This window comes from Melanostigma gelatinosum, assembly GCF_949748355.1.
Source record: "Melanostigma gelatinosum genome assembly, chromosome: 13".
In the NCBI taxonomy this organism is placed as follows: Eukaryota; Metazoa; Chordata; class Actinopteri; order Perciformes; family Zoarcidae; genus Melanostigma; species Melanostigma gelatinosum.
In genome coordinates this window covers 5,317,140-5,389,228 of record NC_136646.1, presented here as the reverse complement: position 1 = coordinate 5,389,228, position 72,089 = coordinate 5,317,140, and the positions used below count along the sequence as shown (strand labels likewise).

The 72,089-nt window shown below is 44.0% G+C and overlaps 2 protein-coding genes and 1 long non-coding RNA gene across 3 annotated transcripts; 1 reads left to right on the top strand and 2 right to left on the bottom strand.

The window, feature by feature from the left end:
• Window positions 1-1,512: 1,512 nt before the first annotated feature.
• Window positions 1,513-11,145, bottom strand: hoxb8a (homeobox B8a; the record flags this gene model as incomplete). The annotated part of the gene is made up of 2 exons (XM_079281288.1): window positions 10,051-11,145; window positions 1,513-1,916 (listed from the first exon to the last, which is right to left on the bottom strand). The coding sequence occupies exons 1-2, from the start codon at window positions 10,481-10,483 to the stop codon at window positions 1,513-1,515; spliced, it is 837 nt and encodes a 278-aa protein (XP_079137414.1). The 5' UTR covers window positions 10,484-11,145.
• Window positions 11,146-28,494: 17,349 nt separating this feature from the next.
• On the bottom strand, window positions 28,495-43,073 carry LOC306787082 (homeobox protein Hox-B9a-like). The gene is made up of 2 exons (XM_079282101.1): window positions 42,428-43,073; window positions 28,495-29,196 (listed from the first exon to the last, which is right to left on the bottom strand). The coding sequence occupies exons 1-2, from the start codon at window positions 43,047-43,049 to the stop codon at window positions 28,961-28,963; spliced, it is 858 nt and encodes a 285-aa protein (XP_079138227.1). The 5' UTR covers window positions 43,050-43,073; the 3' UTR covers window positions 28,495-28,960.
• LOC306787083 lies at window positions 30,750-34,230 on the top strand. The gene is made up of 5 exons (XR_013772525.1): window positions 30,750-30,795; window positions 31,999-32,215; window positions 32,359-32,513; window positions 32,647-32,739; window positions 32,912-34,230. It is a non-coding gene; the product is annotated as an uncharacterized lncRNA (long non-coding RNA).
• Window positions 43,074-72,089: the final 29,016 nt, after the last annotated feature.

Below are 72,089 nucleotides of genomic sequence, written 5' to 3'. Positions count from 1 at the left end.
CTGCCATGTCGTGTGCTGTGTGGTCTGTAGATGTGTGTGTGGACGACTTCTCTCTGTAAATCTGGGTAGTTCCTTAACTTCATGGAAGTGCACAACATGTAATATGGTTGGTATATATTTGGTGATTTGATAACAGAGGGGACTCCCCATAACGTCTGCATAACCAGCCGAAGTCCAACGCATGGCGACGGATACCCGTGCGTAAATACGCACGCTCGGTGGTGTTTGATCTTCCCAGATGGAAACAATCTGACCTCAAGTCGTCATCGTGATGATGATGGAAGCCAGTGTAATAGTGAATATAGAGGGCTGTAATAATGTAAGTGCAGGCGGAGGACCGGGCCATAAATAAAGTGGTTTGTAAAGGATGTGGGTTGTGTGAGGGAGGAGGGGGGAGGAGGGGGAGCAGCGTCTGTTGTTTTAAGAGGAGATTTCCGAGTCGGAGCTCAAATGTTTGGCCTCGTGAACTGAACGGTTTTATCAGTCTGGGTGCTGACAGTGAGGAGAGAGAGGGAGGAAACGAAGGGGGAGAAGGGCGAATGAGAAAAGTGTGAGCAACTTGCTTCCTTTTCCACTCTTATTGATCACAGACAACTGACTTCTTTCTTCCGCTTTAACAATTGAGTGAAACAAAGGTGAATCATCAAATCAGCCCTCAACACTCAGAAAACTCTGCTTCACATGAAACGCAGAAGGCAACACAATTTATTACATTTTCGTCGTTTTTTATTTTTATGAATGTTCGCTCTGTTTTTTATTTTAAATCTGCACTGTGCGCATGCTTTTTACCCCAAAAAGAGAAAAAAGGGAAGACAACATAAAACAACATCAATCGATCAAAAAACGAACTAAAACGACAATTAGAATGTAAAAAAGAGACCCGACCTACTAAAACGGCATAAATAGGCAGTTTCATGTTGTTGGAAATTTCATTAATTGCTACGTCATCATCATCGTCATCATCATCATCAATCAATCAATCAATCATTGCCATAACAACAACAACAACAACAACATATAAGTGAGAAGTACAGTAAAAAGTGCACCATCATCATTTTTTAACTTAAAAACTATACAGCTGCCAAAGATAAACTTGTTAATGATAAACTTCTAACAATATAGAAATGTTTCCACGATAATTGTTCCACAAAGAAAGCAAGCTATCTTTTTGTTTGTTTGTTTGTTTTAAACACTAGTGGACTATGTTGCTTTGACTCGGATGGATCCACCCTCATCTGTTCTGAGTGTTGTTTTTTCAAGTTCCCTTCCTGGCTTCTTTTTTTTCCTGCAGGTTTTACAGTCAGCAAGACAGAGGCACGAGGCCCCTTTTCAGTCCGTCGCCATTTTGGAGACTCAAGTTGCTTTTCCATCAATTGAATTGTGGAGACAGTGGAGCAGTCCATGGCCTCAATTAAGACGAAAACAGCCCCTCACCCACCCTCGCCAACCCACACCCCAAAGTGTCCGACACTTGCCCCCCCCCCCCCTCCCCTAATTCCACTGCTTTCCTCCCTACATTTGCTTGTGGGTTTTCTCACAGCAGTCCTCATTCACGGAGGCCTGTGACCCCGCAACCGCCACCGCCACCGCCACCGCGCCTCCTCCTCCGCCCTCACTGCCGCCGCCTTCACCGCCTTCGCTCGCGCCGCCGTCCCGCAGCTCCTTCTCCCTCCTCTCCCTCTCCACCGCCTCCTGCTCGCTCTTGCTGCTGGGGAACTTGTCCTTGTTGTTTTCCTTCTTCCACTTCATCCGCCGGTTCTGGAACCAGATCTTCACCTGCCGCTCCGTAAGCGCCAGCGCGTGCGACACCTCGATGCGGCGCTTCCGGGTCAGGTAGGGGTTGAACAGGAACTCCTTCTCCAGCTCCAGGGTCTGGTAGCGGCTGTAGGTCTGCCTGCCCCGCCTCCTGCCCGCTGCTGTGGTGGTGGTGGTGGTGGTGGGGAAGGGGGGGTGAGGAGAGGGGAGACATGGGGGGACATTGGGGGACATTGTCAGAGGCAAAACTACACTCAAACATCTTGGTGGTCGCTGCCCTATCACCAGCGTTCATATAGAGTGCTGCAGAGATGACTTATCTTTGTAGGCCTGTCCCAGAAGTTAGCATTGCACTGGTTCACTCAACAAAAAGCCAATGGGATATTTAAAAAGGAATAATGGAAACATGTGTATGATAGCCTACTAACAGGTGTTGTTCAGCGATATCATTTTCCCAAATGAAGACCACTTTTATGTTTTTTGCAATCGGCAGAAGTAAAAAGCTAAAGCTAGGCTATTATAGGAACTCCACCACGGTCACATGACTTCAGGTTTCAACCACTGAAGTAAAGGCGGGCTGATTGGCATGATGACGTTTGGCAGTCTCATTTAGCCACTTGTTAGCACCCGCCTTTATTAAGAGGCGTAAAAGCTTTTAAGTTCACAAGCTACTGATATATTTTATGTTTTGTAGAACAAACCGTTCAAATATCTTCGGGTTGTGTTAACCAGACCTTATTTCAATATTTTTTCCTAAAACACATTCAAAAGACCACCTGACTTCAAGAAGAGGAAACAGGAAGTGCAAAAATGCTGACTCATTTCTGGGTTTTAGGACTCATTCCTGCCCCACTCGCTTGACCCTTACATGAAAACCAAACAAACCTGTGTAATATGCCTAATATGCCACTTGATTAAAAATACTAGAGGTTGAAGAGTGCTGTAGGGAGGATGTATTTTTGTAGACCAACCCAGAAGTTAGCATCACTCTGGTTCCCTCGACAAGAAGCCAATGGGATTTCTCCATTCGATTGGAGTTCTGTGCTAAACCAGCAGTCTCACGGAAGTTTGTGAAATAGTCACGAAATGCAATTCATTGGTTTGTGTCCAGGGACACGAATTCTCTGTTTGTTCTCGTGCCACTCAGTCAAAGTCAAATAGGAGCGTAATTCATGGAGACCCTCATTGCATCCATTCGACTAAGCAACAGTCGGAACAAGTGACATATCCTGAATAATTTGAAAAAAGACAATTAAGGGGGAGCAGGAGGGGAGGTGGATGCGTCCGACAGGCAGGACTGTCGACTAGAAGACCGATGTTCGCCACCACGTTGGAGATTTATGGTTGTTTAAACCTCACCATTGTTGTTTTTTAGCCTAAGCCCAACCATGATGTCTTTCCTTACCTTCACAAAGTGGTTTTGTTGGCTTAACCTAAGTCGTCCTGAAAAGAAGAAAACAAACGAGCAGTTTGGGTCACTGAACACGAAACCGAAAGATTTTATTCCGTGACTATTTCACAAATTGCTTTGAGACTGATGGATAAAGACAAGTTATGACACATTTTTTGTTCAGCAAGATAATCTTCACATGAACACCACTTTCATGATTTTGAAGCGTGAATGCAGAAGTAAAAGGTGAAAGGCGGAGTAGTGAAGACTACCGACATGTTTTAGTCTCATTTAGACACTCGTTAGCAACCACCTTTCACGAGAGGTTCTGACTTATATCGTAGAACACAATGTTATAATATCTTCAGCTTGTGTTAACCATCGACCTTTTTCAGGCATGTAACCAAAAAGTCATTCAAAAAACTCATTGACTTTGAGAGGAGGGAACGGGAAGTGCTAAAACGAGAACTAATTTCCGGGTTTCATGACTCGTTCCTTCATATTGGCTACTTCCATGAAAAACAAACAAAAGTTGTAGACCACGTGATTTCAAGGTTGATTTTTACTTTTTACAGCAAGTATTTGTAACCTTTTTTTCCCCAAACAAGAGTCCAAAACCCACAGATACTCTATGGCGGCTGTTGGAACATGTTCTAGGTAGGGCCATCCTATCAATTTCAGCAAACATCCCAGTATGATTTAATGCAAAAAAAATGTAAGTTTCTAACACGCATTATTACTTGGCAGTTAAATATTTAACATGTATTCCAACACGAAAACAATCAGTAAATAACACTTATATAACATAATATAACATGTTCATTTATTGAGATGCCCCTATGGACCTTGTTATAGGAGGTAAAGATCAGGAGAAGTAAACATGAAGTGTAATTATGAATACTGATGTTAAATTAAGCTATGATGAGTTTTCACTGTTAATTTAACATCTCTATTACATGTTGATGCCTCCATGACCAAGTTAAGCAGATGAGACTGAGGACAGCTATGTAGAAGAAAAGATGTTCAGTTTGTCTAATATGTAGCTTGACAGAGTTCTCATGTGTGTCCTGGTGTTCTCATGTTTCCTTACCTCCTCATCCCTCACTCCCTACCCTGGTGTTCTCATGTTTCCTTACCTCCTCATCCCTCACTCCATACCCTGGTGTTCTCATGTTTCCTTACCTCCTCATCCCTCACTCCCTACCCTGGTGTTCTCATGTTTCCTTACCTCCTCATCCCTCACTCCCTACCCTGGTGTTCTCATGTTTCCTTACCTCCTCATCCCTCACTCCCTACCCTGGTGTTCTCATGTTTCCTTACCTCCTCATCCCTCACTCCCTACCCTGGTGTTCTCATGTTTCCTTACCTCCTCATCCCTCACTCCCTACCCTGGTGTTCTCATGTTTCCTTACCTCCTCACCCCTCACTCCCTACCCTGGTGTTCTCATGTTTCCTTACCTCCTCATCCCTCACTCCCTACCCTGGTGTTCTCATGTTTCCTTACCTCCTCATCCCTCACTCCCTACCCTGGTGGTCTCATGTTTCCTTACCTCCTCATCCCTCACTCCCTACCCTGGTGTTCTCATGTTTCCTTACCTCCTCATCCCTCACTCCCTACCCTGGTGTTCTCATGTTTCCTTACCTCCTCATCCCTCACTCCCTACCCTGGTGTTCTCATGTTTCCTTACCTCCTCATCCCTCACTCCCTACCCTGGTGTTCTCATGTTTCCTTACCACCTCATCCCTCACTCCCTACCCTGGTGTTCTCATGTTTCCTTACCTCCTCATCCCTCACTCCCTACTCTGGTGTTCTCATGTTTCCTTACCTCCTCATCCCTCACTCCCGTAACTGTCCGTGCTGGATCCGTCCCCGTTGTTTTAAAAAGCTAAATAAATGATTAGCATGACGTCATGCAGCTAGCCAAACCTGTCTGGTGTACAGCTAGTACAGAAGCTTCATGTACTGCTTCCCTTTCCCGTGAGTCTGCTGTCTGATTGTGAGGTCAGGCTGATCTGATATCAGCTCTTTGGCTGCAGAATCTCCTCAAAGTTCTCCTCTCAAACGGGTCTTGGAGTAGTGCTCGCCTGTAGAGACTTCTCCTGACGAGAACGCGCAGCAAGGGGGCCTGATCGTTCTGGCCCATAGCTGAATCTATTTGAGGGTGCTGATTGGCTCAATTGTATGTCACTCATTTATATCTTGAATCAGCAATTGGCTAAACTGCTTCATAGACCCACCTCTTTTGGGCCAAAACGATTTTGCCCCCCAAGCTGCAAGCACACAGGCAGAGAGGACGAGCAGGAAAAGCATATATTTTGCGCAGATATCATATTTTACACACATTACTGGGTACATTCCATCGTTCAAAAACACAAAAATGCCCCATTGCCCTCTATTGACCAGCCGCCACTGTATATAACTTATATATTTTGGATCCCAAATACAGATGCTACAAGATGTTTCTAAATGAAACCGTCCTCGTTACATTATAATGTACCATGGGAAAGAAGAAGTCCACATTCAAAGTTCTTAAGCATGAATCCGAGAACAGGGTAACAAACTCTCAAGGTCCACTCCATCAGGAACTCTACCGCAACACACCATCAGTTAATTGCAGCTTATAACATTAAAAAACCTTTCATATAACAGAGACAGATAGCGAGCACTTACAGAGGGTGCACATGAATATTTGATGCTATTAATACATCATGAACACTTTTAAAAGGGAAAGATGAGCCCGCACGTGAAGCCAGAAAGAGTTGTCTTTAAATAAGTAAGACTTTTAATTAGAAATGGTGGAAACAATGCAAAGTGAAGACGAAGACAAGAACCAACAGACCATCTTTTACTCTGCTCTTGTTTTTCATTATCTCTGTTTTCTGCACATCTGAAAACAGCGCAGGCGCACAGACGCAATATAAAACCCATAAATACTTAATGACCGCACAAAGGTTTAGACAGTGTGCAGAAAGCACATGTCTAAAACTTTGTGCGGACAGGTGTGGGAGAAAAGGTGCACGATTGTTCAATGAATAACCTTTTCAATATTAGCACCGGCATTTTATGAAGCATCGGAGGACGGACATGATGCCCTTGCAAGCTTTTTAAAAAAAGTATAAAAGTATATAGATATGTATATTCCCGACACGCATTATTCCATCAAACTGGGTGATATGCAATTATAACTGATAAAAATAGCAACATTCATATTATAAAAAAGAAATGTAGAAGTGTAGAAGTTATAGAAGTTCATAACCCAAAGAAGAGCAATGAAAAAGGGAACAACTTAAAGAGAACTGGCAGGATTCAAATGAAAAGAAGAAACACACACACACACACACACACATGCACACTCCTTCCAGGACAGTGAAGTTTCTGGATTAAATTAAGAGAGAAGGTAATGCCTTCGACGGAAGCGTATGCAGGTTTTATCTACTGATATCATTGTATGGAGCCTGAGGGTAGGGTGAAACATATCTCCATCCATTATACATATATATATATATATACATATATATATATATATATATGTATATATATATATATATGTATATATATATATATATATATATATATACATATACATATATATGTATATATATACATATATATGTATATATATATACATATATATATATATATATATATATATATATATATGCATATATATATATATATATATATATATGTGTATATATATATATAAATACACATATATATATATATGTATATATATATCTATATCTATACATGTCATACATATATATATATATATATGTATATATATATATATATAGATATATATATATATCTATACATATATATATATATGTGTATTTATATATATATATATATATATATATAAATACACATATATATATATATATATATGTATAGATATATATGCCACAAAGTTAAGTTCAGCAGGATGCTTTAATAAAGAAGTGCTATGACTCGTCTTCCCACATTTCCACATATAGTGCCCGTCTATGGGCACATTATGTTAAAGCCGCCACGAGAAGCAGACAAGAGAGTCTTTATGGAAATGCGCGGACGTGTAAGTGATGTGAACGTCTTGTATGTGTGATCTGTCACCGGGCTGGCGCCGTGATTTCGTGCTGTAGGGACTAAAAAGGGAAGCCGGCGCCACATTCGCCGCTGTCGCCATGAATTATAAGGAAACGTGAAACACTTTTGCTGGACGAAATGACAGAATGGACGCTTTGATACAGATATATAAATATATATATATATATATATATTTATATATATTTATATATATATGTATATATATATATATATATATTGATATATATCTATATAAATATTTCTCTTTTTTTGATGGAGCCAACATGCATGCATTTAACCCCAAACCCGGTTCCTATTGCACACGAAAATACATTTCGCTCCAACTTATAGGAGCGAAAGAGCTTTTGTGTGAGGAATAAATCCTACAATTTGTATAATTGATTTGCTCTCTGACGGTCTGGGAACATGTTACAAGCCTCGCAACGTTTTTAAGACCTGTTATATATGAAACCTTTTACGGAGCCAATTAGATGAGCCCTAAACAAACGCGCAGCAGTTGGCAGTTGACATTTTGGAGGAAGGAGAAACGAGGTTTCCACTCGACTTAAGAGATGCCGAGGCAAAGGACACTGGTGCCATTACACCCACTCTGCCGCCTAATCACATTTTATTCTGTTTTTTTTTAAGTCGCAGTCACAGTCGTAAAACGGCTCCGTTTAGACTGCTAAACCTACAGCTTGGGGGGGGGGGGGGGGTCTTTAGATCGTGTCCGCCGAGTGGGAGAGCCTCCTACAGCATGAGAAGTGTGGAGGAGGCGAGATCCCTCTTTATGGTACAAATTATGAAATGCAAACCCCCTCGTTAAAGGGGGATTTCTGCTACACACCCCCCCCCCCCCCCCAACCACCCTGCGAATACATTTCTAAAGCCGAGTCATCCGATCAGACCGTACCCGGGCTGTAACTGCGCACCTATGCAGCATTCTCGGACTTGACGCGTCTGGTTTCCTGTTTTGGCTTTTTCTCTTTTCCCCCCGAACCCTCTCTGGATGATCTGAGCTGGCCGGACCGGCGCGGTGTGAAGCGCAAGTGTTTGACAACTATTAATCATGGGACTGATCACTGTCATCGTTGGTCGAGAGAAAAAGGGCTGAGCCCCTGAAGAAAGTTCTCGTCCCCCTCGCCGGTAGTATTTAAGAGCTGGGTGAGGATTTGAAAAAAAAGTGCCGTTACGCTTACAGGGGAGCGGCGGCGCGCAAGTGATGGGCGAAAATACAACAGAGGCTTTAAAGGAGTGTATTGTGACAATTTACAGACTAACAGGAACGCAGATCAAAACACACACACACACACACACACACACACACACACACACACACACTGCTGGGGGGCACTGAGGAGGAAAAGTATAGTGCGTAAACGTGAATTAGCTGTTATTATTATTATTATTATTATTATTAATAGTATTACCGCTCTCTGTATGTGTGACTCTGATATGGCTGCTGTGAGGAAGCAGCTCGAGGTGAAAATGCAGACCTGTATCTTTTTATTATTATTATTATTTATTTTTTATTTCTATTTTACGGCAAAAATCATGAAGCCACAAAAGTCGTGTGAAGACTATATAAGCCGTCTGCTGTCCCATTGAAAAATACAACCGAGAAACAATCTCTCTCACACACACGCGCACACACACAACAGCGCAGCCCAAGAAATATGGGCTCAAACTAAATAGGCTACTATACATGTCAATCCGTTCTCTCTCTCTCCCTCTCTCTCTCCCTCTCTCTCTCTCTCTCTCTCTCTCTCTCTACCTGCAGGTCTACGCCTCTCTTGCGTAATCCCTCTTCTTGGTGGTGTTGGCTTTTATTAAGGCATCGATTATAAAAACTCGGCTTTTCTATGATGTAAAGAAATATATTTATTGTTCTCTCACATGAATAACATTCCTTTCAGATTTATAATCGGATCGAGTCGAACCAATCGGGGCCTGATCCATATTCACAGGCTGTTCGCGCAACCACAAAGACCACTAAGTGTTCACACACACACGCGCGCACACGCGCGCACACGCACGCACACACACGCACACACACACACGCACACACACACGCGCACACACACGTGGACAATACATTTGTGGAATGATTTGGATATTTGAGTGAGCTGGATCAGACGGTCCAGAGAGATCACACACGGGCGCACGCGCTGCGAAGGGTGCATGCATCAGATTATTATTTCCCCATCTACATCTATGCACCCCACCCCCACTCCACCCCTCCCTTCCTCCCTCCCCTATGCTTTAACCCTGTGGGGGAACTGGCCACCGTGTTGCCAAATAATCCCGGAGACCACCGGCAAGTCGTAAAAGAAAAAGGAAAGAGAAAAAGAAAAAGGGTAGTAAAGGTTTAACCCGGGTCAGAGCTGCATGTCTGTGTGCAGCTTGAAACAACTACTTTCCAACAACTCTTTCGCATCTGCTCCAAGCAGGGGTTCCCACCCCCACCCCCCTATATCTCTCGCCTCTGTCGGACTGCTTTCTCTCTCTCCGGGCTTCCTAGCCGGGCTCTGGCCGTCCATTCTCTCAGTATATGGCCGGGGCAATTGCACCCTAAAGTCATTCACAAGTTGTGGTGCTGCCAATAAAACCATAAACGTGCTTTGAGCGCAGGAAGAAAGATTACCCTGCTCGCATTGCTGCTTTTAAACCCACTCTCCCCCAACTTTCCTCCGCTTCCTACTCCCCGTGCGTCGAACAGTATCCGTCCTCCCCTCCTGGAGAAGCAGCAGCTTTGCTCAGCTTTCGGCACGATAGGCTTTGAATGAGAAAAGAAAAAAAACAAGCTTTTTACAAGCCCGACTATCCGTTTCCTCACCTTGCGGCCTCATCCAGGGGAAGAGTTGCGTCGGCGAGGGGCTCTGATCGGTCCCCTCTGCGTCCTCGCCGCTGATCCCCGGCGCGCTCCCCAGTTTACAGTCGCTGTACTGGACCAGGTCCGCGTCCTGTGCGCCGAACAGCGTCTGCCGCTGCAGGGCGTCGTATCCGTAGAAGTTGCCCGGCTCGCCGTGGCATGTGACCGCGCAGGGGCTCTGCTGGTACGGGTTGCTGGGCAGCGTGGAGGCGCTGTGGTGGTAGAAGTCCTGGATCTGCGGGGCGTGCTGGAAGGTGGCGCCGGAGCCCGGGCCGTACACCACGGTGGGCCGGCTGCCGGCCAGGTCCTGCGCGAACCCGCACTCGTAGTAGTTCGGGCGTAGCGAGTCCCCGCTTTTGTATTTGGAGAAGAGCGAGTTGACGAAATATGAACTCATCTTTTGTGTCGGTGTTTTATTGTGGTTCAGTTTGTGTTCGGCTCGGCGGAGTCAGAGCGGGACTGCAGGAAGCGAGCCGCGGCTTTCAACTCTTTTCTCCCCTCTTTTCTCTTTTTTCTTGTTGTTGCTGCTTCTATCGTGCGGTTTGAGGCAGAGAAACACCGACACACGAAGAGGGAGGGGGAGAGAGAGAAAGAGAGCGTGAGGCAGGTCCGCCGCCGGTGTCGCGGACCGTTGTTGTGGTTTTTCCCTTCACGGCCGCAACGGACGAGCGGTGTGCGTAACGGCAACGGCAGCCGGCCGGAGCGGTAACAGCCACAACCACCGCGACAACAACAACAATCACGCCGATTCCACAAAATCTCCAGCGAGGAAGGAGAAGAAGAATAATAGGAAGAAGCAAAAGAGGAAGAAGAAGAGGAGGAAGGATAAGAAGAGGGAGAAGTGGAGGAGGAAGAGCTCGTGCGCATCACAATTCCGGTGTTAGCGCTGTAAGCGGGAGCCCTGTCGCGCTCTCAAACGGGTATTCCGTGATTTACTCCTCTGCAAATGAGTTGTTTCATATTTTCTCTCTCTCTCTCTCTCTCTCTCTCTCTCTCTCTCTCTCTCTCTCTCTCTCTCTCTCTCTCTCGCTTGCGCGCGCTCTCACCCTCTCCTCTCTCTCTCGCTCCTGGCCCCGGTGTGTGTGTGTGTGTGTTTGTGTGTATGTGTGTGTGTCGGTTTCAGGGATAATTTGCATCTATTATCAGCTCTTCATCCCATTGGCTTTTCCACGCAAGCAGAAAAACGTGCACAAGCGCGCGCACAACCACACACATCAAGTCTATGACACTTTCTTTTCCCTTTTTTCTTCTCTTTTTTTTTTGTCCAGCGCAGGCGCCTTGCAATACTAGATGATAGTCTCCCGGTGTCGGCTCGAGGAAGCTCAGCGCGCCTGCGATAATGCAAAGATGTGAGAGAAGGAAGGATGAGAGGATAGGAGCAGGAGGAGGAGGAGGAGGAAAACAGTCGGTGCAGCATCAAGCGAGAAGGGAGGAGGAGTGTGTCCATGCCCGTGCGTGTGCGTGTTAATGAGAATTTTACCGCTTTGCATGTGATCATGTGCACACACCCACCGACTACCAGCCAACCAACCAACAGAAGAGGAGATGGAATGTTTTTTCTTTTCACTTTTAAAGTTAGATTGAGGCTGGGTAATGATGATGATGATGATGCTGGTGGTGGGGGAGGAGGGGAAGGAGGGGGGGGGGGTAGTATTGCATTGAGAGCATCTCTCGCATTAATTGTTCTTCCTCATTTCTCTCCCCCCCCGAATCGGCAAAGGAGAGAGCGTCTGCACGCGGGAGCGAAGGGAATGAGGCCCGACAATGTCAGGCAAGCTTCACTCAGACTGAGAGAGAGAGAGAGAGAGAGAGAGAGAGAGAGAGAGAGAGAGAGAGAGAGAGAGAGAGAGAGAGAGAGAGAGAGAGAGCGCGCGCAGCGCTGCCTAATTGGTATTGGTTTTAACAAGTACCGGCCTATAAATGTAATTGAGGTTTTAAAACCCCGTGTTGTCGGACTCGTTCTCGTCCTCTCATTCCAACCCGACTGCTGCTCTCACACACACACACACACACACACACACGCACACGCACACACACCCACACACACACACACAGAAAAAATAATGTAAAAAAATAGACGAGCTCCGCGGCCGCGTGCTTTCTGATCATTGTACACTTTCATAAATATGATGTCTATAAACACGTAAGGAGGACCGGGGAGGGTAATGGTCTCGGGAGGAAAGTGGCTGTAAACGCTTTAACAAACCGAACAGCGCCAATAAAAGCGGAGGCGCAGTTGTTTGTTTGCTAGTTTACGCCCTCGCAGCAGAGAAACAAAACAATGATTTGTTTTGCGTGGAGGCTGTAAACGCCTCGTCCATGCCCGGGTATTTAATTATCTTCTTCTTTTTTGCCATGTTTTCCTTACTGCTTGTGGTCCTTCCTGTAGGTAGAAGGAGGGGTTTTCTAACGTTGTGGAAAGGTTAAGCTCGGCCTTGTAGAACAGCCGGCGCTCGTAAAAAAGAAAGTGAGACCTAAATGTGGGGTACTTTGTACCCAAAACAGGCCTGGAAGTCTCTGATCAATAAGATGTGAGGTATCGGTGATGGGGGGGTCCAGCAGATAAGATCGAAACCGAATTGTCCTCTGTTGATAATTCTGTTTTGGAGCTGTTCTTCACGTCCACGGTGCGCTCACATCAGCCAAATTTAAAAGATGCCAGTACCCGAAAATCCACTCATTGTATTGCGATCACAGAGCCGTGACACAAGAGGCCTTATGTTGCCAGCACCGCCTGACTCACACAAAGGCGTTCCGGTAAATCTGCTGATTTTACGCACCCGACTTTCTTGAGGAGTAATTGCCGCAGTATTTATTCATTTATTTATTTTCCAATTAAGTGTCCCGGAATATGATCTTTTGTTGGAAACTTCCCCCGCGCCGTGTTGTATGCTTCTAATAAAGTGTTTCTCCTTCTGACATCTGTGGTTTGTTTGTATGGTGAGATGTGAATGTGATGCGCCCCCAAAAGAGTCAGTTATCGGGTCATTGCAGAAGACACACACACACACACACACACACACACACACACACACACACACACACACACACACACACACACACACACACACACCGCAGCGTACTACATATGCGGGGTGTAGCTACTCCTCACAGTTTTATCAGGAGAAATGCTGTTGGCAATCACTCGCTCTCAAACGGGTAAGGTGCGACCGTCCTTGGTGTGGAAAAAAAGAACCATTTCCTGGCAGTATCCTGCACGTCTACGGGTTATTATTGCCCAAGGCCTCAACCCTTCCTCCCCCCCCCCCCCCCCCCCACACACACGCACGCTGTGACAATGACCTGAAACTGCCTCAAATGTCAGAATGTCCTAAAGCAAAGTCGAAAAAGTGTCCCAATCATCCTCACTTCTGCTGAACAGCACCCCTTTTAAAAAGTGCATTAAGAGGAGACGGCCAGTTTCACCCCCTTTAAAGGAGCCTTTGCATTTGTGCGCGCGAGTGCGCCATAGAGGCAGCCAGGAGAAGCCTTGGGCGAGGTCTGTTTTTCTTTTTTCTTGGTGGAGCACGAGCGCCATCAATCGGTGGGTTACAGTAAGGCCACATGGGGAAGAGGAAGTTGGCCTGTAATGCGCTTTATGGTTCTATTAAGTCGGCACATAAAGCTATACAAGCTGCTTTAAAATAAAACTGCGGGTTGTAATCGGAGGCCAGGTGTCAGGGCTGATTTGGGATTTGAGGAGAGGTGTCAGTCACGTGGTCACGTCCGAATGGAAATGTAAAGAAAAAAAGAATCCAAAGGAAATATTTTCTTCATGATACATTTAAAGACTTTCAACACAAAAACCAACACATAGGGTGGGTTAATAGCCTCCCGACGCAATGCTGGGTTAACCCTTTCTTTCCCACTGTTGGACAGCTGGTCTGAACTCTAAACCTGCTTTGAACTGTAAAACACATTCATTGAATCGAAAACTAAGGCAGACAAATAAATGTACCTGACTTTATTTCTATTTTTATATCAAGCAGGCCAACAAATTAAACTACCAGCAGAAAAGATCAACTAAATGTATTTTGGCGCATGAGTCTCTTATTCTGCACAAAGGTTTTTGTATAACTCTGTATCTCTAAGTAGAGAAATATGTTTGTTCGGTTGCTAACATCTTATATGGTCTTACATATATGTAACATATGCACATACTTTTATCCATACTACATTATGAATATGTTCTACTCACTCAGAGGCAGCTATGTATACGGTTAAATGTAATTTAATGTAATGTAATGTTATTGTTATTGTTATTGTTATTATTATTATTATTATTATTATTATTATTATTGTTATTATTATTATTGTCTGCCCAGCCAGAGGCAGTGCACATGTCAGTATAAATGTAATGTATTTTTTCATATATTTTTCTGTCATCACAGGATATATATATTACATTATTTACTGTTATTGTAGGTACTTTTTAAAATTATATTATATTATATTATATTATATTATATTATATTACATATTATATTATATTATATTATATTATATTATATTATATTATATTACATATTATATTATATTATATTATTGTTGCGGTATTTTTTACAGATGAACAACGATACTAATAAAATGCAACGAAATACTAAATAGGTTCCAACATTTATGCAATAACACTAACCAATAAACGGTTAAGATTATTGGTTATTGATTGTATATCGATGATTATTTCTATTGTTATTCATCACTTGTGTCTACTTCTAATCTGTTCATTATTGGTGCGTTTTAGACGTAACTGAAAAATGTAATCAACGGCTTCGCTGCTGATACGAACTGAGAAACAATGAGAGAAAACAGAGAACACGTGCATGATGGAGAGGTGTAGCGGCGTATACCTCCTCTGCAGGGTAGTCCAGCTCGGACCCCTTTTATTACCGCAGATGATCACTGCTTTTATGTTTTGAGGGACCTGGTGTGTGTGTGTGTGCGTGTTGTGTGTGTGTGTGTGTGTGTGTGTGTGTGTGTGTGTGTGTGTGCGTGGTGTGTGTGTGTGTGTTGTGTGTGTTTGTGTGTGAGTGTGAGAGTGTGTGTGTGAGAGTGTGTGTGCGTGTTGCGTGTGTGTGTGTGTTTGTGTGTGAGTGTGAGAGTGTGTGTGTGAGAGTGTGTGTGTGACTTGTGTGTGTGTGAGTGTGAGTGTGTGTGAGTGAGTGTGTGAAGTGTGAGAGTGTGTGTGTGAGAGTGTGTGTGTGACTTTGTGTGTGTGTGAGTGTGTGTGAGGTGAGTGTGTGTGTGTGAGAGTGTGTGTGTGAGTGTGAGAGTGTGTGTGTGACTTTGTGTGTGTGTGAGTGTGTGTTGTGTGAGTGTGAGTGTGTGTTGTGTGAGGTGTGTTTGTGTGTGTGTGTGAGTTTGTGTGTGTGAGCTTGTGTGTGTGAGGGTGTGTGGTGTGAGTGTGTGTGAGAGTGTGTGTGTGTTGAGTGAGAGTGTATGTGAGTGTGTATGAGAGTGTGTGTGTGTGAGTGAGAGTGTGAGTTGTGTGAGTGTGTGAGAGTGTATGTGTGAGTGTGTGTGAGTGTGTGAGTGTGAGTGTGAGTGTGTGTGTGTGAGTGTGTGAGAGTGTATGTGTGAGTGTGTGTGAGTGTGAGTGTGTGTAGGTGAGTGTGTGAGTGTGTGAGAGTGTATGTGTGAGTGTGTGTGAGTGTGTGAGTGTGTGAGAGTGTATGTGTGTAGTGTGTGTGAGTGTGTGAGTGTGTGAGAGTGTATGTGTGAGTGTATGAGTGTGAGTGGTGTGAGTGTGAGTGTGTGTGTGAGAGTGTATTGTGTGAGTGTGTGTGAGTGTATGAGTGTGAGTGTGTGTGAGTGTGTGTGTGTGTGAGTGTGTGTGTGTGTGTGTGTGAGAGTGTGTGTGTGGTGTGGGGGGGATGCAGATAGCTTAAATTACAGGCTGTAAACAGACTGTAAAAGTGGTTGTTAGCACAATCTGAAGAGACTGCAGCGCTGATCCTCAGCCTCAGCCCCTGTGCAGCTATAACCCCATTAAGCTATTATGAGGCTGCAAACACAGAGCAGAGAAACAGCGCGATATTAAAAACTAAATGTAATAATAATAACAACAACTGTAATCCCGCTCTAACCCCCCCCAGTACCCTGCGGACGGCCGTCCTGGTTCCTCCGTGTTCCGACATCAACCCACCCACAGAACTCTATGTCTCCCCCCTGCTGTGCAGCTCTGGCCGGGCCCCGCCGTGCCCCACTAGGCCGAAAAAGAAGCACGGGAAACGGCTACAGCACAGCCTGTCTGTCGGCGTCTGCTGGTGGTGTTTTTAGCGAGTTAGTTCTCCCTTTTTGGGTGGGTACAATCCCGGCTGTAAGGATGCATCTGAGTGACACAAAGGGAGGTCACACACACACACAGTCAACCAGGCTGCAAAAAAATTACCCCAACAGAGCCAAACGCTACAAAACCATAAAACTCCCAAAGCTGAAAAGAAGAAGAGGAGGAGGAGGAAGAGGAGGAGGAGGAAGAGACTCGGCCCTCTTCCACGCTGTTACCACACAGACCGTAGCAGAAAATCAAAGAGGAGAATCCCACGACATCTCACTGTAACGCGGGTTCTTCCTGCAGGGCCTCGTGCCCTCCACCTCTCGAACGCGCATGATAACATGTAGAGCCTCGCACTAATATTTGCTCTCCTCTTCAGTCTTCATCGCCCATCAATATAACCACCAAATAAATTATCAAGCGGGGGGGATTTGAAACTTTTCCTCTGATATTTCCTCTCTCCGTGTGCCCCCCCCTCTCTTTTCTTTTTCTTTCGGCGTGTTTTCTTTACAGCCGTTTAGTTCTTAACCTTCAGAAATTTATACGCAATAAACTTTTATTGCCGTCATATTCTTTTATTGCGCCGCACCGCATTGAATCCTCTTTCTCTCCTCTTGCTCTCCTTTTCCGTCTACCTCTTTGCTGCTTTTACGACAGTCTGCGGCGGCTTCTTCCAAGCCGCGCGCATCCGCTCCCGCATCCCTCATCACCAACCCACCCCATCCTCGATTTTTTTTTTTTTTTTACCCATGAGCTTCCAGACCCCCGGTGCGTGCAGTACATCCTGCTCCTCTCGTGCTGTTTGTTTCCGTGTTTGAAAATAGGAAGTGTGCAAAACAACTGGCGTGCGAAAGAAGAAGAGGAGGAGGAGGAGGAGGAGGAGGAGGAGGAGGAGGAGGAGGAGGAGGAGGAGGAGGAGGAGGAGGAGGAGGAGGAGGAGGAGGAGGAGGAGGAGGAGGAGGAGGAGGCTGCTGTAGCTTTACGGGCCCAAAGGGAGAAATATCAGCAGCTTCTTCTTCCAAGGCAAAGTAAGATAAAATAAATGTAACAAACCCTGACGGCCTTTTCTGACCGCCGGAGTCCGCTTGAGGTTTCACAATTAGAGAAGAAATAGAAGCAGGAAGACTCATCTCTCCCGCGGAGCTCCACCGGGCGACGCGCTGCAAGAAATCAAACCGGAGATTTGCGGCTCCGAAACACAACTACACCGTGAATGCAGATGGATGGGAATCATTTGGAGGAAACGGAGCGGAGGACTGCGTGCGCCGCTCCCGTAACCGTCCTGAGACTGATGGGCCGACAGGGGCGAATTCATACCAAACAAATAATATAATGCCTGCTACAAGTTGAGATCTTAATTTGAAACTTTACAGGGGAAAGATATCAGTTAATAACCTGTTGGTTCACCTTGAATTATTGTTTGCAGTATAAGTAACACAGTAGTTTTGTTGTCCTTCTTGTTGTCCTCATAATTCTTATTCTTATTTTGGGAATTTTTGGTCTCTGTTTGGAATTATTTTTCAATGAGGTATTGTAAGATCTCAAGCCATTGGCCTTTTTATTTGGTCTCTCAGTATTATGAAAAGATGAATTTACTATATTTGATTTAATTAATGCCTTATTAAAAACAAAAATGTCCACACAATGATATATTTATTTATTTATTTCGATTGAGGTAGAAAAATAAAACAGGTGAGCAGGTGATATTTGTGTACATATTGCTATTAATTTATGATTTTTAGGTCAAAACTTTGTGCACAGCCAGAGACAGCTGTAACATGTCCATATGCTGTGATTATTGCTATGTTGAATATTATTATTATTAGAGGCAGCTGCAAGAATACAACTAAATTGAATGTTATTCTTATTATTCTTATTATTATTTTGTTCTGCCCACTCAGAGGCAGCTGTAACATGCGCACATAATGTAGGTATTACAATATTGAATATATATACATATATATATATATATTTCTACCCAGTCAGAGGCATGGCATGTGCACTACTGGTATTACTACAATATGTAATTATATTATTATAATTGTTCTACTCAGTCACAAGCAGCTGTAACATGTGCACATACTGGTATTATTACAATATTTGATCTTATTATTATCATCATATTCCTGCTCAGTCACCAGCTAACATGTGCAGAGCAGCCAGCAGCACTTGGCTCGCCTTCTAACTCTTAATGAGTCCAGAATGGCCGATGTGATCTGATCCACACAGCCGTTCGTATCAGAGGAACCATAACTCTCTTTGAGGAAATTTATGAATATGAATGATATTCTCTGCTGCTTGATGAATTACAGAAGCCGCGCGGTGTAGAACAGCTCATTCAGTGTGTGGGACAGCAGGGAGAGCTGCTCCGGGGCCCCGCTGCGCTCTCACGTCCGTCCAATCCGGTTATTATCTGTAGACTCTGTTTTAATACGAGAGGATAAAGTGAAGACATATTGGATCGGCCGCATTCACCGTGGGTTGAAATATGAATTTAGCCAGCAGCAGCACTGGGTTTGTATTGTGCGTCCCATTCACTCTCAGAATATGTCACCAGAATGATCAGGCCTGCGCCTATTTAGCCGCGCTGCTAAATCAGCGCGCAATGAGCCAATCTGGATTCCTCCGTTGCTTCGTGGTTTGGATGCGTTACAGAGAAAGAGGGAGATGTTGGTGCATGGGGTGACTATTTCAGCAACACGGCTGACTCCAGAGCAGTGGGACGCACTCCTCGTGTATTTGATTAGAAACAGACTGATCAAGGTTTCTGCTGGAGCCCAGATAAGACCATAGAGTAACAGACAGTAACAATATTTTGTTGTATTTGATATGTGTTGATTTACAAAACAGTTCCACTCTGGAATCAGGCTGGAGTTTGCACTGTTTTGTTGTCAATATATTGTTAAAGTACTTCGGCTTATTTTTACGCATGAACATGTCTGATGAATTGACACCAATGCGATTTCTACTTACATAATAGAAAAGACAACACCGGAATGTTTCTTTCACCCTATTTGATCAGCACACTCTGCTGCGGCCTATCTCTTTACCCATTATAGAAGTGATTCTGCCCTTCAGATGAGACCGTGATGTCTCCCTGGTGTTCCTCCGCCTCCATGACTGAAGCTCATCCTTGCTTTAACCTGATGTGAATGTGTTGTTGTGGTGCGAGGCTCCTGCTCGCTGCATTTGTTTAGATTTACTGTGCACCCCCACCACCAACACCACCACACACTCTCTCTCTCACACACACAGACTCACAGCCGTGTGAAGCAGCTTGCAGTTGCTGTCCTTCCCTGGGACAGCGGGACTGAGGCTGGAGGGAGGCCCCCAGCCTGCAGTGCAGTGCAGGGGCTTCTGGATTGAATGACGCTCCGACCCCGCCGGACCTCGGAGGACTACCACAATCATCCGCCGTCGAGTCCGCAGATGGTTTATGGGACGGCTTTGTTGGGGCCCAAGCTTAAATCAGTTTGAGTCCCGAGGCCTCTTTTGCTGGCCCCGGCAGTGCAGGGAGAAGCGGGGAGGCTGTGCTGAGACTTTGTACCTCTTTACACCAGAACAGCTGTTTGTTCCTCACTGCTAACACATCATTTGTAATTGATGTGCACTATATGACACATTCAACAAATGTTGTACAACTTATTGTAGCACGCTTTTATGAAATCATGATCAAATACAAGAACATTTGTATGTGTGTGTCAAAACAGATATGACTTTACCTTTCCTCCCACAAAGCATCCATAACACTAAATACCTGTGAACACATACATATGTTATGCATTCATAACTATACTGATAACAAAATAGGCTAGTTGTGATGATTTGTCTTTGTGTGTTTAAATGAATGTAAATGTTTCACCCATCGTACAGAGTAAGTACTTATTAACGTGCATAAGCATTTGTTCCACTGTGTTAAGCATGTTTAAGTGTTTGTATAGCGATTGTACAGGCTTAAGATTAATTGTTACTATGACTACTGCTCCCAATAATGTCAAGACTAATAACACTCCTGCTGCCAATACCAATGTTATGATTACCAATACTCCTGCTGCTATACCATCAGAATCAGAATCAGAACCGTTTATTGCCATGGTATGTTACATACAAGGAATTTGACATGACGGGAGGTGCAAACATTTAACAACAAACAACAACATCAACAGGGCAAAGTAGAAACATGTTAAATTTACAGAAAATATAAAATAACGTAAAATATAAAATAAAGTGAAATATAAAATAAAGTGCACAAACGGACAGATAACTGGACATAGACCAGTGACCTATGTTACAACTACTAATACTCCTGCTGCCAATGCCATTATTATGATTACCAATAATCCTGCTGCCAATACCAATGTTACGATACTAATACTCCTGCTGCCAATACCAATGTTACAACTACTAATACTCCTGCTGCCAATACCAATGTTACAACTACTAATACTCCTGCTGCCAATACCAATGTTACAATACTAATACTCCTGCTGCCAATACCAATGTTACAATACTAATACTCCTGCTGCCAATACCAATGTTACAATACTAATACTCCTGCTGCCAATACCAATGTTACGATACTAATACTCCTGCTGCCAATACCAATGTTACAACTACTAATACTCCTGCTGCCAATACCAATGTTACAATACTAATACTCCTGCTGCCAATACCAATGTTACAACTACTAATACTCCTGCTACCAATACCAATGTTACGATACTAATACTCCTGCTGCCAATACCAATGTTACAACTACTAATACTCCTGCTGCCAATGCCATTATTATGATTACCAATACTCCTGCTGCCAATACCAATGTTACAACTACTAATACTCCTGCTGCCAATACCAATGTTACGATACTAATACTCCTGCTGCCAATACCAATGTTACAACTACTAATACTTCTGCTGCCAATACCAATGTTACTACTACTAATACTCCTGCTGCCAATACCATTGTTACGATACTAATACTCCTGCTGTCTATACCAATGTTACAACTACTAATACTCCTGCTGCCAATACCAATGTTACAACTACTAATACTCCTGCTGCCAATACCAATGTTACAACTACTAATACTCCTGCTGCCAATACTAATGTTACAATACTAATACTCCTGCTGCCAATACCAATGTTACAACTACTAATACTCCTGCTGCCAATACAAATGTTACAATACTAATACTCCTGCTGCCAATACCAATGTTACGATACTAATACTCCTGCTGCCAATACCAATGTTACAACTACTAATACTCCTGCTGCCAATACCAATGTTACAATACTAATACTCCTGCTGCCAATACCAATGTTACAACTACTAATACTCCTGCTGCCAATACCAATGTTACGATACTAATACTTCTGCTGCCAATACCAATGTTACAACTATTAATACTCCTGCTGCCAATGCCATTATTATGATTACCAATACTCCTGCTGCCAATACCAATGTTACAACTACTAATACTCCTGCTGCCAATACCAATGTTACGATACTAATACTCCTGCTGCCAATACCAATGTTACAACTACTAATACTCCTGCTGCCAATACCAATGTTACTACTACTAATACTCCTGCTGCCAATACCATTGTTACGATACTAATACTCCTGCTGCCTATACCAATGTTACAACTACTAATACTCCTGCTGCCAATACCAATGTTACAACTACTAATACACCTGCTGCCAATGCCATTGTTATGATTACCAATACTCCTGCTGCCTATACCAATGTTATGGTACTAATACTCCTGCTGCCAATGCCAATGTTACAACTACTAATACTCCTGCTGCCAATGCCATTGTTATGATTAACAATACTCCTCCTGCCTATACCAATGTTATGATTACCAATACTCCTCCTGCCGATACCAATGTTATGATTATCAATATACTCCTCCTGCCTATACCAATGTTATGATACGAATACTCCTGCTGCCAATGCCATTGTTATGATTGCCAATACTCCTCCTGCCTATACCAATGTTATGATTACCAATACTCCTCCTGCCTATGTTATGATACCAATATTATTAATACTAATATTATGATACTAATACTCCTGCTGCCAATACCAATGTTACAACGACTAGTACTCCTGCTGCCAATGCCATTGTTATGATTACCAATACTCCTGCTGCCAATACCAATGTTACAACTACTAATACTCCTGCTGCCTATACCAATGTTACAGCTGCTAATACTCCTGCTGCCAATGCCATTGTTATGATCACCAATAGTCCTGCTGACTATACCAATGTTACGACTACTAATACTCTTGCAGCCTATATCAATGTTACGACTACTAATACTCTTGCTGCCTATATCAATGTTATGACTACTAATACTCTTGCTGCCTATATCAATGTTACGACTACTAATATTGTTGCTGCCTATATCAATGTTACGACTACTAATACTCTTGCTGCCTATATCAATGTTATGTTTACCTATAGAGTGGTCTCGTGTGACGTCACAGTTTAGCTGTCGGCCATGTTGGAGTACACACACAAAGCCACTGGCATGCACGGCTGAGTCGCATAACCTATCGGTGGTGAACTTTTGTTCTGTCTTTGGTTGTGGCAGCAGAGCTGATAGAGACAAGAAATCATTCTTTCATTTGCCAGCGGTCATTACACATCAAGGAAATGACACGAAGGAGCTATCCAAGCGACGTCGTGAGAAATGGCTGTCACGCATCTCTCGAGATATAAAGGAATGGAATTTGGCGTACACTAGAGTATGTGCGGATCACTTTATAAGTGGTAAGTGATTTTATTAACAAATTAGTTTGTGAACAGTATTTAATGAAGGAAATATAAATTAATCCGATAAGACTACTTTGGTAAACTTATATTTCAATGTTTATTACAAACTGTTTCAGGTAAACCCTCTACTCTCCAAGATGCCGATAATCTAGACTGGTCTCCGTCTCTAAAACTTGGACATGAGAAGGTTAACGAAGCTTCATCGGCCCGTGACAGCAGTCGGTACCATAGACGTGTCGAGCGTGTACAACAGCGAAACACATAGATGCAGCCTCAGCATTGCTTGATATGAGTTCAACGTCGGATCATGCATATGACAGCCCACCAGCAGCAGAGGATGAGGACGAGGATAAGAATAACCAAGCCAACCAGACAGACCTCGTGGGGCCACGATTGCAGCAATGCAAGCTGAGATGCAGCGCCGACTCTCGGAAAATCTGAATTTGAAAAAGGAACTTTCCGATGAACGATCCATGTTTGATTCAGAATTTTTCAAAAATAATGATGAAAAAGTGAGATATTATACTGGACTGCCGGACTTCTCAACCCTGCAAATTCTATACCATTTTATAGAACCACACATCCCATATTCTACTTGTGTAAGGACTGGGGGTGTTCACGAGATACGTGTAGATGTTGGCGTAGTTTACCGATGGAAGATAAGTAGGATCGGCACTGAAACGATCTGCACTCATCGTGTAGGGATCCAAGTTACCAATAACCTTCAATTTGGCCAGGTAGCGAACCTTTGATGCACTATCCAGTGATTCAAAGTATGGTATTTTCGCCGCACTTCCTTGTTTACTCGCCGCCATGTAGGATCTGTATGTACTCCAACATGGCGGACAGACCTCGTAACTAAGGAGATTGTGACGTAGGTGAGACTACTCTATACTCCTGCTGCCAATGCCAATGTTACAACTACGAATACTCTTGCTGCCAATACCAATGTTATGTTTACTAATACTCCTGCTGCCAATGCCAATGTTACAACTGTTAATACTCCTGCTGCCAATGCCAATGTTACAACTACTAATACTCCTGCTGCCAATGCCAATGTTACAACTACTAATACTCCTGCTGCCTAAACCAATGTTACGACTACTAATACTCTTGCTGCCTATATCAATGTTATGTTTACCAATACTCCTGCTGCCAATGCCAATGTTACAACTGTTAATACTCCTGCTGCCAATGCCAATGTTACAACTACTAATACTCCTGCTGCCAATGCCAATGTTACAACTACTAATACTCCTGCTGCCTAAACCAATGTTACGATACTAATACTCCTGCTGCCAATGCCATTGTTATAATTACTACCGGTAATACGCCTGCTGCCAATGCCATTGTTATGACAACTAACACTCTTGCTGCCAATGCCAGAGTTATGACTACTAATACTCCTGCGTCTAATATGGCTAGCTCAATTTTAACAGCTGCATCCCTACACTCATTTTAGAAATAGAGACTTTAGTCCTATGTGCATGACAGCTAACACTCTTAGTGTTATTACTACCCCTCTTGCAACCACAGGGCTGGAGCTGAGGATACTGGGTTCATGTCCTCCGTGGGGTTTCTGGAAACGACATTCGGCAGTGTTGCAGGGTGATTGTGATCATTTCTAAAGTCCATAGCTGAATCGAAGTGTGTTTTTGGGGGGGAACACTTTTTATTAAGTCAAATAGTGATCATCAGGCTCCCTCCTATCACCGACCTGTTCCACCACCACACTCCATCCCGTCGACTCCGCTCCTCTGATACCATCATGTCTCTTCCACTAAGGACCAAGCACCGGACATGGGGCGACAGAGCCTTCTCCATAGCTGCACCCGCCATCTGGAACTCTCTCCCCAAACACATCCGAGACTGCACCGATCTTTCCATGTTCAAATCACAAATCAAAACTCACCTGTTCAGAACTGTCTTAATGTGTGACGAATGTTGTGTGTTCTATGTTTTTAGTGTTTAGCTTTTTATGATGATTTTAATGTTTGTAAAATGTCTTTGAGTATCTTGAAAAGCGCTCTATAAAAAAAATGTGTTACTATTTTATTATTATTGGTAATAGAGCTTGTAGAAAATATATTTCGACAGTTAAAACAGGCCATGATAATCTGAGATTGGTTGACTTTATTGGTTGCTATGGGGAAAAACCTTTAAGAAAGGTGGACTTGCACTTTTGGGGATTTGGACCCATGATGACCTGCAGTAGTATTAATAAAACTACCAAACTCTGTGTAATTATCAGCATGTACAATCAGTGCTTCCTGCAAGTGCCAACAATAACACTGTCTGAAGGATGGCTGCAGGTCCCTCTGCTTCTGTTACCCTTACCGTTACTCGATCTCATGCTTTTCTTGAACTGCAACACATGATGCAGATTTTACTACTTGCACTACTTCAAAATGCGGGCCTCGTTACAACTGTTTCTCGATCACGTGAGAGGCACGAGAGGAAACAGAGATCCCCGCCGCTCTCCTCTATAGACTCCGTGTCTGGGTCTGGCATTTGGGTGCAGAGACAAACACAGGAACCGCAGCGGCTTCACGAGCTCCTAATGGTCGGATGACGACACTCCTAATGAATGCACTCATCATCTGTGTGTTTTTGTGTGGGTGAGGGGTGAGGAGGAGGAGGGGGGGGGGGGTTTATGGGTTTATGACAGTCTTTTGGTGTTGCAGCCAAACAGACGCCCCTCTCCTTTAAGCTGCAGTGTGCAACTGAGGAGACATATTTCAAACACATGCTGCCCCCCCCCCACACACACACACATATTTAATTAGAAGTAGAGACAAGAAGCATGGTCGTACTGTAAAGTATCTTCTTTAATAAGGAATCCAGCATCAACAGTGCCATCAGCACAGAGACAGAGAGAAAAATGAGACAACAACACAGAGAAAAGAGAGGGAAACATACACGAGGGAACTGGAACATTTCACAGGGAGGAGAGGATCAGTGACTGGAGTTCGTCCTGCTCTTTAATAAAGTATAGTGTGGCCACGTGGCTTTGATTTGCCTTATTTAAAAAGAAGAAAACAGGAAGGACAAACGTTAAATGACTTGTGAAGGATGTCCACATTTATCAGCAGAAAAAAAAAAAACTCCAGAAACTTTGTTCCTCCAAGGAGAAAATTGGGACAGGCACCATAAAGTCATAATCAGGTCGGGAAATAACAGGAAATAATAAAAAAAGTATAATTTAAAAAAATGCTTTGCTTTATTCTATAAAACCTTTTTCTTCCTCTCTGCCCCAAACACTGTCATTAAACAAACAGTAGACATGACACAACGACATGAGAACAGAAAGTAAAGAACACGACAGAGAGAAATCATCTATATTACAGTAAGATGCCAAGTCCCATAAGACAAAACAATAATATTCAGCATATTTAACTCATTCCAATAAGAAAGACGAGGTGACTCACTTTATGTACAATAAATTAGAAATATGTCCTATCAAGAAACGTCTTATTTAGTCGTGTTTTAATTTTCCCAGCAAGCATTCCCCTCGGACAGATTAAACACATAAAGAGACGACGATACAACGTCTTCGAATGCCTCGAAGCATGCGCAAACCATGTAAACATTTGTACTCATAAATAGAGGATTTGATACTTCTGTGTTTAAGACTTTGCAAAGAAAAAGAGAGGCTGATTTGAGACCCGTTGGTGTCTGCATGTAAACTACAAATGAAAATAATATTGACTAAACTGGAGGAAATATCCGCGCAAGTGTGCGTAAACTATATTTATGCCTCTTTTTGTTTTACAACGGTGGTGCACAAGCAGCCTTTGTGGTATGCAACACACACACACACACACACACACACACACACACACACACACACACAAATGCTCGCACACACAACGTTGTAAAGCCAATGTGTTGTTTATGATCCGTCCATAAAACTGCCATCGGACGCTATTTAACTACGCCGACACTTCAAATAACGCCACAGCGGCAGGCCGGTCTTCCGACACGGCCTCTTCATATTTTAACTTCCAGATCAATAAACATTGTGCATAAACTGAAGTCTTACCAGATAATAATGCCAGAGCTATTAAAGCTAGACACTATTGCGAAAGCATTTCACGCGGGAAGAAATCTGAATTGTCCAGTTGTGTCTTTTTTCACAAACCTCTAGGAATGATATTTCCAGGATAATAATAATAATAATTATAAAAAACAAAACTGAAAGTGAATTTCAAAATTGTCGGTATACATGTGAGCGCATCGGGGCTCCGTCTTCAGTCCCAGGTTGCGTATATGTCTATTTCCTGTAATGATAGAGAAACCCGCCTTGCATAGCAGATAATACACAATATACTGTATGTATAAAAATAGAGCTGATCACTTCTGCAAGAAGCACGTTGGATTACGATATGAAGATGGTGACTGCGAGGTTGCCGATTTAAAAAGATTCATGCAAACATATGCGCGCACTCGGAAATCAGAAATGAACAACTTTTTTCACTCTAAATAGCTTGTAAACTAGGATGCATGGGTGACTTTTACTGGCCAGTCCAATCAAGCGTTGTAGCTTGTGTCTTTAATGCTGTTTGTGTGGTGCGAGACATTTGAGAGGAAGCCACCAAAACAACGCGGAGGCATTTATCGTCAAAGTCCTGATGCTTGAGGCTTAATTTAGATAAGGATGCATTTGATTACAAAAAAGAAATGGCGATTTGTGCTATGTCTCCTCTCACATAGACTCCGGGCTCATGTGAAGCGGAGGGGACGACTATCGATAGCCGATAAAGGCCTCGGAGGAGCCGCCACCGCCACAGGGCATAAAGTATCCGGCTAGCAAGCTGAAGGGCTCGGATCCACCATATCGACAGCAGTCTAATCGGAATCCCCGGTTGCTGAGTCGGGTAACACCCTCCCGGCACCCCATCACTCCCACCCCCCCCCCCCACCCATCACCCCTCTATTTTCGGTGTCTGCTCATGACTTAGTGCCACCAACCGGGAAAGAAATGGTGGCTCGCTGCTTGTATCAACGCCGACCATCGGGCGCTTCTCCAATCAAATGCTGCCAGCAATGAAGGAAGCAAGAGAATAACCAATGTGTGTGTGTGTGTGTGTGTGTGCGTGCGTGCGTGTTTGCGCCCCGCTCCTCGTGCTTATTAATGGCCATGTGAAACCCCGGTTTCAGCACCTTCTCCGCGCCTCCGGTGTCAGCGACGGAACAATAAATAACTAATACAAGAAAGAGTAGTGCTTGAGAAAAAATAAAAACCTCCATGTCTTACACCCCCCCCCCCCCCCCCGCATCGCCGCTTCCACCCCCTTCATAACGTAGCCAAACATCATCGACCTAAATTATTAAGATTATACAACTATGAAGAACAAACAAGAGCTGTCAGTTCCTCAAGCAAACTGTCCAATCCACAGCTGCAGAGTCCGGCCATTTAAAGGAGAGGAGGTCCGGGAAGAATCGCTGTTGGTCAGTGAGTTTGTTTTTTCACCCATCACACTCCACGACTGCCAACTCAAATGATTCCAAAGTTCAAAACGCTGCCTCCTTCTAACATCAGACGTAGCGTCCTTAAGACTTCAGTGTTAACGTTGCAGCGTCTGCTGCCGATCAAGGAAGCCATCGGTCAGTTGTATCGATCGGTGTGATGGGGCTGAAGCTCACGTGGTTGCGCCTGAAGGTTAAAACAAATTGGAAATAGCAGGTTTGTGTGTGTGTGTGTGTTTACAATTATTGGGAAGGCCATTCTGGGTTATAGACATAAGAAATACTTCATGTTGGATACATGGCGTGCGTGTGCGTCTGAATGTGCGCGCCCAAGTGATTTTCCCGCTGTCTAGTCCTTGGGTTGGTCCTTGCTCTGTTTCTTCATCTTCATCCTCCGGTTCTGGAACCAGATCTTCACCTGCCGCTCTGTCAGGTTGAGCGCGCGTGCCACCTCATGCCGCCGATCCCGCGTGAGGTACATGTTGAACAGGAACTCCTTCTCCAGCTCGAGCGTCTGGTATTTGGTGTACGGGCAACGCTTCTTCCTGGAGGAGCGCGCGTGCAGCCAGTTGACCGACGGGTCGGCTGGAGGAAGACAAGAGGAAGAAAGGAAAATCGGTTAGTGGGACCGTCTCCAGACCTGTCTTTGGAGGGGTTGAGAACATTAAAGCAGCAAAGGTAAACAATCGTTAAACGATTAAACCAACGTCTCTCCGTGCGTAACAGTTACAGAACCCTGTGCGTAAAAGCTCCGCTCGACAACACTTGCCTTTCTCTGGTTGGTAAACTCGGTTTATGGAGTCAACAGGGGCGCAGATTTGACACAAGTGGACACACGGCTGTTTTATTTGACACCACGCGGAAGACAGACGGCCCGCTGAATCCAATGTTCAGCTTGCATGCCAGATGCACAAATATGAACATAACACACACATAGCATATTATATGTTTATAAAGTAAAGGCAAAAAGTATCAAAACAACAATACTGTCGCAGGTAATTACATTTCTGTAATTGCTGACTTGTTTCTGATGGCTGCTGTTTGAAGGGGACCTTCAGCGGATGAATATCAGACACGAATCACGATAACAGATAACAGGAGGCAACATTGTGCGCGCGTTCCGCTGTTTAACATTTTGGAACTAAAAAACGGGAGGCGACATTCCCCCCGCGTGATGACAGCAAACAAACAACACCAGGAATATGTTTTCAAGGATTAATACTGAACTGCTCTTTTTATTAAGTTTTTTTGCGTGAGAATGAAGTTCATATTGTAGCTCAGCACACTGTCACTGCGTCACTTCTGATTGCGCCTAAAGTAATAAACAGCGGGAGATTGATGGCCCCTGATGGGATTTGAGGGGAATATTTCCTGCGTGCACCCTTTGCCGGTTTGACTGTCACACAATAGACCGTACTGAACCTGTTTGGACACGGACAACCTTTTTTTTCTCACAACGAACTCCATAAATTAACAATTAAAAAGAAGATTGTTTCATTGTCTGCGACGTTGTCAACACCGGCGGAATTAAAGGTGATAAAATAAAGGCTTGATGACTTTTTGCTGCATCGGAACTACGCACTGAGATTGTTGAATCGTGTGTTTGAGACGTGAATAACAATGTTGCAATGCATAAACGCAGAGGCTCCTAAATTGGAATTTCGACAGAAAGAAAGTTATGAATTATTGCTTTGAATTTTTTTCTCCATCTCTGTCTCTCTTCCTTTCATGTTTGCCAGGCCACCCTGACTCCTCCACCACCACCCCCTTCCCGACCACCCCACCCTTCTTTATGGCTTTCAGACCGATGCAATTAGCAGAGAACTCTTCTTGTCAGGGACGGTTTGGTTTAGGGCTGCACGATCTGCTCTTCCCTTCTGCAAAGCATCTACACTCAAAAAAACGATTCAAGCCCCTCTTAAAGGTGACACATTTAAATCGTGTTTGATTAATTGAAATATATCAAGTTAAAAAATGAACACATTTATATTTAATGGGTCTAACATAAAATGCATGAATACTTTCATTTATTAGATTTATTTGGGTTAGATGGTGTGTATCAACTCAAAATAAATGTGTTTGGTTGGGGGACTACCCCTTGCGCATGTACCAGATCACGTGCTCTCAGTCGTCTTTCCCCCCTTTCCGACTGCAGCAAGATTCAAACCGACCGTCCATTCTTTGGTAAGTAACTTTATATATTTTGTTGTAGTAGTTTAGAATGTACCTCGTTGTCAATCAAGGCTTCCATTCTGTAATAATGACCACAATGTGTGGAACAGACGTGATAACTTAGCCACACGACTGTTCCGTTTTTAATAAGATCGAAGGCACACAGGCTAGCTGGCAGGCTAGCTAGCAAGCTAGGTAGCCAACGTGGTTTGCATTATAGAGCAGACCAGAGATCAGGGTACTGTCATTAATACGGCTTGGACGCAGCGCCGAAGGCTTCCTTATGAACTGTCTGTATGCACTAAAAAACAGTAGGAGAGCAGTTAAACGAGCAGACTACGGTCTCCCCCTTTCCAGCGCCATAATGTCGGCAGGCAGAGCAGGCCGCAGAAGGCCACTCTCTAGTGGGCGTTCAGTTGTAGTGGGTTTAGCCACGTTTTCTTCACTGAAAAATGTTTAATATGAATAAATCATGAGCTCATAAAACCGCTGAATTCCTCTCACTCGCGCGGGCACCTGATGCATGAACACACGGAAGTCAGCGGTGTTTTATCGCAGCAGCCATAGAAATAGAACGAGCGTAGAACGGACATTCCCATTCAAACCGATGTAACGGGATCAGAGCAGCGGCAGTTTGTACGTGTACCGTCGTCATTGTGAAGAACTGATCGATGTAGCGGGCTAACTTTTCTGTTATACTACGGTCAATGCGCAGTGTTGAGCACTATTTTCTTTTGAACTAGTAAAACGACCAAGACAAACATCGATGTCCGTTCTACTCATTGTATTTCTATGACCTTACACTGTGTGAACGCAGGCAGGAGTGCGAATGAGTTTTCAAGGCAAACAGTTTGATATTTTATTAAAATTACGGTCTTAATCTTATTTAACACGCTTGCATGATTTGATTTCTGTTGTATGTAGCTTTAGTGTTGCTGTAAAAGGTGAATTGCTAGTCTATTCTAAATGGTAACATATCTGCGATTGCTCCAAAGCACTTTTGACTTGACTTTGTTTTATGTGAACTTTGGATTATTCCAGCCTTTCCCTCCACTAATATATTTATCTCATCTTTTGCAGTTTGATCAGCATTACCAAGCTTCTTGAGGCAACCTCCTAATGATAGCACGTAATAGGTTATATGCTCGATGCGAGCTGATCTCTCATTGTTATTTGTTCAGTTTGATATGTAGTAATTATCTTTATTCTCTTTAGGACTCTGCATGTGGCAGTGTAAAGAATGCAGTTTGGAACTAGCTAGCAGGTATTTCTTGTTGCATGGGCATTGTAGGGGCAGTTATCGCTATACATGTCCATACATTGCCCATGTACATTCAATACATGGAGTAAGCTTCTAAATCACACATGCTGAACTGCACATTCAACCAGAGATTGTGGAGCAGAGGCCCCTTCCCTGTTCCAGCAAAGTTAAGTAAGTAAATGTGTGTTTCTATGTGTTTACCATTTTGATGATTAATGGCTTCACAATCGCAATTTGAATCTAATAATCCCACATAATGTGATAGTAATTATAATAAACAAGTAACAAACAGCTGTATTTTGTTTGTTATTCAGGTCAATGCAGAGTTCCTGCTGATCACCACCAAACTATTTCAATCAAAGTTCATGTCACAGCTGGACCTCTTCTCAGACTCCCTGATACAGGGCTTAAAGAGCAAAGGAGGTGTGAAGGAGAAAAGGTCAAGGATGTCCTGACCATCAATGATTTGGTTAGTACATATGTATACAATATTAGTTTCACTGTATTGGGGTGGTTATTGTAATATTTTCTTGTCCATATCTGCTTTTTTAAAAACATGTGATGAATAGTAAATGGCCTGCTTTTATTCTGCTTTCATCCAGAACTTTTAGTGTGATGACATCAACACCAAAAGGGAGTGCATCTGAGAAGCCTGTCATCTACCTCAATGAAGATCCAGACTCTTTATCAATCTGGTAAGTTTATCGCAATATGTTTCCCATGTAGCGTCAAAGTGTTACCCATATATATATATATATATATATATATATATATATATATATATATATATATATATATATATATATATATATATACATGTTTGTGGATTAACTTAACACAAGTTTTCTGTGTTTGTGTTGTTATCAGGCTTCCGCCGCTGAGGATGCAGTGAGGGACATCGCATTCACTGTCATAAGGATTTACATGATCCAAAGAGATTGGGAGCCAGAGGACGTGGGACTTGATCAACTGCATTAAAGTCCTGAACAACGTAGACGGTGTCATCATGGCGTTCATCATGCTTTGGGCTAATTTGTGCCCTTAATCTAAGCTTTCCAGACAACTTCAAGTACATCTTTGAGCTTCTCCAGAAGGTCATAATGAATTTGGATGGGCACAAGCTGAATTCTAAGATACAGGAGCTGAAAATCAAGATGTTTGCACAAGAGGTGAACACCAAGTGACAAAGCCAAAGAATCTTATCAGATCTTTTGGATGTTTTCTACTTTCATCTTCCGCCCAGTCAACGACAATCCATGACCTCATGGATGTTTTCCTGGTTCTGACATTTTGAAAAAATTGACTAAGCTGCACAGAGGCAAGCCAGAGACTGTAAATTACGGAACTTTTACATGTCACTGCAAGCTGGTTAAGTGTTTACCCGCAGAAAGTTTTGCCCAATTCACCTCCACATCCTAACTCGAGTGTTATTACTCTCTAACGTCAACTTGCACGTCCATTTTCCTCGTTGTCTGATTGAATGACTCTCTACTCGAGTTGAAATGGACCCTAACACGGTTCAATACGCTGTAACTTCCATTGACTATGAGTATCCTTGTTATTTATAATCTATAAGTTTTAGTTTGTGGATGTTTTGTGATTTTACTGTTGTAGCCCAAAAGTGGTCCGAGTTGCCTGTTTCTGCACATGATAACACATCATCGGCTATTCTTCAGTGTAAAGGAGTCCTTTTGTACTACCATCTGTACTGGTAGGAAAGAAAACAGCTGTATTGCTCTTGACAAACCAAAGTAGTGGGAATTTAGCACTTGCAATAGTGGTTGTACATATCGATTGCAGGAAGTTTTGTGCTTTTTGGAAATGATAGTTTCTGGTGAATGACTACACTGCAGTGCAATGATAGTCCCTGTTTGGAGAGCAGTGCATAGCCTCCACCCTCATGGCGTCTTTGTTTGTGGCGCCAAGGGATTTGGGATAGCTTGGTATTTATTTGTCACCAGTTGTGGAGCTGTTACAAGACTACTGTTTTAATATTTAAAAACGATGAAAGATGCACTGTATAGATCCTTTTGGAATTTTTTTGCTATCCTTTTCTGATCAGTGTTTTTGTAAAAAAAAGCAAATTATATTTAAAAAATGAAATGCAGGCTCTAGAATCATGGATGTTCAGATTTGTACCATATTTAATGTATTTAAGCATTTTCAATAAAAAACACTTGAACTAGGTTTTGTCTCGTGTCTTAATTGGGGGTCAAATTAAAAAAAAGTTTTTTACCTGATTAATTCATTTCCAATGAATTGTACTATATTGAGTTGGACTAACACAAATCAATTTCATTTCATGAATGGTATTCTTTTATTTAGGTTGTATTTGATAAAATTGAGTCGGACTAACTCAATTTAATTATAGTGCATGGATGTTTTTAGTTCAAGTTAGGTTTAACTATATTTCCTCGGTGGAAAACCTGCCCACAATTTAATTGAGTTCATCCAATGAATTATTTTTTTGAGTGTAGGCATGAAGCCGCTTGGAGACAGTCTCATGGCAACTCCACCATGACAAAAGAAAAGCTCTGTCGGACCCCCTCCCTCCCTTTAGAACTCTGTTTTTTATCTGCAAAGGGTATGTTTTTTATATTTTGAAGCAATCAACACACATCCAGGAACATTGTGAGGTCTGGTTCTGATTCAATTCCACTTTTACATCTTCTAAATAAAACTTTTAACCATGAGCAATCATTCCCTGTGGTTAGGCCAAGGCTCTTCTCCTCAAGCAGCAGCCAAGCCATAGTTTCCACTTGCTTGAGTCTGAAAAAAGCAAAAGAGAAGTTCAATGCGGACAGGTAAAGCTTAAAGTGTCTGCCTTCTTATAGGAGTACAGCTACGTTTTCATCGGAGCAGCTAAGAATATAATGTAATGTGTCACAAAAGCAAGGCCACACTGAGTTTCTTCATTGCATTTTATAATTTTATTGTCTCAGTTCGGCTGTTCAATTCCAAGTCTAGTGCGCAACCCAAATTGTGTCTCGGAGAGGGGATTCCGCTCTGGATATGTTGGTGAAAAAGCTCGGTTTGGGCTTGTTTCCCTTACACGAAAGCCTTCCAGGGGTGGTGTAAGTCGCTGAATGAAAAACAGCACACATGCCGTCTGGCCATCAGGCTGAATTTGGGAATATAAGCTTCCATCTAAATCAGTGAGGGCAACATCAGGGCCTCAAAAGCTTCTCATGGTTGCTGTCAAACTGGAAACAAAATAAGAGATTTATCCTCTCAGCCTGGAGCACACCAGGTCTGCAGGGCAAGGGGTTATAAAGGGGATTTCCTCTCCCACAATGCAGCCTGAGTTCCCTGGCCTGAGATGGCACTCACACAAGTCATGAGGAAAAGCCGGAGCTTCAAAGCCTTTTGACGCCAAGCGAGGAGATTAAAAACCATGCGTCTCCCTCCCCGAGGAGCCGCTCGTTTTCCTAACTTATGTTGGGTGGAGGCTTCGCCTGTCAATTCCACTGGTGAGATGTTTTATCCCGAGACAGAACTTTGCTATGACGCCAATGCAATTCACTAAACTGCATATGACATTGGTAACAATGATTCTTTTAACTACCAGATGTGACCACAGAGCTGTTTTGTGTGGCACCATGAGCAATATTGGCTTCATGTCTGATACGATACCTCCCCGTTTAAATGGCTGACATATGCCAACATATACACCCGAAAAAGAAAAAGTGAATGAAAAGTTATGAATATTGAAAAATAAAAATACCTATTAGGTAAAATGATGGGACACTAATGTAAAAATGTAGACTTTATGAAATTGACAATATAAGTCTCAATGAAATGAAACAGTCATAATGTCGAGAAAACAAGTGAAAAGTATTAATCCTAAATAAAAAATATTTTTTCCAGAAAACGTAAAAGTTTGAACTTATTTGTAATAATTTGGAGAAACTCATGTGTTGACCAAGTCATACTTTTGACTTGGTCAACACAGTGTCATGGCCGTCATGATTTCCTCATGCCAAAGACACACAGAATATGTGACACTTTTAATACAACAAGGCAAAGTTGGGCATGGAAATCTAGGTCTTTAGACTTAATATATAACACATTCTTAAGATGTCAAACTTGACCAGTTCTTCTTCAAAGCATCATTTCTTAACAGTTCATGTCTGTCTATCATCTCTCTTCCAGGTTGGATTGAGCTTGTGAACATATTAAAACAACCAAAACAGCTTGTTAATAGTGGAGATCCCAGATCTGATTCATCACCAAAATCCAATCAACTGATAAATGAGCTATCTGTCTACCAAATTTGAACCAACACAATCTCATATATCTCTGGACATTTTGTATAATGCAGGCTGTTATACAAAGAGTAACGCAAAACAATTTGTGTATAACAGATGTGATCAGCTAACTAATCCATACTGTTGAGCCAGGACACGTGGCTTAATATAGAGTCCAGGGAAGAGGTCAGGGTGGTCGACTTGTTTGTCCAGTATTCACAGCTATACTTGTGAAAAATAATGTACCCTAATTTGTAGCTATCCCACCAAATGATTTGATATGTTATCCACGTACTCATGAACGAGGAAGTACAAAGACTCCGCGGGTGGATGGGTCCAACAAGCAGCAATCGTTCAGCCAGGAGACTCCTCAGTGAAAAGAGAAGTGAACGATGTATTTGCATCACGTAATGTGCATACTTCAGTCACGACACGTCCATGGTTGGACGATCTTTTCCTGAAACCTAACCAAGTCGTTTTCTGTGAAGACAGAAGTTTATTTTCTAAAGACCGCGTGCATGTAATGAGTAAAAATTGCCACTTGTATCTGACTTTCTTAGAAAAACACGAGGCGTAACTTAATAAGATGTCATCCGAACAGCTGTATGAGGATACGTTGACTTATTGCAAACCAAATGTTAACCCAAACGTTGACTCATTTGTTACATAACTTCCATACATACGTAACACCACCTCCCTACTCATTCAAACCCAAACAAGGAGCTTTTCCTAAAGCTAACTAAGTACTGTTGTTGCATAAACACTGTGGGGCTTGTGCACATACTGGTCGCTTGTGTTGACATTCTCAGGAAATGCTTGAAAAACAAGAAAACACCTTTTCCTATCCTGCAACCGTTGCATGAGTACATGTTGAATAAAGACATTTAGTTGACATTCTTAGCTAACATTACGATATTTTAGTAACACATCGACCTACAGGGACATTTTTTTCATCAATTATTTTTGCAGGACATTGGGTTCGAAACAAGACTGCAAAGCCAAGATGGCTGCCAGTGATGTACACGCCATCACCCAGCCTCTGTCCCTATGTGGATCTGACAGGATATATATTCCCACCAGCCAAGTTAGTTAGCGGCCATCATCAGTAAATATGTCCTTAATACCCTCTGGAATCAATTCCCTCCAACACGGCCAGCATGTAGAGGATCGATTTCATCTCAGGGCAAAATAATGCCTGGTAAAAGAGGTGAGAGGAGGGTGGAGGGGTCGGGGGCTGCGGTGCTTTTGTCACACTGTAAAGTGGGTGCTTTGCATTCCCCGGGTGTATAATCACCTCCAGGACCATCCATTACCCTCGGAGCGTGGCTGTCAACCAGGATGACAAACTGGTTGTGGGGTGTGGGGTGGAGGAAGGGTGGTGAGTTGGGGTGTCAGTGGACGGTATAGTCTTTTTTCTCCAAGCTGTGGGACAGTAAGGACAAGGACGGGTATAAAGAGGGAATATGGGCAAGGGGGTGGGGGTAAGTGTGGATCATCCTAACTTGAAGGTTCCTCTTATAGGCTACATCCAGAAGCAATGTGTTGGCTTGGATATCACTTGGACGAGCACATGGACAAAAAGATTGATAATCCCGTAAAGCTGTGGCCCCCCGCGGCACGATGTGTTCAATTGTAGGCCAGTGTGTATGTGTGTGTGTGTGTGTCCACCATGATGAATGCTGCTCGCGTGGAAACAGTGACCGAATCGGCTAGAAGACTAATATCGTGTCCCGTCTCCCTCTTTCTCCCTCCCATAGCAATTTCACCCTAATAGTTCCAGAAATTGACCTCTCATATATCCCAAAGGCACGTTATTACATTTCCACAAGTCGTATTTTATCCCCCACAGCCCCCCGCCCAACCCCAACCCTTACACCCCCATCTCGCCCAGCCAACCAACAGCAACACGCCAATTAATGGGGTTGTTCACCCGGCGTTATAACTTAATAAACTTCGGGGGTAATAACTTTCCTCGCACTGCCCGGCAGCAGCAGCAGCACAAAGACTGAAGTGTAATCTTGTAGTTTATTCTGGATGGCCGCCCAGCACCAGTAACACAAAGGGAATCTGTAGCTGGATGCCGGCTTTGACTGGATGAGATGTTTTGAGGAGGTCGGATTCCGCCTTCACACGGCAGACGTTTGGAATACCCGGGGAGGGACATGTGTCCTGCAGCTCTGTGCCAGAGCTGTGTCAGTCAGACACTTATCACTCCTCACATGGCTTTTCCGGAAAAGTTTCCCAGGTACAGCTGGAGTCAAAGAGGTAAACACTTGCACATATTAAACCCGTTTTTACAAGTTGGGGATCTCAGAATTCAGCCTTCAGTGTCCTCAAATGTTTGAATTACATTTCTTATTGTCTGTTTGAATGTTTCCCCTTCGTGGAAACACACAAGCGGTACCAAAGTAAGGCTGTCGAGCTTCTGAAACTCCAACTGTCTGTCCAGCGTTGCTTCAACATCAATAACAGCAAGGACTTCCAAGAATTCTGCCGTGATGTAGAGTCAAAGCTCTCCGAGGAATTTGGCCCCTGTTGAGTACTACATTGTCTGGCCACTTATTGGAGTTCATAATATGTGCTGTGCCAACATACAGGACCCGGCCAACAATGATGAAATCCCATATGTTCAGAACACCAAAGGTTACCGTTTTATTTGTCCTACATTGCTCTATGTGTCTGTTAACAATATGAATTACAATTGCCGTGCATTCACACACAGATATTAGTGACATCACGGTGACTTTGCACTTATTGTTTTGAAGGGGAAGATTGGTAGACATATTTTACTCTACACACTATCACAGCAAAACCAAGACCAAAGCCTCAAATGAACCCGAGCGGGTTCTTTTGGCATGCCCTAAAGGAATAGTTCGACTTGTTTGTAAGCTGTTTCCTGTACACAGTCCATGTGCTAAGCTACGGTATGCTGGGGTTGAGCTTCATATTTACTGTACAGACATCCATCTTCTCATCTAACTCTTAGCCCAAAATGTCAAACTATTCTTTAAGCCGCAAACAAAACAGCCACAAAAGTTAAGCTACGCTGGCACAGATACACATTTGAAGTTGTGACAAAACTTGTCGTACCAAAAGAGCCAAGAGACGCCAGTATTCTGCCATTGCAGCACGAAGTAACCCAGCCGACACAAATCAGTCCGACAAGCATATGTGTTGATGCTTCGGACTAAATTTCCTTGAAAGTGGCAAATCACATTTGCATGGAAGAGAACTGCAAAGACTGTGTTTGTGTCAGCAGCTTACCGGCCCGAGGCTGCGCTAACCAAGGCGCCCTTTGAAACGCAAGCATTTTTCCTCTTCTCGCTATAGTAACCATTCAGTTCATCCGTAAAGCTAAAGTATGAATGTGTTTAGCTTGCATTGAGGAACCCAGCTTGCACCAACAGTGTTTAAAATGGCTGCCATGTGAACAATGGACTCGCTGGTGGGTGCAGCTCCCACTACCTGCCGCACCGCCACACACCAACATGAAAGCAAAAAGATAAACCACGAGAAAGGCCGCTGGCAGGGAGAAACTTTCTCTAATTGAGTGCTGCCTGTTTGAACACTAGAATCCATTACAGACCAGCCTTCTTTATACCAAGCGAGCCAGACTGGGACGCACACAGTGTTACTGGTGGAAAGTCTAATAATTCAGACTGGAGGCTGCTGGGCTCCATCCAGCCCTTAACCAGCTCCCTGCGCTGATGGATAGCATGCTCAGATGCTGTAATAAGGTGGCTGAGTGTGTGTGTGTGGTAGTATTTGTGAAAAAAGGCCAATGCGAGGGTGGAGGCCTCCCTTCTCCTCCCTTCTCCTCCCTCATGCACACCGGCGTACACTGTCACGCGCATGGATCAAAGTAGATTTATCCGGCGGGATTAGAGGAGGGGAAACAGAGCCCGTTCACATCCAGCCTCGCGTAAAGAAAATATATCAAATATGAAAAAGAAAAATGTTTCCAGGGAGCGGTTTCTCCCCTGTGCCACCCAAAATAAGTCAAGAAGCTTTTTGAACGCAGCTTCACAGGGAGCCAACCCTGATGGACGCATGATGGATTAAATGTTGTTGTTGTAGCGCGTGACGAGTGTTGATAGAGAAACAGAACAAACCCCGTGTTGTAGGGCCAACCCCTCCACGGCTTTACATCAAGATGATTGCGATTCCATGACAGGTCAAATATTATTATTATCATTATTATTGCAGAGCGAGCAGATGAACAAAACAGCAGCTCGCATGTGACCGCCAGCCGATAGTATCAAGAACAGCTGTGCATGCGCGGTGTGGAATTATTTGTTGAATTTAAGTAAATATTCAAAGAAATGCATTTGCGCGAAGGTTCCAATGCGTGCATTTTATGTTTTCAGAAAGTCTAATAAGCCATATGTGGAGTTGGAAAATGCAACAAAAAAAATTATTTCATCCAAAGTATGAAGAGCTCATTTGTTAAACATGTTGATAAAAAGCAATAAAAAAGCAATATTTTTCAGATACAAACTCACAAAAGAATTCCAGCGATTGTATTTTGCAAATGAAAAAATGGAAAAAAACGAATTTCCATCTTTTCCCTCAACTAGACTGAAACAGCACCAGAAGCCGCTGAGCCGCTGAGCCGTGATACGCATCCTGACTGGCCCGGAATGCAGGTGTGAAGCGGTGCTGAGCTGCGCTTCTGGCTGAGTGATGAGGCCTCCGCTCTATTTAGAACTCATGTCGCCGGCTCGTCCCCTTGTGTCAATGATGGACGGCCGGACTCCTTTTTATGATATATTTGCAGCTGATGACAATACGATGGGTTATCCGTATTGTTGTGTTTACAGCTCGGTGCTATAGAGGAGTGACGCTACATCTCGGGCCATTTGAAACAGTAATATACAAAGTCCACGAGCGCGCGCGTGTCTTTATGGCAACTTGATGAGCAGAATGAATGTCAACTGAAAGCAGGAAAGGTGGCATAGAGATAATACAGCAACTGATTTGAACCTATAAAAGATAATCCGACCTGTCCGGTGAGATCTCTGCGGCTCATGTCTCCACGCTGACCGACTCTGGGTCAGTCAAGAGCAGCAGGCATGTCTGACTGCTTTGCTTTACAGTCTGGACTGCCCATCAGCCGGGCTTGTTAACTGATCATGTCAGACCAAGAAGATGAGCTTTAAAAAAAACGGAATGGAGCGCACACACGAGCCCATGTGCGCGTGCGCACTTGTGTGGAGAAAAAACAACAACACTTCACAATGAGAGACGATAAGAGAGCCCTCCGACCTACAATCCACCTGCAATAAAAAGAAGAAAAGACGATTCTAAAAAACTCCAACCACTTTTCAAACAGAACAGCAGTGCGCATGCCCCGAGCACAGACTAACGTAAACACATGTAGCTCACCCAAAGAATGCAACGTTGTCTAATTATTGTCAGACGAATGTGTTCGAGGAAGAAGAGCAGCAGATTGGAACTAAAGTGAAGAATAAATCTGACTGAGTCTTTTTTTTTGCATCATCTGATTAAAAGTGGTTTATATAATATTCCCGCTTTATGTTGTTAGAAGCACCCTGTTCAACTTTGTTACACATTCATCTGTATTACAAATACACACATATTACGTTCAGCTCATGCATGTGAAGCTGTAAGGATACACATGTTTGATTGGACCTTTTCCAGGTCATTCAACAAGCTCACCATCCTCAGTATCCTCAGTTATTTTCAAACGGTCACATGGATGCATACGCATAAAGACAGTAATGCAATACAATACAAAGTTTGGATTTTCTCAAAAGCCAGTGTTTGGCGTTGTTCCTACTATGTTATTTTGTTTGGTTTTAATTACATCGCAAGTTGTTCATGTTATTTATGCACATTGAAAGTATGTGCCACATAAAAAACGACATATTTATATGCATATATATATACATATTACAGACCATTATATATATATATATATATACTAATCCGGCTGGTTGCACAGGGATGATATGGGCTGAATAACACAGTCAATCTAGAGAGCAGAAGGATGGGGCACTTAGGCTCTCCGGCTCTTTGTTCTTGTTTTATGGCGGCATTAAACGCATTTACAATCTCTCTCTCCCTCGGCTCTCTCTCCTTCTCTCACGCGCTATTTCCTGCTTTAATAACTTACTTTGATCCGGACCGTCTTTGTCCTCGCTCCCTTCGCAAATGTCCTTATTCTCGTCGAACCCTGCTCTCGGGATGGCGGCCGGGTGGCTCAGCTCGCGCGCCGCCGTGGACGCCGCCGTAGACGCCGACTCCAAGATGTACGTGGTGGTCTCGTGCTGGTGCAGTCCGCCGATTTTGGGTGCGATCTCCCCGCCGAGGTGGCCGAGCTGTGGCTCCAGCTTGACCTGCCCTGTCTGGCCGTGCCCCGGTACGGACTCGGAGCCGCGCGGGGCGCAGTCCAGCCACGACCGTAGGTACCGTGTGTCCGCGGCGGGCACGTGCTGGGCCGGGATGTACGGGTGGTAGACAGCGGGCAGGCCGCTGGCGCCGTGGTGCGGACTGAACGGGCTCCAGGACGACGAGAAGACCGGGGGCTTCGGCTGGAAGCTGCACGACGGGTACGAGTCGGGATGGGGATGCTCCGCGTGCGCTGCGCCGCCGGGCTGCCTCCCGCCCGTGGCCGCGGCAGAGCTCGAGCCGGAGTACTGCACACCGGGGAAGCGAGCCGGGCTGGAGAGTTCATCGCTCTCGTGACTTATGATGGAGTCCACGTAATAGTTGCTCAAAGTCCCAGAAATGGACATTCTCGGACATTATCTGGGAAACGCCGCGAGTTTCAGTAAACAGAGAACAAGAAGAGAGACATTACGAGATTTTTCTGTTCCCCTCTCGCTTTCTCTCTTCTGTCCTTTGCTGGCTCGCCCCCTCCCTTCCTCTCTCTCTCTCTCTCTCTCTCTCTCTCTCTCTTTCTCTTTCTCTCTCTCTCTCTCTCTCTCTCTCTCTCTCTCTCTCTCTCTCTCTCTCTCTCTCTCTCTCTCTCTCTCTCTCTCTCTCTCTCTCTCTCTCTCTCTCTCTCGCTCTCTCTCTCTCTCTCCTCCACGAGCCCCCCTTCCTTCCAAACAACTTGCTCACTATAGCGAAACAAAGTGCCACAGCCTACAGCCTCGTTCGTTGGGTCTGTTCGCGAGGAGCAAACTGATTGGCCGGATTTTTTCTTCGAGCATGATCAAGCGTCAATGGAGCGTAAATCAAGCCTGCACGCGGGGCCCCCCTTTCTCTCCCTCTCTCCCTCTCACTTTCTTTCTCTCTCTCTCTCTATCTAATAGATTGCACCCCCCTCTAAATAAATTGTCTTGTTTATATGCAATATGCAAAATGAGCAGTTCGTCCGTATATCTCGTTCGGCTGCTGACAAAGTCAGAACTATATCAAACCGTTCAATTCTGCTTCGTCTGAAAAGCGTGCGCGAGATGCAGAGCGCGAGACAATGGCTGACAAATAAGTGGCGCCATTATTTTTTATGCATTTATTTATTTTCCAACCTAATCAAAACAGATGCGCGTGCATTCCAGTGCACGAGGGCGCTTTTGCCGGGCGCGTCGTCCACTACTGCCCGAATTGCGCACGCGAGCAATCGCTCCAATCAATCTCAACATTAGCAAGTGCGCATTTAAAGCGCCATTAGCGTGTAAGCGCCGAGAGTCCTACACTTAAAGGCGCAGATATGTTCTGCCCGAGACGAGAAAAAACATCACACCTCGGTGTGTTTGATCATTGAGCCGCTCTGTGAGTATACTTGGAAGGTTTCGCTGCGAGCTGCCGGGGCCGCCCGACACTGTTTTATTGGCAGATTAACAGTCATTTTTGTTAACGAGCGCCATTAAATTCGGGCCCTGCGCGCGGTTATGCCCCCTTGTCTTTACAGCGCAAACTACTTCAACTACTTTTTAGGGGGAGTCGGTTTAATACCATAATAAAATCCTACATCAGGGCGGCTGCTTTTGTTTTTTTGTGTTTTTACAGGGCTGATATATGGCCGGTGGTGGTCGTGTAAACGCGAATGCAGCCTCTCTCTCCACCCGGCTCGGGCGCTTCTCACTCAGCGGTCAGGCTACTGGAGAGTAAACACAACTCGGGGGAGAGAGCTCGGCGGAGAGCGGGTGGACTGGGGGGTTGTCTGTGTTTGTAGCTGACCGGGCTCTGCCGGTCCGCGATGGAGCTGTACCGATGATGCGCTCTCAGCAGTTCTGAGGGATGAAATTCGTCTCTGGGCTTTTTGTTTTAATGAGGAGACCGGAGAGCGGCGGCAGACTGTGAGTCCAGACTTCTGACTCCCTGCTGACCTTTATCAAAGTCACCGGGATTGTAAGTCTTTATATTTCTTAATAATTATCACAGACGTGGAGTCTCGGCGCTCTTCGGGGGACGGCAGGCTGCTGCTTCCCTGGGGCTATAAATCCGAATCTCCGCGTCGCGTACACGGGCTAACACCGTTATTTACGACGATTAAATATGAAGTGCGCGTTGCTTATGGGGGCTAACGTGGTTATTTACGAGGACGGAGGTGTAGAGGCTGTACAGCAGCTTTTAGATCTGCCGAGGAGGAATGATGAGTTGGACCGGAGACAGACTGGTTTTTGGGCGCTTTCGTTTCGGGAGCGGCAACACAAAAAACCAAGAGCCCTTTTAGAGATCAGTCGCGTCTCTGGCGCCCAGCTTTTGCCGTTGAGCTTGAACGCACCACATTCCTCTGCCCTTCCGTCTTAAAGGACCCGCTTCCAGCTCATCTGGACAGCTTCCGCTGGATGACAGCGACCCAGTAAAGGACCAGGATGAAACGTTCAGATCCGTTAAGGGTTGATGAGTTCGGCGTACACTTTCAGTTGGGATTTGCTTCTGGTTTGAATGAACTTCAACCAACACAGAATGAATACATAAGTCATACCAGTTGCATTAGTGTGCATGGATTCGTGCATTTTGGTGAAGGAGCATCATTTCAGCTGAAATCGTCAAGCATTCAGTTTTTTTCAGTATCCTAATCGTGCATCTAACGCAGTTCTGTTTTTTTTTACTAAACCGACATTGTTTTCCACTCGCAGATGCTCGGGATGCTTTAGCAGGCAAAATGGCCTCTCTTCAGACCACAGGCTGCAGGATTGACATTTTTCAGAGCGGGCCTCCGCCCTGCAGGCCGCGGCTTCCGACCAGACGGCGTGTTAATTGGAGACACAGGCGCTAAAAAAAAATAAAATCAATAAAAGTCTGTAACACATTATCTGCAAACATTTTCTACACGTTGCGACAGGAGTGCACATCCACACGCGCTTACGTTGAGGAATGCGTGCGTAACGTTATGATTATTGATGCGCTCAAAGTCGGCCACAAACTCCACTGCCAATTTCGACATATATATACATATGTAGATGTGTATATATATATAAAATTATAATTGTTTTCATCAGCCATGTGACGGTGGTGTTGGTAACGAGCAGCCCGCCGTGGAGCAGCTGCAGGTTCCAGCCTCTCTTCTGAACATTAAACCAGTTAAAGCGTTCGTCAGACTCTCAGCTAATTTGAAACTTCATTAAACGCGACTGAAGACATTTTATGTTTACAAGCCGCCAGTAAAAGGAGTCACAGCAAATTGCACTCTCCCCCCTCCACTTCTAGCCCCCCCCCAACGAACAAGTCAGTGAACGACCATAAAAGCAGCTTGTAAAAAAACTGAGAGTTTAATCAACTTGAGAAACGCAACTAAACTATCTTATTTCTTTGTTTCCCTTCTAATATCCGTGTCAGGGCACAGGTGAACCGAGGTCGCGATCATCTGTGTTGATGTGAAATACTGACACGTGACGTCCAGGTGGTAATTTGCTTTTTCTTTTGGAGCGAACGCGTTTCATTTCCGGACGGATGTGGATTCAGAAGACATACATGTATAGCCCGTGTTTAATTACAGCTTACGCAAATTCACGGGACCAATGCTGTTTGAAAGTGAAAAGGTTGTCTGCGGGATGAAGGCTTAGTCTGTAATCAGTTAGAAATCTGAGTTCAGCTTGAAGGCCTTTTGATTATTGATTATTCTGCTTTTCTTAAATAAAATAAAATTCTCTTTATATATCCCACAATAGCAGAATGGACAGACTCTTCGACCAAACGTCTTAATAAACGACACATGTCCCTCTGCGCATTGTTTTATTCTATGTCAGTGTAAGAACATTTAAAACATTTAACTCGCAGGTTTAACTGTACATCGTTACATGTTATTGGTTCATATTTAAATATGAACTCAGGCCAGAGTTTAACATGTGTTGTAACCAGATATCTCGACAGTGCTTTTATCTCGACCGCTGCCTTTAAGAAGGATGTATCAATATGCTGACAAACAATTTTCCTTTCTTTGAATATAATTTCAATACCAAATATTTTAGGAACACAGTCCGACTGTGTTATGAGATTAAATACAATCATTTATTGAACTGTTGTTTTCAGAAATTACATTCTAGCGGATAAAACTGGAAAAAACGAGTTTCATCTTTCAAAAACGATTCGACTGTTTCAGGGAGACGAGCAAAGACAAAGACAGCAGGCGGGAGAAAAGCATTTTACAATATCACGGAGGTCAGGTCAATCAAATAATGTCCTCTCCGTTGGCCAATGAAATCAAAGCTTTATATAACACAATGAAGAAACCCTTAGCTGTATGTATGACGCACATGATGCATCATAGACGCACTAATGCTGATGACGCAGTTAACGTAATATTCTCTGTGCTGATATTTTTCACTTTACTTAAAGCAGATAATATCCACGTAGAATAACGTGTTATCATAATACCATAATACCATAATACCATAATACCAATCCTTGTAAAAGTAATGTCAGTGAGTGACCAACAGTTATGAAGTATTATGATACTTGACCTATAAGTCATAATAAAATGCTTTATAATGATTATTGTTATCAAGCAATATTCATGAGTGCATATAAATATGATTATGCAGTAAACGGATTACGTATCTTTATAGTCTGTTATATGGGCGTCGTGTTACCAAAGTTAGTTTTAATAGGATAAATAGTTGGAGTAAAAATGAATGAATGAACACGTTTTGTTCTAGAATTGAACACAATTGGTGGCCATACGTTATATTTTGACCTGAATGGTTCAAAAACATTGATGTTTATGAGAATGTTTGTAGATAAATTGTAGACATGTTTGCATATAAGGTGAGATATTGAGATATGAAGTAAAATGATCTGAAGGTGAATCATGTAAAAAAAAGGGCTTAATGTGGTAAATATTGGTTTTCTGACATCTGACACTCAGGTAAATAAAAACACAGAATCTGGATGATAGACATGCAACACTTGACAACACGATGTGTAAGGACTGATTCAAGTTCTCTATTTTGATGGGAAAGCATCAGTGATACGTAAGAACAGTGCGCATTATTGTGCATGATAACCCGTTTGATTGATAGGAGCTATATATTTTAATAACAGCCTGGGCCTCGTAGATCACGTAGCAGCGTCAAATCTCTCAGCTGAGATGCTGGAGGAAGCTCCGGGCGTCTCCCTCGGCCTCTTTACAGCTCAGATGGTAAAGTTGCCTTTTGTAAATGAAGTCAGCAGAGAGTTGTTAACCGACTGTCCTCGGCAGCCGGGGGAAGAAGACATGCATCACGGTGCGGGACGGGCTCTGAGCGGAGACAAGGAAACGTCCTGAGAGACGTCTTACTGGGGAGGGAACAGTCCAGCTGCTGCGGTCTCCGTGCGTGCGTGCGTGTGTGTGTGTGCGTGTGTGCATTGCCTCCACCTCCTCTCTGAAAAGCCTCTCAAACATTTTGCATCATCTCGCTCACCTGCTTTGTAACTTTGTTGCCATTGTTATGATGTTGAATGATGAAAGTATGAGATTACAAACCTCATCATGTGTCATGTTGTGTTATTGCTGCATGTTCAACTAAAAAAAACACACATGCAAAAGTCCAACGTCATTAGAGTTTCATCCTCATCTCTACTTGTGTCTCCTCAATACATGGAAACACAATGTGTGTGTGTGTGTGTGCGCGCGTGTAAAAGCACACAAGCGCTGATCCATATACCGTTGTGGTAACACTTACGAGGCCAGTGTCCTTACGCATTATAAACACAATCATAATGTGTTATAATAATAGCACTATGCAATTATAGTTATACGCACTAGTACATATTGGTAATGCTTTACAGCTATCATGATAACGCATTATAAAGCGTCTTATAAAACGTAACCTCTTATAGCTCAGGTATCCGAATATAACTGCTATTCACTCACTGACATTTAGATCCGGTACTTTGTTCCCTTTACTTTAAGCAGACAATGGGGACTTAGTTGAATAATCACATTATAATGTATTATAACAAGGATTATTAAAATATTTAAATGTATTACAACTATGGGAATCATGATATACTATGACCATTGCAAAAGAAACATGTCAGGGTGTGACCAGCAGTTATGAAGAATGGTGATATTTGACATTATATGTCATTATAGAAATACTTAATAATGTGTTCAGACTATTTTTATGAAGCATGATCAATATTAATAACTTTAATTATACAGTGCTATGAGCAGATTATAGAGAGTGTTAAGCTGTGGTACACGATATTAATTGTAATTGCTTTACAAACAGCACTTTTATTTCACTATACTTTTCTTTAATTCTGCTGAGAACAGAAAGCTGACCTTTAATGCAAACTTAGCTCCTACTCTATTATTATTACTTAAATATGACTAACATTCAGCACCGATTCCCTCTGATATGCAGATACTTGGTAGAATGGTTTAATGTCTATGTTTCCCACTATTGTGTCATAAATAAATGAATAAATAAACAAGGAAATAACCAGACTTTTGCTGACTTAATGTTACTGTCAATAGTGTTTGTTGTGTATGTATATATATACACACACACACATATATATATATATGGGTGTGTGTGTGTGTGTATACATATATATATATATATGTGTGTGTGTGTGTGTATATATATATATATATATATATATATATAGATAAATATATGTATACAATATGTGTGTGTGTGTGTGAGTGTGTGTGTGTGCATATATAATGTGTGTGTGAATTTATAATATGTGTGTGTGTATGTGTGCGTGTGTGGTTCCTTCTTTGCATCACTGTAGATGTTCTGAAACTCGGATCAGAAGAGAGTCTATCGGAGACTCTCTCCCCTTCTTGTTGCTTCTCTTTAACAACAGTGTCTTCATTGTTTCAGTTAACTTTAGTAAATGAGAGCGGTAACTGACTGTGTCTGTCGCTTCAGTGTTTGGATCACACACACACACACACACACACACACACACACACACACACACACACACACACACACACACACACACACACACACACACACACACACACACACCACGGTAGATCAGATAACTTTATCAGAGCCATGGCTGGATGAGCCGGTTTGGGAGCCTGCAGAATCCCCCTCTGACGCCTCTTACTCTCTGTGCGTCGTCTCTTAGTCGACCCATTAAGCAGAGGCCACTCAGCAGACTGTGCACATCAGTTTTATTCTGTGGAGAGAGCTGCAGACACCTGGTCTCAAGGTTTCAGTGGCTTATTTAGTTCTAAAAACACAATTCATTTAGGAATGGCATCATGTGAGCAGCATATAAACTGAAATAATAAAGCTCTCGCAACTAAATGTACGTAGTAGTGGAGGACCCCCAGCTGCATCATCATTTAGTGGTGAAAATTCCCCCAAAAATATTAAATGAATTGAATCACCATAACCTCCTGACATGCAACAAAACTCTGACTTTGAGATCAACGCAATAAGGACATTGTTTGTATTTTCAGTTATCACACAAACAAGTACAGTTTACACATACATCTGCTTCAGTTTGGTTCATTTGAGAGAAAGGACAGTGCACATTCATAATTCCACATGGTGGAAATGATTGCATGCAGTTTAGAGATGGCAAAAGGACACCATTGTTAAAAAGCAGTAGAAGGACACAGCAAACAAGCTGTGCAGAGAGATAGCAGCAACAAGACTTTAGTGCTGACGTGTGGATGTAACAACCATTCATTGCTTTAATTGGTAGAACAATCTATAAGTGTTTAGTTTTCTGTTGAGAACTGAAATTATATTCTACTCACTTGAACCTCTGACAGGCCAGGGTAATACTTCTTCCTCTTATGGACCCCCCCTGGACACCATTAGGGTTGGTTCCTCTACACGTGAGCTCAATCATGGATTATCTAAACTGGAGGAGAGTGTTTGTATCAGAAGCATTCTGGTTTCCGTTTGCTGTCGTTGTATTGACACGTTCTAGCAGGCTTTGGTTGAAAGCAGAAACACGGTCTGTGTGGAGAGCAGAAGAGGCAGAATGCATTGGCCATGATGTGATCTGGGAGCCCACCAGTTATTGTCTTACGACGATTTAGCTTTTCTTTCATACACAAGCAGATTACAGAAGATATTACAGCGTGCAAATGTGACCTATACATCACAAACAGAAAAACCCTCATCTTATACATACATATATATATATATATATGTATATATTAGTGCTGGGTAAGTTAACGCGTTATTATCGCGTTAATGCATTCATTAATTAATGCCCACAATTATTTTATAGCGCGTTCACTAACAAGGACCACGCCAATAACAGAATGAGTTTTGAGAGGTTTATTATGTAGTGGAATGATTGTTAGATTGAAGAAACGGAAGGGGTCGAGGGATGAAATAGATAGAGGGTAGGGTAGAGGGATGAAGGGGTGTAGAGTAGAGGGATGAAGGGTAGAGAGATAAAGGGGTGTAGGGTAGAGGGATGAAGGGTAGAGGGATGAAGGGGTGTAGGGTAGAGGGATAAAGGGTAGAGGGATGAAGGGGTGTAGGGTAGAGGGATGAAGGGTAGAGGGATTAAGGGGTAGAGGGATGAAGGGGTGTAGGGTAAAGGGATGAAGGGTAGAGAGATGAAGGGGTGTAGGGTAGAGGGATGAAGGGTAGAGGGATGAAGGGGTGTAGGGTAGAGGGATGAAGGATAGAGAGATGAAGGGGTGTAGGGTAGAGGGATGAAGGGGTGTAGGGTAGAGGGATAAAGGGTAGAGGGATGAAGGGGTGTAGGGTAGAGGGATGAAGGGTAGAGGGATGAAGGGTCGAGGGATGAAGGGTAGAGAGATGAAGGGGTGTAGGGTAGAGGGATGAAGGGTAGAGGGATGAAGGGGTGTAGGGTAGAGGGTAGAATGGGTAGAGGGATGAAGGGGTGTAGGGTAGAGGGATGAAGGGTAGAGGGATGAAGGGGTGTAGGGTAGAGGGATAAAGGGTAGGGGGATGAAGGGTAGAGGGATGAAGGGGTGTAGGGTAGAGGGATGAAGGATAGAGAGATGAAGGGGTGTAGGGTAGAGGGATGAAGGGGTGTAGGGTAGAGGGATGAAGGGTAGAGGGATTAAGGGGTGTAGGGTAGAGGGATGAAGGGTAGAGGGATGAAGGGGTGTAGGGTAGAGGGGTAAAGGGTAGAGGGATGAAGGGGTGTATGGTAGAGGGATGAAGGGTAGAGGGATTAAGGGGTAGAGGGATGAAGGGGTGTAGGGTAGAGGGATGAAGGTTAGAGAGATGAAGGGGTGTAGGGTAGAGGGATGAAGGGTAGAGGGATGAAGGGTAGAGGGATGAAGGGGTGTAGGGTAGAGGGATGAAGGATAGAGAGATGAAGGGGTGTAGGGTAGAGGGATGAAGGGGTGTAGGGTAGAGGGATAAAGGGTAGAGGGATGAAGGGTAGAGAGATGAAGGGGTGTAGGGTAGAGGGATGAAGGGTAGAGGGATGAAGGGGTGTAGGGTAGAGGGTAGAAGGGGTAGAGGGATGAAGGGGTGTAGGGTAGAGGGATGAAGGGTAGAGGGGTGAAGGGGTGTAGGGTAGAGGGATGAAGGGTAGAGAGATGAAGGGGTGTAGGGTAGAGGGATGAAGGGTAGAGGGATGAAGGGTAGAGGGATGAAGGGGTGTAGGGTAGAGGGATGAAGGGGTAGAGGGATGAAGGGGTGTAGGGTAGAGATATGAAGGGTAGAGGGGTGAAGGGGTGTAGGGTAGAGGGATGAAGGGTAGAGAGATGAAGGGGTGTAGGGTAGAGGGATGAAGGGTAGAGGGATGAAGGGTAGAGGGATGAAGGGTCGAGGGATGAGAGGTAGAGGGATGAGGGGTAGAGGGTAGAGGGATGAGGGGTAGAGGGATGAGGGGTAGAGGGATATAGGGTAGAGGGCTGAAGGGATGTCAGGAAGAAGAAACGAGGAGGGTTTGTAGAAAGGAGGTTAGGCGATCGATGGGGGACCGTTGATGTCCGGCAGCTGACAGGAACGGGGGGACTGGAGACTGTAGGTAAGGGAATTTGGGCTTTATGGCAAAATTTAACATGGGGCTTAGTGGGCCACCGGCACTTTGTCTGGACGGTGACAATGTGCCGGACAGACGGCCTACATCCCATACAAACTTGTGGGAACACTTGGGCCGTTGAGGGCAGAATGTGTAGGAAGTGGTCAAATCCCATAGAGGGTGCCCTTGACCAGTGGCTGAAAAAGTGGGACGGGCCAGGCCCAAAAGGGTGTTTTGGGCCTTTCGGGTGGAAACCATGGAAATGGAGGGGGAATGGACCGGTCAAGCTCCCAAACCATGGAAATGGATGGGGGATGGACCGGACTAGCTCCCAAACATGGTAATGGGCGGGGCATGGCCAAATGCGGCGATTTGTGCCTTTCGGGTGGAAACCATGGAAATGGATGGGGAATGGACCGGTCAAGCTCCCAAATGGGCGGGTATGGCCAAATGGGGCGTTTTCTGCCTTTCGGGTCCAAAGCCTTGGAAAACATGGAAACGGATCACGTATCACCATATGATGCCACAAACATGTCGGAATGTTCCTGAAAAAAACCAAAAAACTTCCCAAAGGGCTACAGACTTCTCCTTTGGCATGCTGACTCGGGTCATCGGAGGGAGTGTGTGGTGCAAAATCCAGACAGTTTCAACCTTCTTTACCCAAATTATGGTCCATTTTTACACATTGCACAAATTGCAACAATTTCGGCCCCTGATCCTGTTTTTGGGCACCTTAACTTGGACCTACGACCTCTAGATTTGGATCATTTAACCTACACGACCCTCTCTTAATTAAAAAAAACAATGTATTCCTCTATCTTGCTTTAAAGTATTTTTAATGAATTAAAAGACTCTTAATGATGTGTACATGTTGCTGTTTCTGTTGGGTGCAATAAAAACACTTGTAACTGGCTTATCATTCCATAATTGACATATCATGGACACAAGAGGACCCTCTTCAAGCTCCAATTGGATTCAAGTCATTAGCATGCTGCTACCGGAAGTTAGCTTTCCCAAGGGTCTACAGATATCTCGCTTTAGATCCTGCATCACCTTATCACAGGCGACTGATTTATGCAAAAATCAGGCAGTTCCAACCTTTTACTACGATTTAATGGCCCGTTTCTCACTTGCCAAAACAGGCCGAAAGATGAGGTCATATGCCTCAATTTTGACCTTTGGGGCTGTTTTTGGGGACCTTAACTTGCAGCTACGAGGCCCGATTATTGGTGTGTAATGGAGACGAGCCCCTCTTTGAAGGAGAAAAGGAATCAAATCTCTACTTTGAATTAAAGTGGACATTTTGAGAGAAAAGACTGTTGAAGGCCATGTCGGAACATAAGTGTCATATGGGTAGAGACATCCATAGTTCACTATGGGAATAGTGTTTGGAATGTCCCATTGAGTTTCATACCATTTAACGATGGGGCAAAGATGGAATGACTGTGAAAATTTCAGGGTCCTAGCCCATTGTTTTATGGGGTAATTAGGCCAAATAACTTTAAAATGAAGAAAAATGCCATATATTACTACGGGAAAAGTGTACCGAATTTCCTATTGATTTTCATACCACGTGGTTTGTGGCCAAGGGCTGACTGACTGTGAAAATTTCAGCGTGCTAGCCCATTGCTTTCTAGGGGTATTAACTGAACGGCTATTTAAGCCAAATAAATGCAAAATGCCATGAATCACTATGGGACAACTGTACAGAATTTCCCGTTGATATTCACACCATTTCATCTTGGGGCAGAGGTTGACTTAATGTGAAAATTTCAGCCTCCTAGCCCATTGTTTTCTAGGTGTCTTTAGGCAGAATTGAGTCAAAAGGCCGTAATTTCTACGTGTACGGAGTTTACCATAGCAGAAAGTGTACCATCGCAGAAAGTGTATGGAATTTCCCCTTGATTTTCATACCACATGGTCATTGGCCAAAGGTCGACTGACCGTTCAATTTTCAGGGTCCTAGCCCATTGCTTTCTATGGGAATTTGGGCCGAGTTCAGTGAGAAATCCATAATTCACTATGGGAAAAGTGTTTGGAATTTCCCCTTGAATTTCATACCACATGGTCATCGGCCAAAGGTCGACTGACAGTTCAATTTTCAGGGTTCTAGCCCATTGCTTTCTGTGGGAATTTGGGCCGAGTTCGGTGACAAATCCATAGTTCACCCATCTCATCCAGTTCACCCAGTTCACCCAGTTCACCCATCTCACCCAGTTCACCCAGTTCACCCAGTTCACCCAGTTCATAATCTGGGTCTACAGTTCCAACCTTTCACTACGATTTAATGGCCCGTTTTTCACTTGCCAAAACAGGCCGAAAGATGAGGTCATATGCCTCAATTTTGACCTTTGGGGCTGTGTTTGGGGACCTTATCTTGCAGCTATGACCGCTAAATTTGGGGGAATTCATATTCACAAGCCCATCTTTAAAGGGGAAAAGGAATCAAATCTCTACTTTGAATTAAAGTGTACATTTTGAGAGAAAAGACTGTTGAATGCCATATCATCCTTATGACTCAGAAAGGGACATTTCACCTACATATGACTGGGGTCTCGTTTAGTCCAAAAATCCCAACCCGATCGGCCCTTCTGTTCCCAGACCTCCAAAACAATATCTAGAGTAGGCTCTGGGCTAGGAGGTTGACACTTATGAGGGGGCATACCCGGGAACAGCCAAACAGGTGTGCAAAGTTTCAAGTAAATCAGATGACTTTAATTTTTGGGCAAATTCAATGACATTGCCTCACTTTGGCTGAGATACCAAAATTTCACAATTTGAGGGGCTAGCCCCACCAAACTTGGTGTGTGTGTTCATATGAAGCCACAGACTGTGTGTACCAAATTTGGTGGCTGTAGCACATTCAGATCAAATTGCACCATATATGGTGACGAAAAAGGGCCGTACCGACTACATTTGATGGGGCTCTCATGTAGGCCGCATGTCCCACAAATCCAAGCCCGAATGGCATAAAGTGTCCCTACAGGCTGTGAGGAACCCCGGGACAATTAGTGCCATTCGGGTTGGGATTTTTGGCATAAACGGCAGCCCCATCAAATGTAGTTGGAATGACACTTTTCCAGTTCTAAGGGTATTTGTCGTTGTAAAAGGGCCGTTCCGACTACATCTGATGGGGCTCTCATGTAGGCCGCATGTCCCACAATTAGTGCCATTTGGGAGTGTTAATTGAAGCAACTGATTGTGCTCCCAATTATTGCCAATGCATTTCAGGTGTGAGTGTGTCATGTGACTGTCTATTTAAGCTGATGCACCTGCGCAGAATAAAATACGTGTTTTCTCAGAACTTGACCCAGTGGCTGCAGATTGTTTGTTCTCCCAGGTTTAAATGTGTTGAGTCGATATATCTCTAGTCAAGCTCTGCAGAACAGGTTATGGGCCCAGATGCGTTAGACGTTTGTGCAAAGAGATATCCGGCGTGAGTAGCCACTGAGAGACATTTGCTTGTGTGCGTATCTCACGGATTGGAGTGCCAGCACCATGAGCGGACATACGAGTTCACGTTGGTCTCGTCTTGTTTTTAATGGGGACGAAAAGAACTATGAACTGTGGGAGACAAAGTTTTTGGGACATCTGCGGTTGCAGAAACTGAAGGACACCATTTTGAATCAGCCCGCCGATGGCGCAGAAGAAAACGCACTGGCTGAGGATGCGGCGAAGAACGCGGAAGCGTACGCGGAACTGATCCAATTCCTTGATGACAAAAGTTTGTCTCTGGTCATGCGAGAGGCAGCGGATGACGGGCGTGGAGCGCTCAGGATTTTGCGTGACTATTATGCAGGCAAGGGTAAGCCCCGCATTGTATGCCTGTATACAGAACTGACTTCTTTGCAAAAGATGAGTAGTGAGAGTGTGACTGACTATGTCATACGTGCTGAGATTTCGATCACAGCGCTGCGTAATGCTGGAGAGGTTTTAAGCGATGGACTATTGGTTGCAATGATTTTGAAGGGGCTGCCAGACTCATTTAAGCCTTTTTCCATTTTTATCACTCAAAGTTATGAGACTCTCTCTTTTGCGGAGTTCAAGACTAAGTTGCGCAGTTATGAGAGCACTGAAGGTATGCGCACAGCTGCGGCCGACGACAATGTCATGAGGGCCCAGGCGCATCCAAGGAGGGCTGCCCCAGCAGGCGCAGGTGCACGCAGCACCGAGAGCGGGGACATTGTGTGTTTCCGTTGTGGCCAGAGAGGTCACAAGGTAAGAGACTGTCAGCGTGGTCAACAGTGGTACGGCCAGGGCGAGAGTACCGGACGGCGAGGAGGATGGCGACAGTGGCAGCGGGACAACGCGCGTGGAGTGTCCGAGGAGATGGATGACAACACCTTCGTGTTCAAGCTGGTGACCAGCGAGCCAGGAAGCGGTGTCACCAGAAAGGGCTTGATGGTGGACACCGGTGCGACGGCGCATATCATCACTGACCTGGCGAAGTTCAAGAACTTCGATGACCGATTCCAGTCCGAGACGCACTGCGTAGAGCTGGCCGATGGCACAAGCTGCACGGGGGTCGCGGAGCGCAGAGGAGACGCCGAGGTGTGTCTGATCGACAGCAGGGGGCGGCACCTCAGTACCACACTGAAGCAGGCGCTGTACATCCCCTCGTATCCCCAAGACATCTTCTCCGTGAGAGCTGCAACTTATCGTGGGGCAACGGTGATCTTCAAGGAAGGAGAAAACGTCTTGCAGTATAGAGACGGTACGCGCTTCCTCATTTATGAGCATAACAGACTGTTCTATTTGCCTACTGTGTCAGTAAACAATGACTGTGATGATCAATGTATGAGCTGTCATGATATTCAGACGTGGCACGAGATTTTGGGGCACTGTAATTTTGATGATGTCATGAAGTTAGAGAATGTTGTGGATGGAATGTCAATCAGGGGTAAAGCGTCCAAATCCATGATATGTGAAGTGTGTACTCAGGGCAAGTTCACTCAGAGCAGAAACAGGAAGCCTGATGTGAGGGCCAAATCAGCCTTAGAGCTGGTTCACACTGACTTGTCAGGCCCCATTGACCCAGAGTCCAAGGAAGGGTATAGGTATGCACTTTCCTTTACTGACGACTATTCAAGTGCAGTGTTTGTGTACTATCTAAAGTACAAGAGGGACACTGTAGAAGCCACAGAGAGGTTTCTAGCCGACACAGCCCCATATGGGAAAGTGAAGTGTATCAGGTCTGACAATGGTACAGAGTTCACAGAGCAGGGTTACCAAGCTCTGCTGCGTAGGAATAGAATCAGACATGAAAGATCAGCACCATACTCACCACACCAGAATGGCACTGCTGAGCGTAACTGGAGAACCCTTTTTGACATGGCGAGATGTATGCTCTTGGAGAGCCAGTTAGCCAAGGAGCTATGGCCGTATGCGGTCCAGACAGCAGCAGTGGTGAGGAATAGATGTTTCAACAACCGCACCAGAGAGACACCTTACTTTATGCTGACAGGAAGGAGACCTAATGTCTCCAGGATGCAGAAGTTTGGTACTGTATGTTACGCCTACAGGCAGGACAGGAAGAAGCTAGAGTCAAGGTCTGACAAGGGCATCTTCGTTGGTTATGACAAGAACAGTCCAGCCTATATGGTCTACTACCCTGACAGCAGGAAGGTGATGAAGCACCGACTGGTGAGGTTCATGTCCTGTGTTGAGGGACAGCAGACTGATGACATGTCCGACGATGACACTGGTGTGCAGTCTAACGCAACCAGACCTGACCCTGACAAACCCGAGCAGAACGACATCCCAGAAGCTAGGCCAGGTCCAAGCCAGATAGGCCTACAGACAGGTGGAGTCAAGCCCGAATCCCAGTCTCCACGGAGATACCCTGCTAGAGAGAGGAGGAGGCCAGACTTCTATGGGATAGAGAGTGATCAGGCTCAGATCAACATTGATTATTGCTACAGGATGGTTTGTAATGTACCGCAGACGTTCAGAGATGCTGTGTCTTCATCCAACTCAAGTAAGTGGATAGATGCAATGGATGAGGAGATGAAGGCACTGAGGGATAACAACACATTTACTCTGACCACCTTACCTGAGGGCAAGAAAGCAGTGGGGGGTAGATGGGTGTATACTCTCAAAACCAATGTTGATGGATCTGACAAGTACAAGGCCCGCTATGTAGCCAAGGGATACAGTCAACGGATGGGTGTAGATTATGGAGAAACGTTTTCTCCTACTGCCGACCTGACTAGTGTGAGAGTGTTGATGCAGAAAGCTGCCCAGGAGGATCTGATCCTGCATCAGATGGATGTTAAAACCGCCTACTTACATGCACCAATTGATTGTGAGATTTACATGGAACAGCCAGAGGGTTATGATGTAAAATCTCAGACAAATGGGAAGATGGTGTGTAGACTAAATAAGTCACTATATGGGCTTAAACAATCAGGTAGAAACTGGAACATAATGTTGCATGACTATCTATGTGAAAATATGTTTGTACAGAATCCAGCCGATCACTGTGTTTATGAGAGAGAAACGGAACATGACAAGGTGATCCTACTGATCTGGGTTGATGACCTGGTTATTGCAGCCAGTGATGAGAGTGCTTTAAAAGCAGTACAAAAGATGCTTGCTGTGAAGTTCCAGATGAAAGATTTGGGCAGACTGAAGAATTTTCTTGGTATCACTTTTGACCAGTGTAATGGATGTGTGACCATGTCACAGCAGAGCTATGTTGACAAGCTGCTTGACAGGTTTAATATGCAGGATTGTAAGCCCAGGTCAACACCTTGTGAACCAAAGCTGCATTACACTGATGAGAAGCTAGGTGACCCCAGAAAATACAGAGAGGCAGTGGGTAGCCTAATCTACCTAACCTCATGCACCAGACCTGATCTGAGCTTTGTTGTAAGCAGACTGTCACAGCATTTCAGTGAGCCGACAGAAGAGCAGTGGACAACTGTTAAGCATGTACTGAAATATTTGAAGGGCACAAATGACAAAATGTTGTGTTACAGAAAATGTGATGAGCTGAGGTTGTTTGCTTACAGTGATGCAGATTGGGCAGGTGATGCAACTGACAGACGCAGTACAACTGGTTATTGTGTTAGTCTGAGTGAGAATGGTCCTCTGATTTCCTGGAAGACCAAAAAGCAGCCAACGGTAGCACTGTCAACTTGTGAGGCAGAGTATATGGCGTTGGCCGCAACCACACAAGAGTGTCTTTACTTATCTCAACTGCTTGAACATCTTGATGACTGTCTGTATGATGTACCTAAGATTTTTGAAGATAACCAAGGTACAATTGCATTAGCCAAGAATCCAGTGAGCAGACAGCGATGTAAGCACATTGATATAAAATACCATTTTGTGAGATCAACTGTTAATGACTGTAAAGTATGTTTGGAGTATTGCCCAACAGACCGGATGGTAGCTGACCTGATGACAAAACCAGCTACTAAAGCAAAGCTACTTACTTTTTCCATGTTCTTGTTTGGGGCATAGCCAGTTAAGTGCAGTTAAGTGCAGTTGGTTTCCATGTTTTTCCCCTTGTATGATTTATGGTTGTCAATAATGTGTGATCAAGTGGGGGTGTTAATTGAAGCAACTGATTGTGCTCCCAATTATTGCCAATGCATTTCAGGTGTGAGTGTGTCATGTGACTGTCTATTTAAGCTGATGCACCTGCGCAGAATAAAATACGTGTTTTCTCAGAACTTGACCCAGTGGCTGCAGATTGTTTGTTCTCCCAGGTTTAAATGTGTTGAGTCGATATATCTCTAGTCAAGCTCTGCAGAACAGGGAGCTTATCCTAATAACTCAGAAAGGGACGTTTCACCTACATTTGACTGGGGTCTCGTTTAGTCCAAAAATCCCAACCCGATCGGCCCTTCTGTTCCTAGACCTCCCAAACAATATCTAGAGTAGGCTCTGGGCTAGGAGGTTGACACTTATGAGGGGGCATACCCGGGAACAGCCAAACAGGTGTGCAAAGTTTCAAGCAAATCAGATGACTTCAATCTTTGGGCAAATTCAATGACATTGCCTCACTTTGCCTGAGATACCAAAATTTCAGAATTTGAGGGGCTAGCCCCACCAAACTTGGTGTGTGTGTTCATATGAAGCCACAGGCTGTGTGTACCAAATTCGGTGGCTGTAGCACATTCAGATCAAATTGAACCATATATGGTGACGAAAAAGGGCCGTACCGACTACATTTGATAGGGCTCTCATGTAGGCCGCATGTCCTACAAATCCAAGCCCGAATGGCATAAAGTGTCCCTACAGGCTTTGGGGAACCCCGGGACGATTAGTGCCATTCGGGTTGGGATTTTTGGCATAAACAAGAGCCCCATCAAATGTAGTTGGAATGACACTTTTCCAGTTATGAGGGTATTTGTCTTTGTAAAAGGGCCGTTCCGACTACATTTGATGGGGCTCTCATGTAGGCCGCATGTCCCACAAATCCAAGCCCGAATGGCATAAAGTGTCCCTACAGGCTGTGGGGAACCCCGGGACAATTAGTGCCATTCGGGTTGGGATTTTTGGCATAAACGGCAGCCCCATCAAATGTAGTTGGAATGACACTTTTCCAGTTATAAGGGTATATGTCTTTGTAAAAGGGCCATTCCGACTACATATGATGGGGCTCTCATGTAGGCCGCATGTCCCACAATTAGTGCCATTTGGGAGCTTATCCTTCCAACTCAGAAAGGGACGTTTCACCTACATTTGACTGGGGTCTCGTTTAGTCCAAAAATCCCAACCCGATCGGCCCTTCTGTTCCCAGACCTCCCAAACAATATCTGGAGTAGGCTCTGGGCTAGGAGGTTGACACTTATGAGGGGGCATACCTGGGAACATCCAAACAGGTGTGCAAAGTTTCAAGCAAATCAGATGACTTAAATTTTTGGGCAAATTCAATGAAATTGCCTCACTTTGCCTGGTGCCTCACTAGCCCCACCAAACTTGGTGTGTGTGTTCATATGAAGCCACAGACCCTGTGTACCAAATTTGGTGGCTGTAGCACATTTAGATCAAATTGCACAAGTGCATTTCATGTCACCCAACACCATACTGCCCGAATGGCAACTTTTGTCCCAGAAATATAGTTTCGCTACAATTTAACGCTGATCCAAGATATCTACGTTTGAGGGCGATATATTGAACGGTTGAAGAGATATGGCAGTTTAAAATGTCAATCCTGAAGTCTGCGGAGGTGGCCCTCGAATGTCCCTTTCGGTCCGATACGTCCCCCCAAATGGCCCAATTTGACCCATTCGGCCCCCCAAATGTCCCTTTGTGTCCCCGGTGACATGGGGCCTTGTCTGCCATTCCGGGGACATTTCCCGTAATGTCCCTTTGTAGGCCAAATGTCCCGTCCCGAATGGCAGTTTTGTTCCCAACCCGGTTTTGGGCGCTCGCCCCCTGGTGGTTGCAAAACATAAAGGGACATTCGGGCAAACTGGTCAAAAACTTTGGAAAATCATAACTCGCTGACCGGAGGTCCCAAGGGAACGCCGTTCGCCAACCTGCCACCTGCCACCCTGCCCTACGGGACTAGGACCCCTCCCGATTTTTAGCGGCACTCCTTCTGACCGTTAGGTCCGGGCCAAAAGGGGCAACTTTTATCCTTCTCTCTAATACAATTGTACTCAGACTGTCCCGGAGTGACCTAAGGCCGGGTGGGGGCCATCTCTTCGGAAGCTCTGGCGGAGCAGAGCCCTGTTGTTCCTGTAATTCTACGAGAGAGAGAGTGAGAGAGCGAGAGAGAGAGAGAAGAGGACAAAAATGGGGTTGGGGGGAGCGATGTGAAAACAAGAGTCGAAGAGGGAGTGAACGGGTTCGTTGTGCTTAAGTAAAGTAGAGGAAATGAGCGGTGTTCTGGGCGTGGCCCTGTTCCTGAACAAAGAGAAGGAAGTATGAAACTACATTTAACGCATTTATTTTAATTTTTTTTACTTTGAAAGTCCGTTGCTCACTGGCAGCAGTGGAGGAATGGAGACTACTAGACATCGCTGCGGTAAAGTCAGCAGACACTCAGATCTCCGTGGTCAACTCAGCAGACACTTACATGGTAGTGCACCTATATGCTGACATTCACCGTAAACGCATTAAACGGCACAGATCGGGAGCGAGCGAAGGACTTTGAAAGTTAGCGGAAACATTAACGTGAGACAACATCCGGTTTCTTCAGACGAACATCCGGTTTTCAGAATAAGATGCCGACAAAGTATGAATTATATTCACATTGTAAATAAAATATATTCATTCACTGTTAAATAATATGCGCTATACTTGTAAAGCTTATATTGCGGAGTTGTGAGGTCACTGTAAGTAGGTCAAAAACGCCGAATGGGGCATTCCGTCACCCGTTCGTACGATAGGAACAGATACAGTGGCCCTGAAAGTAACGCTTGCTTAAACCATCAGATTAGGGCAGAAACTGCCATCTTAGAGTAGGAGAAGAGCTCTTTTTATCTATTCACACAGAGACTTCGAAATAGTTTAAAACTGCACCCTTTTCTTTTCTGCACCTTAAGTGTTAACAATATGCTGTACATCAACATTTCACACACACTGACGTTCCAGAGAAGGCGGGTTCCGGACGTGAGCCATTGTGGGTGAAGTTGCCCAGTGCTCCATCAGGCCATTTGAATGCTAAAAACAAATCCGCCTCTGCTTTGATTTTGACCAATGGCTCCACAAGGGGAACCAGATGGACACGCCTGCTTACTCTGTATAAGCGCTTTTAGGTTTCACTTTTGCACTCTTTGCTTTTGCTAGGGTCCGTGCACGTTTAACTGCTGGACATAATACTTCTGTCACAAATAAATGTTATTGCTTGAATTGAGCTAAACGCCTCGATCTCAGTCTGTTAACTCGTTCTTCATTCTTAACAACATATAAAACATGCTGCATCTCGTGAGTTAAAGGGGAAATACACATAAATTGTGGGTAAAGTGTCTTTATTCTTTGATCGCTGGGTAACCATCATCACCTCTGAGTTACAGCATCATAGTGATGAACAGTAGAGCTGCATTCACATGCTCTGACTGTCATGAAGACACACATGTAGATGAAACGTGCTGAAACATGTTGTTCCTGTTGCACAGCAGTGGAACATTTCACATACAGTCACACACTGAGCACAGATAGTGAAGAGATAGAACTGCTGCTGTGTAAAGAGAATACTGCTGCTAACAACAACCTGATGTGTTTAAAGTGTTTCCACACAATGTTATTGACCTTTAGTTCATAGAGCAGCACTTTAAAATAAAAGTGCACAATACACTACTTTTGAATTCATTATTGAACTTTGCCATAACAATGAGATTAATCGCAAACAAATCATGCGATTAATCGCAATTAAAAATTGTAATCGTTGCCCAGCACTAATATATATCTATATATATATATATATTAGGCCTTTACGACGGAGCTAGCTACCTGTGTTAGCCAACACAACTGTTATCTTGTTGTAGCAGCCCCGGTCGTACTCCATTTTACATTTGTTGGACAATAGTTGATACGACCAAGTTTAGTCTGGCCAAGTTTGTCACCTGACCCAAACTTGTGGTTTTGTTGCCAAAACCTACTGTTTGTCTTGTAATGTAATGTCGTCCAGAAACAGAAGTCATTCAAAGCGACATGGAATAACATGAAACAAATAGATTGCATTATGTGCCTAGTTCACTAATTGTCGTAAGACTAGACTAAAACAAACCAGAAACCAGAAGAGAACAAATGGTCATTTACACGAAGACGCCAACAAAGATGTCGAAACTGAAAAGACAACGAGAATCACGAACCTCTGTCAGAAAGGGCGAACACCGAAATCGGCAAGACATTTGTTTTTTCTGCTGTGTGCTACATGTGTGAAAAGGAAAGTCCGGACAATGTAAGGACTTTGTAGAAGAAAACCGCTTAGGTCTGGTCTTCAACAGTGAACATGTGATGAGTGGGGTTTCGGAAAACTGTCAGTTACGATAGGTTTAGGCAAAGAAACACACATCAACACGTTGGGGCACACGGTGTCGAAAACCTTTGTTGGACCATCCACCTCCCGTCCACCGTGCTCTTTGTTGCTATTTAATTCTGTCACTAGCTCTGACTATTGCATAGTCACACCGACTTTCATTTGTGTTTCCACCACAGAAAAGCATCCTGATTGACGTTCTATTGCCATTGTTTCAGTGCTGAGCGACACACACAAAAATTGTCAATTCGCATTCCATGTACACAAAACCAATACCGGTAGATTGCATTTCGGGACTATTTCACAACCTGCCATGATACTGGGCTGGAACATGGTAACACGACCCCATTCCAAGGCAGCACGAGACTCCACATGTGGAGTAAACCCATGGAAGATGAGTGGAGTGTCCCTATAAGTTTGTGTCCAATTAGGAGACTCTGTGTCCCCTTAAGTATTCAACTACTGCTACAAAAATGGCTACAATCATTGCATCACGCTGAAAATCAGTGCATCCTCAAACAATGATCCCCCATGTTGTATTTACTAGAGATGAATCCTTCCATACACACTTTCTTTTGAAACAATTTGCAATAACCTTTTATATGCAACTAAACTATATTTCCAAAAATATCATCTAACCCGAAAATGCTAATGAGGTTATACTATTTCTAAATGTCTCAATAAACTTCAATAGGATGATATATGATGACACTTTCATTTCATGAATGTAAGTAAAGCAGAATTACAAGCTTTGATTTGGAAATGATCTTCAAAGTTATGAAGTAATGATTCAACCAAAGTGGATTTCAATAAAATGCACCATGAGTTTTTACAGTGAACTGCTTCATTTACACTCCGGATGTCAACAACACTACATCCTGTGCTGGACGTGATGCTGAGAGGATGGGGGGGCTTGTACCGGCTCTTCTACCGGCTCTTGTACCGGCGCCAGAACGCAGCCAGACAGTGTACTGTGGCCTCTAAATGTTAATGTGTTGTTGAAACGCACTGCAAATTAGACAGAAGCCCTCCGCCGCCGACGCAGGGGAGACAGAGAGGGAGACAGAGAGGGAGCGAGTGGATTTACAGCTTCATGGCAGCACGCTGAACTACATAAAACACAATTATGTTTTTCAAGCGAACGCGACCAACGTTCATCATCACAGCACTCCAGAGGAGGAACAGGGAAGGCCAACACCATCTGACCCTTGACCTCATCTGACACACACACACTCATAATTCCAGATGTGTTTTAGTTTAGAGACAAATCATTTGTAAGTGAAACCAAATTAAAAAAATGCTTAAAGGTACAGTGTGTCACATTTCGGCGGAACTAATAGCAGAAATGGTATATAATGTTCATAACTATTTTTATTTTCACAAGTGTATGATGACCTAAAGCTAAGAATGGTTATGTTTTTGTTAGCTGAGACTGAGTCCATCTACAGGGAGCAGATCCTCTTCACGGAGTCCGCCATGTTGCGCTGTCATGTTTCTACAGAAGCCCAGAATGGACAAACCAAAGACTGGCTCTAGTGAGATTCTTGTGTTACCTGCCAGCCACCGTCTGACTTCTGTTGCTCCTAAAGTAGTGTTATTATGTTGTAAGGAAATTATTATGATTATTATTATTATGTAGTAACCTCTGAGCGAGGTGAAACGGCGCGACCAGGGTTTTGTACTCGGTGGGTCTTGGAGGAGTGAGGTGTATTTACTTGGTTGAAATTGCAACCACACAACTAAATGCAACCAAATCCTACACACTGTCCCTTTAATGCTACGCTTAAGCCAGGCAGTGTACTCAGACACAATTTCATTTCGTATGATTAGGCAAAATTAATCGCTGTGTGCAGGCTGTTCCCAGACTCTGTTTGTAGCTGTACTTTCGAAAAGTAATGCTCTATAAGTAACCCACATGTAACCCACATATTGTATTTGTATGTAATCACATAATCGTGAGCTAGCACAGGTGATGTAGTATAAAGAGTGACAAAGTCTGCATCTGGAAGAGGTTAGGATGGATGGGTGGGTCTAAAAGCATGGGCATTCTACCCAGGAGACCACTGTTTGTGTCCCATGTGAAATCAGGTGTCAACTCACAAACATCAACTTATTTATTATGGAACTTCCTTTCTTAAGTATTGCAACTACGCTGTTATTCTAACCCCAAAGTTTGCTTATTTATTACGTAACTTCCATACTCAAGTAACAGCTTTAGTATACACATAAACCCAAACATTGGCTTATTTGTTACGTAAGCTCCGTACTTAAGTGATGCCGCTTCCGTAATTATCTTAACCCAAACCGCAATACTTTATTCAACCTAACCAAGTAGTTTCTTTGCCGAAACCTAACCAAGTGTTTCAGACGTACTTATTTCAACACACACCACGATCTGTTCCTAAACCTAACCACGTGATACTGCTGTCTAAACACCGCCGTGGCGTGTGCATGCAAATGTATCACTCATGCTGCTGGACATTCATAGGAAATGCACTAAAGATAACAAAATAACGTTTCAATATCATACGAGCTGTTGTCTGGGGAAACGTTGCTGTGTGCAGGCTAGTGGTGGAAGAAGTACAGAGCCTATATGTACAACTATTCATTCATCAGCACCTTTTTCAATGAACTATCAAAAGTCTGTTCTCAAATAGCTAGAAATAGTTCTCATTTGACTAATTAACAAACACCTTGTGAGGACCCTAGTGTACAAGTCCAGGCTTTGCATATGTACGCAGGTGTTTTCACTTATTCGGGGCTTGACTGGCATCTCCCCCACTCACCTGCTGCTTGTGTTGCCTGTTAATGAGAACAGGCCGCTCGATGACCACAGCAGAGCCGTGGCTCGCTTTCACCTGAGCAGAGGTTTAAATCAGCACGATACCTGAGTGTGTGTGTGCGTGGACACACCTTCGCTCCAGACGCTCTGGTCACTATAGTCATACTGAAATGCGAACGTTGGTCACTGTGTGTAAAGAAATGTGCCGTGATTTTGGTGCAGCAAGCATAATTTCACTTTTTTTAACAGTAGATAAAAACTTTTGCACAGTTCCCATGGTAACAGGCGACTGACATCTGGGGGCTGGAGTTGAAGCGCTGTTCTTTTTCTCTTCTATTGGTTGGTTATGTTTACAGCGTTGAACATGTGGTGGGACCAAACGTGCTTTTAAGTTTGTATTTCAATGAGAATGTTGAAGCTAGCAAGCTAGGCTACTAGCTTCCACTTGAAAAAAGAGGAAGCTAGTTAACCTAGCTTGCTAACGTTGACCAAATAAGTACGAAAGTCCAAACAAACACCAAGGACAGTCTATATATCAATGCAGTCTCACGGCAGTTTGTCAAAGAGTAAAACAACGCCATCTATTGGTTTTGAGCTGAGCTTTACCACTTGTCCATTTCTTTCATGTCGCTCGATACGACTTATTTTTCAGGATGCCATTACGCAAAAAAAACTGCTGTTAGGCAACAACACCACGTAGTTAGCTCACGTTTAGGCAACAAAACCACATCACGAATGCCTCACTGCACGACAACACATTGGGATTCACGGTGTGGAACCCCGGTCTTGTAGTTGAAAGTTCTGTTTGTTGGACCATCCACCTCCCCTCCACCATGGTCTTTGTCGCTATGTAATATATTTGATCTTTCGCAATATTTAATACTCCATCACTTGCTCTGACCGTTGCTTTGTCACGTGGATGAGTTTTATTCGAGCGTCCACTGCAACAATAGGATCCAAATGGACTTTTCATTGGCGGTGAATTTTTTTAAATTTTTGTCTCTGTACTCAAAACCATTATATTGTTTTTCTTTACTATTTCATATGTTGATATTTATACTGATTTCTTTTTTAAATTATTCATTTGAATGCCCCGTTCTTTGCCAGCGTTCCACACTCCTCTGGTCGTCTCCGGCTTGTCTCCGTGTGTGTGTCTCTTCCTGTCTACCTGTCGACCTGGGCCCAGTCTACCTACACCTGCCATCAATCAGCTCATCACCTCGCCCTGCTCTGCACACACCTGTCAGTAATCTACTCATCAACCGCACAGCATATCAACCCTTGCTTTGCTCCCGGTCCTTGCCAGATCATTGTTTCAGCTGCTGTGGTCGTTTATGTCTCGGGACACAGTAGTGTTTGTGTTTTCCTCGTAGTGCTTTGGCTCTTGACACAAACTGTTCTTTTCCCTTGTTGCAACTAGTGATGGCGAGATGAAGCTTCAATGAAGCATTGAAGCTTTCCATCCAATTGGTTCACTCATGGGCCGAAGCTTCATTTGCTCAACTGCGCCATCAAGTGGACAATGAATGTAAAACAGGCAGAGTGATTAAAATGACACCATGGCTTTGGTGCATGAAGCATTGAATAAATGAATGAATTATGTTCGATGTGTGACACATTACTTATTAATATGGTGTCTGTCTTTATGATACAATGGTGGGGTCAAAAGGGAAAGTGGAAACTAATTGGGGTGAGGTGAAAAAAAAAGAAAGTTAGGAATTTATTGTCATATACGAAATGTGACTTCTGCATTTAACCCATCCATAGGTTATTGGGAGCAGCGGGCTGCTGAGAGGCACCCAGGGAGCAGTTGGGGGGGTTCAGTGTCTTGCTCAGGGACACTTCGGCAAAGGACATGTAGCAGCCAAGCCTTGAACTGCCGACCTTGCGGTTACCGGACAACGCTCTCTACCCATTGAGCCACGGACGAAAGTGCTTGTGTTGCTTGGTTTGTGACTCTCCTCATGTTACTAGGGACAACATGTAACATGTAAAACATTTTTTCATTTTTATTTAAAAATAACAACTTTTCCACAGTGCTGGGCTTCAGGCCGTTTCTTTTTTTTTTTTTTACATTATTTCGCCTGCTTTAGAAAACACCCTTTCACAGGCACAGATGAAGCTGGGGTACAGAGAATAGTTTGCAAACAAACGCGCAATAAAGTCCGAAGTACACAAAATGTGAGGGGGGGGGGGGTTCCATTGCGTTTCGCTGCCCCTTATATTTCGAATCGCATGCCAGACCCGTGAACTATTTCCTGAATCAGTCACGTGGTACGGCTGGCTCGCGAGGCTTCGAACGTCACCACATACGTCATCAACACAAGCCTCATAAAAATCTTCCTAATTACTCGACACAAGCTTCGAAGCCTCGACACGAAAGGTCACATCACTAGCTACAACCTCATAGTCCGGCCTGCTCTGCCGTCCACCATCGCCCACCTTGGTTCCATGGTAAACCTTTCTCATCACTTACCTCTCGTCAGTGTCCTGCATTTGGGTCCACACTCACTGATCACATCACCTCATTAGAAATCTTTTTTTGTGCATGTATCGCTTGACCTAATATAATGTCTACTTTTTAAATGACGGTAATAAATAAACAGAGCGAAAGAGAGAGATTTGGAAGGACCTTGCAGTAAACAACTACATCAACTCAGAGCACCACCATGTATCCATCTTTTGTTTTTATTTCAAATTTTGCACTCACACATGACTTTTTGATCAAGAAACAATCTGCAAGGCTGCAGTTTGTTTTATCAATCAGATTCTCCATTCAGCAGCATGTATCAATGCAGTTTCACTCCTGAACAGCACAAAGCACACAACACTCCAGCTGCTTGCTTTCCTCCTCTGCTGTCTGTCGGCATGCGGCTGTGTGCAGTTGAGACTGATGTGATTCAGGCAGTTTCATGTTCCTGTGATCTTAAGCATCCAGCCCAACAACTTGAAACTACCTACATCACACAGCTCCTGTAGGAATCCAGGCTCCACTCGTAGCGACAGCATCGAGAAACACTCCAGCTGGTTCTGGGATTTCACACAACAGAGCACAGGACAACACTTTCCAAGAACAACTAATCAGATTCATTTTCAGAGTTTAGACGTTGGTGAAATCAGGAGCGGCTCCTCAAAACGTATTGTTCATCATTGCCTTCCAAGAATGTCAGCATTTTCTGATCAGATGTCAATATCATCACAGCCCAGTAGCCATAGAAATAACAGCCCTCTTGGACGATTGTTCACCTTTTGAATGACATCCAATCCCAGCAAAAAGTTATATAAGATAATCAATAGCATTCAGATTTTTGTGTTCTGAACGTGAATATATATATATATGTGAGGATTTGTGTCGATCTCTGCTGTGTTTCCTTCAGTAGGGTCCTCCTAAGAGTCCCGCCCACTGCCGCGCCTCTCTCCGTAGGCACAGCTGTGCCTCATCTCCTGTGATCGCCTCCAGCTGACATAAATACTCCTGTCACTCTCATCCCAGTTGTCAGTCCGTCCGTTTACCTACCTGGTATTCCGACCCGTGAGTAGTCCCGCTGGTCACTCTCTGAAGACCCGTTATCAACGTTGTCTCTCGTTTCTTCAACTTGCCTGCCGTCCAGTGTCGAGCCTCGGGTTTTCACCTGTACATAGAAACCTTCTAGTTCGTTCCTCGGAGATCAACTGTGTAGTCTTGGCGTACCTGTGTCGAGCCTCGGGTGTCACACAGACGCTCCAGCCTGCCTGCCAGCTGCGGACGTGGATCGGCCACTTCCCGGCTAAGATCCGAGCGGAGCGCGAGGACGCGCCTCCGTACTGACGTTTGACAGTTTGCCTGTCGGCTTCGTCTGCCGCTCCACAGGTTTAGTCCCTCTCCGGCTTGGAACCGGGCGGAGGCGTGGAGACGCCTCCTATTGACTTTGCCCATTTCCTGTTTTTTCCCTTGACTGAGAGAAATAAACAAACCTTAGTTTTGAAATAGAACTTCGCTGTCTGAGTCTGCATTTGGGTCCGTGAAACACCCCACATCATAACAATATAGGGGACTGCTGGACTGTTCCTTGGCCGGACACAGGATGTATTGAGAGAACGGGATGCGTGGCCGTGGGTTTGGGCAAGATGCAGTTACTTCCTGGAGTGTAGTTTTCCACAAACGTATCCTCATACAACGGTTCTTATGATATTTGGTGAAAAAGTTACCTCATTTTCTGTTCCATGCATGCAGTCTTTTAAAAATAAATGTCTTAGTTTTAGAAAAGGTCGTGGCTTGGGTTAAAATAACTAATTTGTTGAAGTTGGGTAATAAATGACTGAACATTGACTTCTCGTTTAACAGCTTTCTCCTTAAAGACCTGCTTTTGTTTGATGTATCCACATGGATCACACCAATACATTTAGTGGGATATCTTTGAATTACAGTGCATTCATTGTTGTAGGTGTTTCTTCCAATGCTGTGAACAGCCTGATCAAAAATATATTTCTCTTACTGATGAAATAACATTTATTTTTACAATTAACAATAGAAATGATGAATGCACTTGCAAGTGACAAGGTAATACAAAATGTAAACCATACTTTGCTTTTTCATTTCTACCTTTTTACTTCAGATGTCATTAAACGTATTTGATAAATGTAAGACCAGGTTGTACTGAGATTGCCTTATGTATTTTTGTAGCATGTGAGGTCTTCAGGCTATGGAACACAAGAACCTGGCAGAACAAGGAAGGAATTTGATTGCTTTTTATTGTTTCT

What these genes read in the sequence shown, in the direction of transcription:
- LOC306787082 (XM_079282101.1), bottom strand. Translation starts at nt 43,049, where the DNA reads ATGTCCATTTCTGGGACTTTGAGCAACTATTACGTGGACTCCATCATA. An exon ending in CAAAGACGGTCCGGATCAAA is followed by an intron (nt 29,197 to 42,427) that starts GTAAGTTATTAA and finishes GTCTTCCTCCAG; the next exon opens with CCGACCCGTCGGTCAACTGG.